Raw genomic sequence first — 72,089 nt, 5'->3', positions numbered from 1 at the left:
TTTATATCATGTGAAATGTTAAGGTTTACTTCTCTCTAGAAAGGAAACTGTAATTGCCAATGCATGACTTTGCAAAGCTTTCTTCAGCTTAGTTGTGAAATATAATACTGTATATATGAAAGTTCCAATCATGTTAATTATTTGTTAAACTTGCAGAAATATTTTGCATTAGCATAGAGAATACTTCTGAGTATTTCTACATTTTTTTAGAGCTGTATTGTTATGAAGTGGTTCTATTAACTAGCCACAACACCTGTAATAGAATAATTTAAAAATACTAGGGGGCTTTGTCCCTGTTCGCTTTGCTTGCCAACCCCCCGGTCTGCACTGCGTCCCTGCCACTTTGCCTCTCTGCCACTCGCGTATGTGGATTTCACTTTCACCAGACAACAAATCTTTTAATTCTTGCAGATAGGCCTCTTCATTGAGAAGAAACACTACTTTTCCCTGATGGCAACACGAATTAGACAATCTACAAGTCTCCGACTTAAAGTTTAATGCCAAACAATATCTACATACTTCTGTCATATCCATATATTCGATCTCTGTTTGCTGTTCCATTATTTCACCAAGTAATAATTTCTGTTTGTTAGCACCAATGCGATCTTTACTGTCAGTTTTTTGAGACTTTTGAATTTTAGTACTTTCATGATCTCTAACCTACTATGCATGTGTATCACGCCAGTGTTTTTGAACCTCTTTACAGTGTTCTACTTTGTCTTCTACGCTTGGAGCTGAGAGCACAGGAACTGTGTCTGACAATAGCATTCACAAGAATGAGAAGTGATTTGACTGTGGGTGTGGTTGTAAATGTTTGAGAGGAGGGTGGGACTTGTCAAAATCTCTTGGCAAAAAGTCTTGTCTCGTGGGACCTGAAATTATCACTCGCGAGAGTTGAAATTATCTCCGAGAATGTTTGTCCCAGGATTTCCTTTTATAATAGAGAGATTTGTTATCTGTTGTCCTACACATACCCTCAGTGCCTTTCCTCTGTATCCACATGTGTCTGAACGTCTCTTCACCAGTGCTTCCTCTTTCAAACGTGTTACTGTAAGGCCTGCTTGTCAGATTCTCTCATTGCTTTTCTCCAGCCCACTTTATATTTCCTCTCTTTCAAAATGACTCTGAGCGTGCATCCTATTTCTTTCTTCCTCCTTTACAGCATGTCTCACATCTGCACTTCCTTCTTCGCTTTTATCATCAAAGCAAAACTTGACTGACCATGCCAAAGTCAAACTGACAAATCAGTTTGCTTGGAGGGATTGGATATAAAAACACAGATGTTATTGTTTTATTTTATAGTGGAATTTTTACAAGGTTTGTTAGGTTTTATATGGATCTTTTGTACCCATATGGGTTTTCTTAAGCACAAGGAATCTGAATTTGACATTTGTTTTTGAATTCAGTAATTATTTAAATTATTGAAAATTATTTTCTGTTGTTATCAATGCCATTTTGTTTTCCCTTGAATGCACCCATTTTGTGAGTTCCGCCATTAGGATGCACCTCCCGATTGCCAGGTGCTTGATCTTTGAGTTCATGATTTTCATGCAACAGGTTAAGAGGTTACCTGTGACTTCCATTTGCTATTTAAGGTTTAAGGATAGAAATTACCTTTTGCTGGCAGCTCTCTGTTAAAAAAATTCCCCCAGTTACCAATCTTTGACTTTGAAATTTTTTGATTCAAATTTTGGGTATAACAATAGAATCTTTATCTTCCCATTCTTGGCTTTGTTTTGTTTTTCACCTTTCTAAATCACTTCACCTCTAGCAGAGAAAGGAATATTTCTCTTAATATCCTCATTGCAATCCACCAAGAGCTCCATAGGAACAAACCTTGAACTGAGAATTTAAATTTACTGTAAGGGTGGCACAGTGACACATGTAGTACTCTTACTTCCTCACTGTACTAAATTCCTAAATTGATTTCCAACTGGGGTCATCTTGTGGTATCTGCATGTTCTATGTTCATTGGAATTGTTACCTACAGTCCAGAAATTTGCTGTTGATTGACTGCAGTTTGGCCAATGTGAACATGGGCATGTATATGCCCCAACATTGACTGCCATTTGTGACTGCAGAGCTATACTGACTCCTTGCAACACTGACAACAGTAGTTTAAAAAATGAATGGATTAAGAATAAACAAAATTAGTCATTGACATTTTGTCACTTTTTGGCAAGATTACAAAATTTTGTTTCTTTGTTTAAAGTTTAGCATTTGCTTTTGTTAGCACTAGAGCACAAAACGTATACATAGTTCTACAATCAGACCAAGGTGCAATGTACAGGGGTTTCAGGTGGGAATATGATCCCACTAATTAACCATTTGGATCCACAAAAATTTCAAATTAAGAATAGGAAGAGTACTTTAAAATAAAAACTTTAAGAGCATATTACAGTATTATAAATCATTTGATGCCGATTATTGTCCATTAATGCATTACTGCATTATTCAGTACAAATTACAGAGTTTGTAAGAAAATATATCTAAATACAAATTCAGAAAAAAAGTTATTAAAGCATTTCCTTTTATTTTTAGCCAATTACACTTAGACATGGAATAAGATATGGAAGAAGATGATCTGCTGTGGCAACCCCTAACGGGAGCAGCTGAAAGAAGAAAAAGAAGACACTTAGACATGGAATGCTTCTACTTTCCGTCCTCTCAACTAACTAGAGCTGCAAAGATGGTCTGTGTTAGAAGGGTGCTGTAGCTAATTGTTTCACAGCACTCAATTACCTTAATCCACATGATAAACTGAGTATTGACATTTAGTTTAGCCTAACTTCACTCATAAATGAAGAAAGCAAAGTTCTTTTAGATCTCTGTGTTCAGCCAAAACTGGAGCAGTAGCAGGCCCCTGATTAATTTGAAGTATTTCATTTACTGAGTTAGACTGATGCCAAGATGAAAACTAGTACTCAGAAAAGCTAAATGTGCCTATTGGTTGATCAGGCAGCTGCATGTATGTATGCATGTATGACTGAAGCAGTATGACAGCAGTAAATTAGAAAGTCAAAGTAATCCCAAGGTGCTTTATAAATAGGTGCATCTTCAAGAGTCTCCTGAACATCTGCCAAATGGAATGAAGAATTGTGCGAAAACAGCATTCACGTTTACTGTGCCTGGCAAGAAAGATAAAAAGCAAGAAGCAGACTAGACCACAACAGGGACAGATGGCGGACCAGAGGTTATATGGATTTGGGATCAGAATGACTCTGGGATCTCTGATAAGGATAAGAGTTTTGAACTAGATTTTATGTGTAGTTAGAAGCGTTGGGAATCTTCATTCTGGACAAGCTGGGGAAGAGAAATGGAGGTTGCTGGGAGTCCTCGTAAAAGAGGTTGCATTTTGTTGAACTGAAGGAAAAAAGGGTATGGCCAATAGCTTGAGTACTAAAGTAAGGAATGGTCTAATCTGATGATTTAAAGCAAGAAGTGAAAATCTTGATCCATGAAGGAAATCTATTGAAAAAGTATTAATATAAAGTTATGTGAAAGAATATGTTTGGTATTTTGTAGTCAATTACTTTCTGATGATTTTGGTATATACATTTATTTGCCTTAGAGGCCTGTGCTCTTAAGCTTAGAGTTATCAATGAATTACAAGTAATAAAAACTCCCCAGTGGCTTACCATAACAATATATGGGGCAATTAAAAGAAGGACAAGCAAATGGTCAGTATAAAATATCACAATCTGAAATGTTAAGTTCATAAAAATGTTCATTAATCAATGATGAAATGCATATGGCATAGCCTAAAGTAGGAAATGACATGCAGATTTGGAGGATGGTGTCTCTGTCTTTGAGCAGAGTTGTGCCATCTGTTGATCTCAATAGGGTAAAGTTTTGTCTTGTTTAACTTCAATGGAATTTATTGTGTTGTAGAAGCTATGGATGTTGTTGGTGTCAGTGTATTGTTGTATTTCATTAGCCTTCTTAATCCATTGTCCCTTTTCCACTAAGTTCTTTGGATTTCTACTCTGAGGGAGAAGAGACATGCTTTGAGAGTTGCAAATAGTAGGTTGACAATGTATGCTGCCAGAGCTACATTTTTGAATGAAGTAGATTGTGGATCTCTGATGCATTTTGATTGGACCAATCTTGGTGTCATTTAAGAGAGTCCACTGCAGCCTGTTAGATGGTTGATCTCAGAGAATCCCTGGAGGAAATGACATCAGACTGGGAGGTTACTTCAGGAATGCTTGAGAGATTCATTGGGAGTTGTGTCCACAGTTGGCTGGTGGTGTGGGTGTGTGCAGTAGTGCCATGTTTATTCTTCTCTTTTTAGGTTTCCTTTGTCTGCATGGTTGAATCTCATGTGCAGCTTTGCGCTGATCATTCAGTGGTCAGTCCATCAGTCTGCATCATGCATAACTCTAGCCAAAACAATGTCCTTCTTTTCTTCCTGCCTCACAATGACATAATGAGGAAGGTGCCAGTGTTTTGAATAAGGATGCTGCCATAATGTCTAATGTTTACCTTTAAGTTGGAAGAAGGAGTTGAATCACACCCAAATGGCAAATGCTGTTGCTATTAAGATTTCAGGTTCTATGTTTGTCCAATATATCCAATATCTGTTTCCACTCTTGCATTGAGTTCTCCAAGAAGGAATAGCTTATCTGCTTGCAGTACTTTCACATTATGACATCGTAGATGGCAGAAAAAAAATCATCATTGGTCTGCTTGCTTGAATCTATAGTATGCACTGAAATGAGATGTATTTTTGTATTAAGTGTGCTGTGCCATGTCATCAACATTTTACTGATGTCAACTGGTGATTCAGGAATGCTTTTGAGAAGCTGAGTTTTAATGGTAAAGCCTACATCATATAAGTGATGGAACCCCTCAGGTAAACCTTTTCAAAAGAAGGTGTAGCCTTCCCCAACTTTGAATAGTGAATCATCAATATGGAAATATATTTTGCTCAAAGCTGTCAAAGCTATATTTGTGTAGTTCATGGGCTGTCAGGGTAGTTCTTCTGCAAGGGCAGTGTGAAGATGTTGTGTGTCAAGTATCGAGCATAATACTTCAAGGTGCTATCTGGAGGTTACTTTACTTAATTTATTCTTATATCGACATTAGTTTGGATGACTCATTGGTTATGACAAGCCCCCGAAGGGTAGGATGTAACAGGCTATGTTTCAAACATCTATTCTAGATTATTCACTTCACACATTGAGCAGAGCAGGGCTTTTTAGCCACTTGTAGATCTGCAGGAATACTGCTCCTGAATCTATGTCTCCCACACCTGGGACTTGGGTTGGATGCTTCCAGTCATCTTCTTGACCTATTTTCTCCTCCTTCCTCAGTCACTGTGGAGCATAACTAGGTAGGAGGTCAAGGGTCTGCACAAGGAGTAGATGTAAGAGAGAGAGAGAGGGTGTGCAGGCCTGGGTCTGACTACACTGACTATATCTTGAAAATTTTCAGTGGCAGACGATTGCCAGAGAACCTTTCTGTTGGTAGCTGTCTAATGTAGATCCTCACTCACAGATTTTTCCTTCAAGGTTGTCTCCAGTAGCCACAACACCAAAGATCTAGCCCACACAGCAGTGGGGCAGTAGATGGCAATTAATGGTAGGGATTACCATCCTACATCTTAGACCCACTACTGCTCAGACATCTTCTTCCATTTCAGCCTGGTGTCAGAAAACCTGTTATTGTTGATTATCACAAGGACGCATGATAGCAGTCTTGGTGAAGGAGAGGTCACATACTGATCATGGAAGACATACGTACTTTGCTTTCTAAACTCTGGGGTGGACAGTAGCAGGAGCTAAAAATGGGAGATTAAAGGCATCTCTGCATGCAGTAACACATTTAGAAGACTACACTAGACTTTTTGAGCTTCATGCTGTAGCCTCGCACTTCCACGCATAGATGTTTATATATAAGATGCTTCACTTTAATTGTGAAGAAACAACTTTGATTTGAAAAAACAAATTTATGCATTACAACACCAGGCAGGCAGTACAGCCTGTCAAAGCACATAATGCACATAAATTCATTAACAAAACGTTAACATAATACATATATAAAAAATAAGTATTAAACAACAGAATATTTAAAACAAACAATAGAACCAAACATATTACCAATAACAAAATATGCAAAGGTACACAATTATATTTAATAATGGTAGAAAATATTTTAGTATTAGCTGGTGCCAAGCCAAGAAATTATTGATCGGATGAAAGGCAAGAACAATCTCCAGACAGGGCACCTATCTATCACAAGGCAAAAACACATACTCACATATTCTTTAGGGCCACTTTGGGCCTTGGTACCCAACAGCCCCATTGTAAATTGCAAAAACAGTCAAGGTATCTTTAAAATGTATAAAAAAAATAGCTGTGTTAGCACGTACTGTAAAAAGCCCAGGGTCCTAGAAACTATTGAAATCGTCAGAAAAAAAATATAAATGCAGAGTCAGTGGTTTTGTTTTGCAGATGTGCTCGCCTCCCTTGTCTATCAGTTGCTAAGCAAGTTTCTCTCTCGTTTGTCTTTCCTCAGTGGTTTCACTTTGGCAACAGAGTTGCTTTCTTTCAGCTTCATGCTATAACCTCTTATGTCTTTCTTCTTCCAACTCATTACCTTGGGGCCACCTTGCCAGCTCTTTGAACTTCATGCTGTAGCCTCGCACTTCCACGCATAGATGTTTATATATAAGATGCTTCACTTTAATTGTGAAGAAACAACTTCGATTTGAAAAACCAAATTTATCAAAAAGCATGTAAGGCACATAAATATTAACACAATAATTTCATATTAACACAATCATTAATAAAACCAATTAATATTAAATGAACCAATTAATTAATAAATTAATAAAACCAATTAAAACTAACATACTCAATAGCAATATTTACAAAAATTAATTAAGAAACTGATAGATTACAGAAAAGAAAACTATACCATAACAGACGAGTTATAGCAAATGATGGGATATAATCCATCTGAATTTTTGAAGTTTTTTTCAGGACCTCAACCTTAGAAGTGATAAATCAGGGAAAGTCATTGGGGGAAATAGATGAAGGATTAGTAGCAGTGGGAAGGTTTAAAAGAGTCAATGAAGCAGACTGTTCCATTCTGAAAATGTGGATATAAGCGAAAGACCAAGTGGAGGTAGTAGCAATTTTCTGGTTGGATGGTGGGTGAAATGAGAGAGTAGAGATTAGCCAGAGTAAGGTGAGGTGCTAGCTGTCTGAGAGACAATAGAACATTGAGCTTCAAAAGAACAGGGAAAGAAGGAAGAAACAATTTTGCTTGCAGAATGTGAGAGTTAGAGTATAGTTTGGCCTAGAGCTAAAGTAGCTGGTATAACAATTTGCATTTGTGAATTGTGGTCATATTGAATCTGTTACGAATGTGTATCATGAGTGGGAAATTAGAGGTAGACTCTTTATCATATGTTAGATTATTCATTTTAAATGTCCTTTTCTAGTTCAGCTTTCAGAATTGCTAAAATGTTTTTGTACAACTTTACAAACATTTCTCAGATAATCAAATTTTTCGATTTAAAATCTGCAAAATTACACGAAGAGACCTTTCCAGGATTTAAAGGATTACATCATATACGTAAAATAAGTAAAATACAGGCTATGCCTTTACTAGACAGGAAGCTAGTTCATTATGTGGCACAAAAACAGACACACACTCACTCATACAGGGCTAATTTAAATTGGCCCAAAAAGAGATCTGCACAGCTGAGATGTGGGTGGAAAACTCCATTAAAATCCCATTCAGACAAGTGGAAAATTTTCAATCCACGGTCAGTATCTGCATCTAGATTTTAACTACTCCAGACACAAGAAGCCTGAGGATGCCCTTTTAAAAATATTTACATAAAGATCTTTTAATATTGACTTTAACCTTGATTCTAAATGAGCCAGTTTTCTTGAAGCATTTTAATAAAAATAAACAAAATCCACTTTAAATGAGTATTATTTTTTCAGCAATGAATTACTTTGCAGTATACTATACATGTGACAATAACATACTAGATAGATAGATAGATCCCAAGGGGAAATTCACAAACTCCAGCAGCAGCATACTGATAAAAGACAGTATTAAATTAAAGAGTGATAAAAATGCAGGTAAAACAAACAATTACTTTGTATAATGTTAACATTTATGTTTACTATGAATAATGCATAGCATATCATGAAAACTGATATGCAAAATTAAAGAACCCAAACATCATGAAAAAATATGCATTTATTACCAGTACAGCACAAATGAACTTTACACAAAACACAACAAAAATAAATAAATAAAGAAAGAAAGAAAGGAACTGGAAGTGTTTCACATTATAACAGTGGTCGTACATTAGGTTTGAGTTCTGGTATAGATGTGTAGAATATTATGGACTATGCTTTTCACTGGTATTCTGTACTAAATGAATAAACACGGAATGAAAGAATTAATAGTGTAAATTTAAAATTAAAACTCTAAATCTAGAATTGTAAGAAACTTTGGCAAACATTAATTTCCTTTCCTTATCAGATTATCTGTGACATCAGTGTGAGTGAAGCTGAACTATCACAATTTATAAAAGTATCATCTTCTGTGGGAAGAAAGGGGAAGCTTTAAGGTCTCAATTTAGAACACTACAAGATTTAACTGTATCAAAAATAACTACAAACAAAACAAAAATGTTCATTTTAAACTTTTCGTCAAGTAAAGGTGTGCCATTCAACTTTACCTACATCAGATCCACAATCATCAGACATGGAACTGGAATTTTCAGGAAATTTTCTAATGTCTTATAATGAGGAAAAACACTGATTTTAATTTTCATGAAGTGTGCAAAAGACTTACTTATACAGGCAAGGTTTGTTCAACAGGGACAAGCAACTTAATCAAAATAAAAAAAGAGTACTCTTCTTTGTTTAAGTAGACAAGAACTAAAACCACCTAAGCACTTTAATGTCACCAGACAACAATTTAAGGCAGCTTGTTTTAAACTGAATTGTGCTGCAAGCAGTATGTCAAAGTCTTTTCTTTTGAGATGGCTTATGGTTGTTATCTTTGCTAAATAATTAAATTTACCAGATATAGCAGCAAAGTGAATGAGAGGGTTTTACCCAGATAATTTAGACTATTCAAATTCCTGCATCAATACTGCACATTTTGGCCAATAACCTTTGATCTAGGTTATAGAGTATAACAGTATTAATGGGTCAACCAGCATGGCTATGAACATTACCTTATAATGATGTGTGTTTTAAAATAAAGTAACTTGCAGTGTGCTTTTCTGCTGATAAATTTGATTTATGTACTTTACTTGTGCAAAGTTGAGGTGAGGCAAAGCAAGCAGGTAGGTGAGTGTAGTGGTTAAGGTTTTGGACTTCAAACCCTAAGGCTATAGTTTCAAATCCTGCTACTGACACTGTATGCCCAAAAGCAAGTGTCTGTGCTCCAACTGGACAAACAAAAGAAATGCAACTAATTGTATCTCAAATGTTGTAAGTCTCCTTGGCTAAAGGTGTCAGCCAAATGAATGAAATGTAAGTAAGTGTGTTTTGTATAGATCGGAATATCCATGAAGAAACACAAGACTGAATGTGATCCTTAAAAGATCAAATGATTGGGAACTTAAGAACTAAGTAGTATATTTGGCAGTTGTCGTTTAAAAAATAAAAACCTATGTTAGATGAAAAGGAGAGTACCTGTTTAATTCAAATGTCAGAATAAGTTGGATCCTGAAACTGTGTATATTCCTTATTTGTTAACAAGGTTAATCTTTGTATTGGTATATATTATTCATAATACATCCACTCTAGGTCCATATAGATTAGATGAATTGAAACTGCTTTTAGTAGGCCAGGGATTATGTTTCCTTCTTGAAAAAGAATATTGTGTATGCTGGTATATATAATACCTGTGCTGTGGCCTACAGAGTCAAGGCAATTCTTTAATTGCTGGTGTCATCTGTTCCTCCTGTAAATATTCTGCCCACTGACATACACTGAGTATTAAAACTACTGAAAGTTACAAACATAGTTAGTCTGATACTTTATGGCTATACTCTGCTACATTTGAAAGCATTAATGCATACTGTAGGTTACAGTACCAATCTATGTGACTTTTATCACTAACCAGCAGTTATTTAATAATATTAACATACCACGTTTTACAAAAATTCACTGTGGAATTTCAGAGGCATAATAGGGAAGGTCTGGATGTATTTAATGTTGATACAGGACAAATCAAGGAAATATAAAAAAGGAAAAAAAAGAAATGGGCTGTCTTCTCTGAACTGTGAAGGGAAGTGAAAAGACAGCGACAGCACCCCCTCTTGCCCTGCATTAGAGCTGGCAAGGTGGTTCTCAGATGTGCATGCATGACAAGGATTATGACTAAATTTCCCTCTCTGATACCTGCTCTAGGGAGGCAATAAGTGCACTAAACCTGGTGACATAAGACTTAGGAAAATGTACAGTATCTGGATGAAGTTCTAAAACAGCTTATCTATTAACTAATCAGATGAGATTAATGGATTAAATGCTTTCCTCTTGCTTTCCAAATGTTTTATGTAGCATTACCCACTAGGGACATTAATTTACAGTTTGCCAAATAACTTTTTCTTTTAAAGAGAGACTGTTTAAACACTTTTCACACAAGCTTATATATAGATAAAATTTACTAACTGTAAAAAGAAACCCGCAGCTATAATTAATTGTGACTTTTTCCAAGAAAAATTAAAATTAATAAAGCTCAAGAGAGGGAAAATGTGTGGCAATAAAAACACACCAATCTCTGCATCCATACCACTAAAAATGTGTGCCTCGATATATAAAAACACTACTTATCTAAAGCATACATTCAGTTGATAATTAGAAATTGATATACATATCAGGCAACTAGAAAGTATGCAAAATTATTTTAAGTGATATAGCGGCAAAACAAGTAACATTACTGTCTTACAGTGCTTGAATCCACTGCATGCTGGGATATCTTCTGTATGGAGTATGCCTGCTGTCATCTTAAGTAGGTTACCTGCCACATTAAAACGACTAACATTTAGACTGGCTAATTGACTGACTTGAAATTGGTCTACTGTATTTCTGTATGTATATGACCAAAATGTGTTTTATTCAAATTAAATTTCTGTCTTGCGTTTGGAACCTGGCCTGTGTTATACTAAATGGATTAATGTTTCATGGTTTATAATAAAATAAGAAAAAAAATAAAGCCAGCTAAAGTATGCCAATAAATTTGACATTAGTATAAGCAGGTTGAGAAAGAGGATAGATGGTAAAGAAAAAGGGCTGATGAGAGATATCTGAATATTCCACATAAAATATTCATGGAAATATTCAATCTATCCATGTTGAATCCTTTTAATCAATTTTAGCATTTAGTCTAGGAAATATCCAGGCACCATTAGGCACAAGGCCACTCATTGTAGGACATTCTCACTCATATGGAGCCAATTTTGAGTCATCAGTTAAACTAAACTATGTGTCAAACACATACCCACACTGCACACATGCTCACGCACACACACTCTCTGGATTGATATGTACACTCCATACATGGTAAAATACAGTGGGTGCTCTCAAACTGTTTCCATAACTAAAATTACTTCCAGATAATCCAAAAATGAAATATTATTGGTTAAATAAGAAGGGATAAACACAAAGGTTAAACATAATACAACGCAAACAAACACAAATGGAAAAAACATCTGCTGCCTGTCTAGCGTTAACTAAACAAGTAAACCCTTTTCTGCCTGTTAGGCTGCTCACTTAGTCGACTCTATATGCATCAAGCACTCCTCCTGTCACCTCTTTCTTTTTGCCAGATCTTAACTTCTCCTTCTGCTGAGTACTTTCCCTGACTCATCTACCAATGCAAAGCTAAAAGAGGCCCCCAGGGGATGTGGGGTTGAATCTGCATTATACCCCACCTTGATTCCACATCTAGGGTAATCCCTTAAATAACTCTGGGGTCAGTATTACTCTCTGAAAGCCCTTGGATTTACCTCCTAGAACCTCCTTCACTAGCCACAGCTACTCGTTGAAAGGAGCAAACAACTGCTAGGATGTCTGCCCTCCCAGATGCACACCAACGATTCATGCATAATATACTGTTGAGGACTCCTACGCTACTAGCCTGTGGAGGTCTGGTGACATTAATTAAATTACTTGTCATGCCTGACTACTACTCTTTAATATCTGTTCCCCAATGTGACAGTTCCTGGTACACTTAGGTTGAATAAGAGAGTTTATTGTATCATTGTTGGATAATATTCATCAGTATTGCCAAAGCTTATTATTATTATGTGGGAAGGTTGAGATTTTAATACTTCTTCTGGGGATCACTTCTCCCCATAACACTGGGCACCTTACTTCATCAGATAGTGTCCAGGTTGGGATTTAAACTGGAACCTGAGCATGCCTGCAGACAAGGCTGTCATAAAGTACTGGTACTGGCTCTAGCTGGGGGCCCCAGGAGTGCAAGGGCCCACGATGTGTCTGATGCCTATAAATGTTTCTGTTTTGCTATCAGAACAGGGGACATAGCGTACTGTTTTATCCGGGGGGCTTATAATGCTGTCAAAACGTCTCTGGGAGTTGTGCTTTGTAGGCGTGTAGCACGGGAAAGCTTTCTATATCAGATAGCTTTTCTGCAGAACGTCTTGTAAATACTACTGGGGTTAAAAATCTCAGATTTATTCTCCGGACTGTCCTCAGGCAACGTTCAAGGCCGCTGGGAAGTAAAGCACTTCTCGTCAGCAAGGCAGGATCCTCACTTGGTCGGGGCGCCGTCTGATGGCTTGTGCACACGCAATCATAACGAACAAGTTGGATTTGGGAAGATAATCGGAGTTTCCGGAGAAATTGACACAAATATCCATAAGCTGTGAAAACTTAAAGTGGTTTTTGATTTTAGTGTTGTGATCACGGTGTGTCAATTTTGAACAAGCATTGCTCTACTGACTAAAAACTGCCAAGTTATACTGAAGGAAAAACAAAACGAAACACTCTAGCATCCTCGAAGCTGTCCTTCCGGCCACGCTGCCAGTATGAGCGCCCTTTATCAACATAGGTCATTAGGTCTAAAGTGTACTGTATTTCTCTACTTTAACATTAAGTTGTTGTTGTGTATGTGTGTGTTTTAAATCAGCAACTACTTCATGGTTTCTTCAGTCCCCACACTAATTGGCAGAGCCTCCCGGAGCCGCAGCCGCCCCCACTGCCTTTTCCTTCTTAGTTTTTGCACACGGCTTCAGACCGGGTGTGGCTCCAACTCTCACAAGTTGCTCCTTTCTCTCCCACTTCGTAGCTGGTAGCTTTCGAGAAGAGCTCAGGCTGCTCTTTTGACTGCCCTTTAAAAACTTCTACTTTGTAAGTATAAAGTTTTTGTTTATTTATTTTTAAAGTTGTACATACTCAAAAACCTTTTCTTTATTAACAGTTTAATGAGCCTCCACATTCCCTTTATTCTTCTTGTTTGTATTTCGTGATCAATGCTGCTCAAGTTCATGAGGAAATCATTACTCAACTGATTTGTCAGAGAGCAAGCAAAATCCTACGATGGTGACAAAAAAGTCATTACTCTCGTTGAAACTGATAAAAAGATAATTTCAGACGATGCTCCTTTTAATGTTACATTTTTTTCTTCTTTAGGTAAGGCTTTGTACGCAAGGAAATGGCAACTAAAGGAGCAGTAAGTTAATTTTTGTCACATGTAGCTACACAAGAAAGTAAAGCAATAAGGAAAGTGAGAGCTTTGTCCCCAAATATTTTCTAACTTTAGCCGACCTTTATTTTGCACAGCTGTACTATATCTGTTTCAAAATGTCATTGAATAGGACATGCAGTTTTAGAAAATAGAAAGATGGATGGTTTTCTATATTTTCTCTGACCCTTCCCTTTCTTTACGGACTGTAGTTGTAACTTTTGTTTCTCCAGTTTTCTGCCTTTTCTCATTCACTGTCTTCCAAGGTGTTATTTGCGTTTTTTTTAGCTGACAGCCTACTCAGTCTGCGTGACTACCAATTACACATCACTGTATGTCTGGCTAATTTCGGCATCCTCTAAACATGAGGACAGATTTTTAGAAAATGCTATGCTTTCTATTCTGTTTGTGTGATCTGTGCAACTCAGATATGTAAAATGCTTGAGCAGTCCTACAAAAATCTAACACTTAATAAACATTTGTTATCTTAAACATTTTCTCCAGTAAAGAGTATTATCATACTGCACCACCAGATGTTTAAGGAACACCCTTGCTTAAAAATGTAGTGGAAAGTTTTCTTGCAGTTACTCATAGTCATGTGAGAAAGGATTCATTTTTTCCAGATCCGTTTTTAGTCTTTGTTTTCTCTGTATTTACTGAATGAATAGCATGCATGTCCCTGCCCATCCTGGCTCCATGTCTGATTATAATAATGAGTTACACCCAACATCATGGATAACTAAACTAGTAATTTTAGGGATCAGTATTAAAGAATAATATGCTTACCATAAGGTACCATTAGATAATTGTCTAAGTTACAGTGAGGAAAAAGTAGGGCTAAAACACATATTCTATATGTAGTTTGTGTAATGTTTACAGTTTAGGTACATTTTACTAGCAAATGTAGGTGTTAGGTTAATAAATGACTGTATATGTGTTTGAACATTCAGGACTACTTTCTAGTTGCATAAATTGTGTTAACAATGTTAACTTGTTTTTTAGTTTATTGTCAGGTTGAATAACAAATCATCTATAAAAGTCTGTAGGAATAGGATGTACAAGTTTACGTTGTTCTGACCCTGGGATATAGCTGGATGGATAATGGATGGATGGATGTTTCTACAATTAACACACAACCCAACATTATATATAATGTATTTTTAGTATATCTGTTTTACAGAAACACTGATACTTAGAATTTTTCTTATGGGGAAATTGTATTGTGTTGTGAACCACTTGTGTTTTTTTTTCTTCTCCTCCACATCACATAAATTTCATACCCTAGGGAAAATGAAGGATCTTTTGCAGCTACATTGTTGTCCATTTCATACTTTGATATTTTATATAATATGTGGTAATGCTCATAAATGTTAGTCTTTCAGATTGTTGCTGATGATAGACAAAGGAGAATAATATTATGGAATATAGAAGTGTTGCTTTTTTATGCGATTGGCGCTGGAGTTCAGAGTTATTTTTAGAGCATTTTGAGATTCATTAATATCAAGTGCTTTGAGCATGATGTCATATAAATAAAATGTTTTATTATAATATATAATAGCATTTTATGTACATGCACAATGAATTGTATAATAGTTGCTTGTTAGGCAGGACATTTCAGATGAATATATGCACCTACAAACATTTTATAAATTAGACAAGTTTTATTGAGAAGGCATTAAAGATATGACTATAAAATGTCATGTTTAATGAAAGAGTAAATAACTGCATTTTAGCTGCTAAGCAGATGGACATTACTTCTTACACAAGCAGGGATTGTTTATCAGCTTGTGTTTACTTTGAGGTAACCAGGTGTTTGATGCTTAGAGAGTCTGATTCAGCTGTGGCCTGCAAGCTGCCAAGTTGGGGCATATAGGATGCTAGAGTGTTTACTTGTTACCATAGGGATCTGATTTAGAATGCTGTGGAGGATTCTTTTATCGGGATGAGAAAGAATAAGTATGGGTTTGTTATTAGCTGGTATTGGTAAGCACTGAACAAAGGTTGCTTTCACTCAATTAAGTGTGTAATATATTTTATGTAATTTTTAAAATTATATGTCTTTAATTTAAAAACAGTGATTATGTGTTACATCAATCCAAAAAGGTAAATTTGAAAGTTAACTAGCACAATGGTGAGACAGCTGTCACCTTTATAGTTTATTTTGTTCTTTGAAATAACTGTAACCTTGAGCCACAGGTAGGAGAATCATTATTTTTAATTAATTTATATTTCCACAGCAATTTTCAGTTTTTGAAGACTGAAACAATATTTCTCTTCAATAATGGACAAGATTGATGTCAAAGCAGCCATAGTAGTTACCCAGTAAATTTCAGTTTTTATTTACTCTGTATTTTAGGTTTAATCTATAACAGAGTAATAAACTAGTATAATTTTAGGACCAGGCTGAAATTGATTAAATATCAATTTAAAATAATCGTAACGCATATACATAGCATATAATTATGATCTAATTACAAGTATTTAAGTTTGCATTAGGATTATAGATAAATCCATAATCAATCAGTGATGTGTGAATTTGAATTATATAGCGGGTTGGATAATGGATGGATAAATAGTCTGGATTAATGTAAATTGCTCTAGTTTTGGGTGTTCATAAGAAATGTAATGATTTACTTTATAAGGTAGAAGAATAAATATACATGTGTCAAATATTTAAAATTTTTAAACAGTGTGCATCAGTTAAAAATTCCAAAATCTTTCTCTGTTTTTATAGAAATGTATCATTTTCATCCTTTAATACAGGAGTTCCCAAACTTTTTTTTGCCGCAGACCCCTTTACCAAAAACTTTTAAAACCATCGACCCCCTAGTCACATGCAACGGTTTTTCATGTCCACACTTGCTTTGATAAGTTTGTTAAGACAATGCACAGACATGTTTGTGCTACATATATTTTCATGCATTCTTACGTGTGACTCTTTTAATGACACATTTTACCTTTTCGTTCACAAGTTTGGTATGTAATGTGTTTTTATCAAAAAAGTGTTTTTTTTTTTTTTAAATTATTTTGCTTCATAATTAGGTACCTATTGGAATCATAGATATTTTGAAGTAACAAACAAATAGCAGTAGTAAGGGGGTGTATTTTTGCTGTCGTTGACAGCCAAATTTTTTTATTGAAACTATCGACCCCAGGGGGTCAATATCGACCACTTTGGGAAGCCTTGCTTTAATAGAGGTCCACTGAGGCTAGATCCCTAATAAAGGATCATTAATACAAGATATCATCATATTTGGAATCACTGATCTGGGTATAGTCTAAAACGATACCCCACATGCTTATTTTTTAAATCTGCCATTATTAACCTTCTGGAACTGGCTCTTAGTGGACTGGGACCAGTGGTAAAGAATCAAATATCAAAAATATTATCATATTTGTTATCAGCAACCTCAAAACTAAAATTAAGCACCACTCCAAATGCCTATTATCAATCCCTGTTTTTTTTTTAAGTAACCTCTGGGTTTGGTTGATATGGCATGCACATCTTCAAATCCTTCTAATCATTTTTGCTAAAGCACCTATTTAGTTTACTTTTTATCATAAGGGTACATAAAATATGGTCTTAAAAATGGCCTGAAAATGAAGATTTTTTTAGTGTCTAGAGGGACAAAAATAAGGGGGCATCCCAAAATCCTACCAGATATAGTACAAAAATAAGACGTGTTAAATCTGTCTGTTTTAAATTGTAGTAATGTGACTTTAATAAAAATTTCTGTATAAACATTTATACAAGTGGAGAAAGTGCTGTTGAAGTGCTCTTGCTGATGCCTATTTTAGACGTCCCTTTCAGCAGAGTCAAGTTAGACATTTTTGGTCTACTTCCCAAAAGTAAGAATGGTTATCGGTATATGCTCGTGTTGATTGATTGTGCAACAAGATATTCTAAGGTGGCTGTTTTGAAGAAGGTTAACACTAGAATCCCTGAAGCCTACGAAAAAGGTTGTAATGCATGGCCACCTTACTTGGTCAGCATGCCGATGTCAAAGAAATACAGGAACTTCTGCAGTCTACTTGTGACTTTAGGCTGTAGGAAGATAAGTAAATAAATATAAGTAAACAACATTCAATGTGGCTTTTATATAAGTGACATATAAATGTTTTTTCTATAAAGACCATCAAAAAACATAATCACAATTTGAACTTTGCACAATACCTTGGTGATCTCTGTAGGCCCTGCTGTATTATTGAAGGACGTGTGTGGCAGATTCACTGGTAGTGTGACACACAGGCTCTTGCTGCATCTTTCACCTTTATGCCTGGTGCAGCTGCATTGTTCTTATGTGTGACTGGATGTTTCTAGCGGGGAGGGCTTCTGTTATCTTTCTCCAATGTAGAAACTTCATCCTCATCTGAGTTCACTTCTTTTATACCATGTCTTTATTTGAAAACAACCAGTGTCAGATCGGGGGGGATCATGAACGTGACTGGGAGTATAAAATTGAATAATAAAAAAAAAATGCTAACCTTTACAAGTACCATACATTTACACCGGCTGTTAAAGACTCAAATCAAATGTATGTTTTTTATTCTATGATAGTAACAATAAGAGCAGTTCACTACTCAGTAAACGTTAAATGCAGGAAGGACCTGGAATCAAACCTGCAACCTCTTGATTATGAGGCAGCAGTTACTACCTTTGCACCAGCCATGGCAACATTGTCCCCTAACCCAATTTCTTTTTCTTTGGTTATATTCTTGAATAAAAGTGCACTTGTTTTGTTATACTTTAGCTTTTGTGAAAATGTTTATATGATATTTGGACTTCAGTCTCCACATATTTTACAGTTCATGTGAACATTTTGTCATTAATACCATAACATGAAAAAAGTTTCTGTTTTACTTATGTGTTCAACATTTCTTATCTCTTTTCTTATCATTCCTGTCATCCTACATTCAGATCATTGTAGACACGGAACACACATGAAATGCATTTGTTCCAAATAGTAATAAATTATTCACCCTATACAATTGCACACACCTCACACCCAGATAAACAAACTTGAGCTGGGAGAACTTTTTGTGCGACATAAACTGCGTAGGTGGGGGATGGGATAGCAGGTTGCTTGCAGCCAGTGCGGATTGACACATTTGCAAAACAAAGACACTGATGAGGAGGTGTGAGGGAATTTAAGATGGCCCGGCATTAACGACTTTTTTCATATGCAATACAATACAATTTATTTTTTGTGTAGCCCAAAATCACACAAGAAGTGCCGCAATGGGCTTTAACAGGCCCTGCCTCTTGACAGCCCACCAGCCTTAACTCTCTTAAGAAAAAAAGAAAAAACTCCCAAAAAAACCCTTGTAGGGAAAAAAAATGGAAGAAACCTTGGTAAAAGCAGTTCAAAAAGAGACCCCTTTCCAAGTAGGTTGGGCGTGCAGTGGGTATCAAAAAGAAGGGGGTCAGCACAATACAGTACAATACACAGAACAGAACAAATCCTCAATACAGTATAGAAAATAAAAATTTTAGAAGTCGGAGTAGAATTTAACAGTAGATTATATCACATAATATGATTTGGATTTGTTTAGAGTCCTGGAGACCTCATCCATCAAGCTGCCTCCTCCATTTGGCCATTCCACAGCTGAAATAGTGCTAATCAGATGAAAGGACCCCTCTTTCCCACGATTCCTGCGATCCTCCATCAGGGATGACTTTACCTTAGGCAGGCAAAACAACTTGGCTGGTGGGCCGTGGCACCAAGTGCCACATTTGAGTACCAAGAAGAGAAACAGAATAGGTGAAGGTTAGTATCAAATTATAACTATTCTGTTACTTATGTTGTAGTGCTAATGACTAACAACAGAGAGACAGTTTGTATAGTTAATCAGCAGCTCTAGTCAGGATATGCAAAACTGAAGTAGTGAGTCTTCAGCTGGGATTTAAAAGCTGAGACCAAAGGGGCACCTCTTATAGTAGCAGGCAGACCATTCCACAGTTTAGGGGTCCCGTAACTAAAAGCTCAACCTCCCACTGTTATTTTATTAATTCTTGGAATCCTAAGCAGACCGGCATCTTGAGATCTTAATGTACGCTCTGGTTTGTAAGTCATGATAAGTTAAGACAAGTAAGCCGGACCTTGGCCATTTAATGCTTTATATGTTAAAAGGAGGATTTTAAAATCTGCCCTAAACTTAACCGGGAGCCAATGTAAGGATTCAGGGATTCTAATGTTAATGTGCAGACTGTTGCTAATGCTCTGTCAGGAAGTGTTTACTTGTATTGGCATTCCACACAGAATTTAAACTGACCAGGCTATGCCCTTTATGTCTCGTGTCATGAAACAGCTGTGTGAGACAGCTGTCTCCTCACTTGTGCTAGAAGTCTGTTTACTCTTTTAATCTGAGAATGGAGCGAACACAGGATGACATCAGCATCATTACATGTGGGCTGAGCTTTTGTGTGTACTTAAGAGACAGCTTTTGTTTGTATAACTTTAAGACAACAGTAAAGCTGATTTTGCCAGAAACTTGGACTCACCTCCTTCATTCTTGTGCAAGTTTGTGACCCACACATCACAACATATACAGTATATGGAAATGATATAAGAATATAATTATTATTTAAATATGTTAAACTTTATTCATATTTTTCATTGACTGCATTATAAGCTCATTTTTAACTGAACATCAACAATCAGTTTTTTGTTTGAAAGGAATTAATGAGCACTAGCCGAAGCCTGCCGTAGCATATGGCGGTGTAAGAATAGGAACGGGAAAGTGTGAGAAAGAAATTCAGAAATCAAGAAGAAAGGAATACTTCTTGAAAGATGCAGTTGTGAATAGGTGTTTTGCTGGAGGCGATTTGTATCAAGAAATAACCCACTGATAGGAACAGGTATTTGCCGGATCCCGGAATAGAGATGACATTGTACAAAAACCCGTCGACAGAGAAGATACTGTACTCATTTTATAACAAAGGCTTAGGAAACAACCGTCGCAGTATAACAAAAATAGCAAGGTGTATGGGAGGCCACAAGCAGTGTGGGGAAGGGTTTGGAAGAGGACGAATAGGAATTGAGAAATGCCGTGTCGGCTGCGTGTGGGTGGGACCAGTTTTGAAGAGGAGCCACAGGCAGCGTAGGGAAGGTTTTGGAAGAGGACGAATAGGAATCGAGAAATGCCGTGTCGGCTGCGTGTGGGCGGACCGGATTTGAAGTGGAAGCAGGACGAACCAGAAGAGAAATATATATGAGATATTTGGAGTATGTTTTCATTATTATCTATAGTAGAGCGGTATTTAAATTTACATGGAAATGTAGCTAATTTAATGAGCGTCATTTTTTTGCTTGATATATTACCCCCTACTGTGCCACGTTAAAAAAGAATACTGTACTTTCTGTGGAAACTGTACAGTGGTTGCATTTTGCCATGAACACTAGAATTACCAGAGCCTACGAAAAAACTCGTAAATCCGTCCCACCTTAAATCGCTTCTTAAAATCGTTCACAGCTCTCCACCAGTGTCTTTTGTCATTTAAATGTGTTGATAAAAATTGGGCTGCAAAGCAGCTGGCTATTCCATCCCCCCACCGACTTAGAACGTGCACAAACTTCTCCCAGCTCATGCCTTGATTGATTTTCTGGGAGTGAAGTGGAGTTTTAGAGTGGAAATAATAGATTGTTGTTTGGAACACATGCATTTCATGTCTGTTCCATTTCTACAGTAATCTGTGTAAACACATTGTTAAAACAGAAACGTTTTTTATATTCTAGTAGTAGATGACAAAATGTAGGCATAAACTATATAATGTATGAAGCCTGAAGTCCAAATATCAAAAGAAATATTTTCACAGAAGGTACAAATCTAACACAACAATTGCGCTTTTATTCAAAAATATAACTGCAGAAACAAAAAGTCGCCTTAACATGCGACTTTGACAGTTGATTATTATGACTTCCTCTGTGGTGCAATCGACTCAGCTGCCGACTGGGAATCAAAAGGTCGCCATTTCGATTCTGCACCTCTCCCTTTTGAGAAGTAAACTGCTCTTAGTCTTACTATTTTAGAATAAAAACATACATTTGATTTCAGTCTGTAACAGCTAGTGTAATTTATGATACTTGTAAAGGTTAGCTTTGTTTTTTTGTTTTTTTTTAGTCAGTTTTATTTTCTCAGCCACATTCACGAGCCCAAATACACCCCACCCCCGCATCTGACACTGCTGTTTTCACATAGAAGCGCTGTAACAGAGGTAAACTCAGCTCCCTTCTACATTGGAGGAAGAATGCACATACCATTGTTTGCATACTAAAGTGTCAGCAAGCACTTTTTGTGGCATCACACACAGTTTTGAGCATGCCCTCTGCACACTACTTGTGACTTTAGGCTTTAGGAAGTAAGTAAATAAATAAAGGTAAATTACTTTTATTTTGTAATCTTTCTTCAGTTTAGTATTAGCACTACATACTCCAGGGAAGAGTAAGCAGATTAGAAAAATGGTATGTGAATGAAAAGTGTTTCTAACTGAACACATTTTCTTAGAACTCTGTACATCTTGATTGCAGCAGTTGAATATTCCAGTGCAGCATACAGAACTCAAGACAAGCAATTGCAAATTGTAAACAAGGGAAAATCTAGATGCACAGCATTTCTGGTCACAGAGTGGCTTTTTCAGGACTTGTATCCGTCAGACACAGCCCAGCACAGACTCTTATTATTTGTAAAATGCACAGGAGAGGGTAGATGACTAGTTGGCCAAGGTCCCCAAGCTCTGACTATGGTTGGATTTGTATTTGACTTTCTCTTTTATAATTTTACTCACCTTTGTTGTCAACTGGTCATAATTTGTCACTTAATTATTGGACAGATATTGTTGGTTTCCATTTATGCTAGTCAAGTTTCTATTTTGTTTACTTTGTGTATTAACAAATGTGTATTATTATATGAACTAATTCTGTATTAAATATAATGTGTACTTGCATTTTACCTGAGAACTTGTTCACAGCACTCCACACCTGCATTCTATGATGAGCGCTATAAAAAAATAAATTGTATGTTGTATAATAACCTGTAGTAAATGAAAATCTACATAATACAGACTTATTAAAGAGTTTCCAAGCAACTGAGGTACTTGTCCTTAATTCTTGATCTGTTTTAGGTACTGGAGAAAGGGACATGATAATTCTGAAAAATAAACAGTGTAGTGATTCTTAGTTACTGATACTATTACAGCTTGTAATACTTTATGTTCAGAAATGAATCATACCAGGAATTCTTCTGGCCGGTGATACACATTGAAATGAAGTCTATGTTAATTATGGGTGATTCAAATTTCCTGTGTTAAGTAAAAGTAGATAATTTATTCTATACCTATTAAACTATAAGTTAACCCTGAACTGGACTAATTAAAGTGTTAAAAGTACATATCGTGCTCTGTTTTTATTATAAGGAAACTTTTTACTGCTTACCTTACAGTCTGTGAAGCCCTTTGCTCAATTTGATGCCAAACAAGATGCAGAAGCCCTGTATGGTGCGATGAAAGGACTTGGTGAGTGCCTGAAGCTTAGTTTATTCCTGGGTGCAATACAGTAGTGAAGAAATAACCTTTTTAATAACTATAATCATAATTTTCATTTTTATCAGCTGAATGCTAATTTTGACTTTCAGTAAATCAATAATGAATAAAATGCCTTTAGCAGGTGATATTATTTAGTTTAGTTATTAAACTATTGGGTAGTTTGTGTATGAGTAAGTTATTAACCAACATGGTGCTGTTTGTAAACCAAGTGGTTTCAAATATTGTCACACTGCTTTAACTATAAATAAGTTAACAATACACTTATGTCAAATGCTTCACAATCAGTATAGGTATTTTAAAGTAAAACTTAAAAAAAAACTTAAAGTTAAACTAACTAAATACTTATAAATGCCAATAAGTTAACACAAAAGATAATTAAAGGCTCTTTTGATCTTATTGCTTCAGAAGCATACTGGCATTAGAATCATTGCACATGAAGGTGGTGAAATCTAGACCAATCTTGGAGCATGTTAAATCAACAGAATTTCCTCAGTTTAATCAGTGACTCCTAGATACTTAAATATGAAACATTGTTAACTCTATTACCAACATATCAATCATTTAAGAACTTACCCCAAACTAAATATAAACTATTATGCAACAAAACTAAGTATTTACAGTCTGATTTCAGACCGCTAAAATATTTGAAGCTCAAGTTCCACAAAGATGTGTGATGAATCGAGTAGTTTTTTTTCCTTATTTAGTGTAATAGTTTAACACATTTATACAGTCAAATATATTATATGATGTATAAAGTTAAACATGTGCTTGTACATCTTTGTTTTTGTCCAATATGGAAATCCTCACATTTAAACATATGTCTGGCAAATTTTATATTGTATCCCCATTTGTACAGGAGAAAAGTAAAAGGCTATATTTTGCTTTAAAAATTTTCTCCAGGATGAATTTTATTTAGTGATCTCACCTGTATTGCCGTTAGGATGCACCATTTGAACTCAGCACATGTATGCAAAGTTGGTTCCCACAATGTGTTTAGTCAGTAAAATTTTGTGTTTGTTTTTATTATTATTATTATTATCATTATTATTATTATTATTGTTTTGGGTCCATTTTTTACCTCCCAAAGACTTTAGTTTTCACAAATGCACTTTATTCCCTCCTGGGCAGCTTTTGGTGCCACAAATAGTAAACCTATAAAAAAAATTTAAAAAAGGAATAATGCACAATAGTAGATTGCATAATTGAATTTTAATATTTTAAATAATAAAGAAATCACCATTTTATCTTCTTGTGACCCATATGTCAGAATAATATTAGTAGTATTTGTTACTTCTCCCTTTTTATTGGCAGTTGTGCATTTGTATTTTTAACAAGGTTTTTAGTATGCTGAAAGAATGAGGGATCATAAGACCAGGTTGTGCTGTCCTGGATGGAAAGGATAAGCAGAAAAAAATGAATCTCAGTATAAATTTTATTATTATTATCGATTAAGAAAGCTAATAAGGTCTTAGGTTGTAAAGCCCTATGTGTGTTGTAAAAGTCAAGGAGGGTTATTTCTAGGGTACATAATGTACTCGTGAGACCTGATCTGAAGTACTGTGTGCGGTTTTTAATGTCCAAATTACAAAAAATACATGGTAGCACGGATCAGTCCACAGAAGACCTACTTGGCCAATTCTAACACTGCAAAGTGCTATGAGAAGCTATGAAAAACTGAAGGTGTCAAACATTTTCTATTTAATCAAATGTAGATTAAGAGGAGACATGACAGAAATATTTACAGGAATATTTATTGTAAAGGAAGTTAGTGTGGTGAATCCTGGTTATTACTTTAAAATAAGGCCTTTTGAGGGAAACTTAAGGGTGAATTTTGCAAGAAAGTTACCATGTACTGAAGTATGGTAAATAGTAGTTACTTTGGTCACCATTAAAACTAAACATGGTATTAGTATAGAGACATTAGCTGAATATTATAGACGGGCTTTGTTGGGCTGAATAGCCTGTTTTCGTCAAACTTGTTTTCATTTTGTAATGTAATTTATTTCTAACTTAAACTGAATGACCTGCTTTCTTTTTTATGTAATGATCAGTGATTAGTTTCAAACTGAACAACTAATAAAACAATTGTAAAGTCCAATAAAATATGCACCTGTTTACTGTAACTAACAAGTTTAATATTTTCGTAGGTCAACGATTAACAGTTGAATAAGATGTTGGTTTTAATTAAATTCTAGAAGATACAGTATGTGCCAAAATATTACTATTTGTGTTTATTTTAGGCATTAAAATTTCTTGTTTGTATAATCAGCAATTCGTGATAATAATTAAAGTTCTTGGACAGCAGGCTGTCTAGTTCATAATTATGACTGCATAATTTTTTGTGTTTGTACAGGTACTGATGAAGACGCTATACTACAGCTTCTGACAGCCAGGAGCAATACCCAGCGACAGCAGATTGCAGCAACCTATAAGAATTTATATGGAAAGGTATTAACTAGAGAGTTGCAGATTTGGGAAGGGAAATTTTATTGAATGATAATTTAAACTTTTCAATCTAAACTCTGTTTAAAAGTCCAGCCTAGTTAAATATTGCACCATTTACTTATTTTATTTTATTTTTTACATTTTTTTCTTTATTAAGCATTTGTTCATTAAAAGATGATTGAGATCATCCATTCATCCATTTTCTAACCCGCTGAATCTGAATACAGGGTCACGGGGGTCTGCTGGAGCCAATCCCAGCCAACACAGGGCACAAGGCAGGAACCAATCCTGGGCAGGGTGCCAACCCACCACAATGATTGAGATCATTGATGGAAAATTAAACCAGATGCAAATGTTTTTATTTTACTTCTTCATAATTAAAGTAGTTTATTATTAGTAATTTTATACTTTCTACAATGATATGAATGTTAGAAATATGTTGTTGCTTTTTTATGGCAGGGAAAATAATAGTTTTTGAAGTCTCTTACCCACAGATCCAATATTGAATAAGAGTTAACCTATAGCCCACATCTGTGGAATAAGGGGAGGGGAACAAAGAACCCAGAGACCAAACCATGTAGACACAGAGATAATTTGTGCACTCCACATAGAAAGCATGTGGTTTTGAAACTCAAGGGTACTGCCGATTATGAATTTACCTTTGTGAATTTAAATTCAACATTAAAATGTAATCATTCATTCATTCATTCAAGACTAAGTGTGCACCCATTCACATTCTTTCCATTCCTCATTTTGCAGGGTGGACAGGGGTTTCTGTCTTCTGTTTATTACTCTTGGCTTTTGTGTCTATGATTCTACATTTTTTCATGATTCTTTGGGTTTATTAACAACTTGCTCTTGCCTAGTTTTTCACTCTTTTTGTTGTCATCTATTTTTGCTTTACCTCTTTTTTTTTGTCCCCGTGTCCAAATGTTAGTTTCAGTCTTTGGAACCTTCCTTTGCTTGGGTTTTCCATCCACTGTTTCAGACAACTGTCTGTTGTTTGGAAATTCAATGCTGTTTTTAATGCCTTACTCAGGATGTATTAAAGCACTGTATCTCAAAATTTTTGATGTTATGACCCACTTTTTCCCCATGTTTCCCATATTGTCTATGCAATCATTGCAGTGGTTTGGGGGAGGTGTTCCTTTAATGATTCCAGCATGATCAAAAGAGTGGGGTCAGAATCGAGCACAGCCGCCTTTGCGGAAACCCACTCCAGACCCAAAGTGATCTACTTCACAGGCTTCTGCACAAAAAACAATAGACAATCGTGACCCACCAGCAGCGGCCCACAACCCAAAAGCTGGTTGTGATCCAGTCATTAAGAAATATTACAGTAAAGTACAGAAAATTACTTTGATTAATTAAAACTAAGCATCTTTAGCAGAAAATATTTTAAATTAGATGATGTGAAGCTGTGCAAACCATATTGACTTAAATATTGTATCTGGATTTCCTTATGCATATATAAATGATTACATTTTCAGATATATGCATTAAAGTCTTGTACAGAGAAAGAAATATTACACTGCATATCACTAGAAAGGGGAATAAGATTTTAAAAAGTTGGCAAGTCTTCACTGCGATTTATCCTTTAGTATTCAGAGGAGAGCAAAAGGGTAGAAAGTGTGGTTACACTTTGTCAAATACAGTACAGTAAGTGTGAAATGTAAACTGTTGGCGTGTTGATTTTTTATATTGTGTATATTAAGAAGCTTGTATATAAAATAAGGTCCATATGTGTGTTTAATTTACAATATGTGGATTTACTTTTCATATAGGATCTGGTTGATAATTTGAAGTCTGAACTGGGTGGAAAATTTGAAACTATAATTGTTGGCTTAATGACACCTCCAGTTCTCTATGATGTCAATGAACTTAGAGCTGCAATAAAGGTAACCTTCATGTTTTAATTTTTTCATTGTTGCACCAATTATCAATAAAACATTGTATATCTTGTGATGCAATAACATAATGTTATAAAGGATTTAGAAGACCCAACCTACTTTGCAAAAAATACAGGTTTTCATTAAAAACATAAACTGTTGTTAATTTAATACTATGTACTAACATAATTAAAAGCAAATAGCAGAAATTTTAATGAAATGTAAATCTTTAATAAGCAATCTCATTAAAATGAATGCATGTAAAATACCTGCATAAGAAAAAAAAAAAAAAAGAAGCAAATATTGTTAATGGCGTGCCTTAATAAAATAAGTATGTTAATTATTTAATTGTGGTGGTTTTGATTTGGTGTTTGCCCTTTCTGAAAATTAAGCCAAACACTAATTCATTACTGAAGGCAGTGTAATTTCTAGGTCTCTAATAGCAAGTGTGTTTTATATTTAGTGTCATTTTAAATAAGTTTAAGTGAAAACCATGGGAAAATATAAGCTGTACATATCATACTGTGCAGGAGAATAAAAGATTAAGTAATTAATTTTGTAGGTAGTCATATGTACTGTGTATACTATATCTGCATAGATTTATATCTGTATATACACATTCATCTCTTTTTATTTCTGAACAACTAAAAGCAATAACAAAACTTGAATCTAATCACAAAAGAGAAATCCTAGCAAGTACAATAACATGTTTAAAAGATAATCCATAAAACAAAAAACAGCACTCAACCCCAGCTAACTCAAACAAGTCTACAACAAGAGATCCATATCTAAAGAAGTTTGTCATGTACAGTTAAACAGCAAATAAATTTCAGCAGAGGCCTGGCATGATTACTTTATGGTAATGAGTTAATGCCATATTCTGAAAGCTACATTTTTCCTCTGAATTGTAAAAGGTGGATTCAGAATATTCCAGTTGAACAAAATATTAGTCTTTGTTCAAGTAGTGTGGTATAGGATGTTATAATGTTATCATATTTGTTATTTGCTCAAAATATTAGTAGTAATTTTAGCTCCAAGGCTACGTAAGAATATCCCCAAAACATGCAACCTAAAACCTGCTAATTGTGAGAAGATATATGTGAATTCACAGTTTTTACATGAATTATGGTTTATGGAATAGTAATTAGAATGTATTTTAAGAATGAATCCCATTCATTTTTTTAAATTTTAATTGTAAAATTCCTTCCCCATCATACCCTAAGATATCAAGGGCAAATTTATTAAAATTTGTTGATAAGCTCTGTAGGTCTTATCTAAACTGATTACCCAATTCCGGAACATTTTTCATTCCCGCATTCCCAGGAATGAAACTGCTGTAATTCCCGGGAAACCAGGAACGGCCAAGCTCACATATATAGTGTGTAAAAATCGATCAAGAAATAAAGTTATAGCTGAAAATAATTAAGTGACACTTTTTTTGGCTCACGGTGTAGTGTGTTGCAGATTGATTCAGTCAAGCCAGCAGCAGTTGTCAGTCTCCAGGCTCTGGACTGGGAAGAGTCTGCACTCCGCAGCTCATGAATGCCGGGACAGGGCAGACTTCATTGACGTCTGTCAGACAACAGCTTTGAACAGCAACTTGAAATTGCAATGCAAGTCAGTCTGTTGCATCCACATTATCTGTGCCAAGAAACTTGCCATCACAGAATAATGACAAGAAACTGGAGGCATCAGTAAAAGCTGAAATGGCAGTGTTTCAGAGCAATGGCAAGCACGGGCGTTGTTTAGAACAAGTGTATCGGTATCTGATCAGGAAGATTGTGTTGCATTCAAAAAAAATTTTTTTAAACGTTAGTCTATCATATTTCCTCCCTATGGCATTTGCCACTTGATTGACATACAGGGCGGCCAGTCTGAGATCTCTTTTTTTCTAACACAAGGGTCATCCCACATGCACCCATACAATCAGATTGTGATTCAGACTACAAATGCCATGAATGTAATTACACTGATCTAAATGCTGTCAAATAAACGAACCACACGCCGTGGCTTCGCCTCTGATGCTGACTTACGAGGTTCAATTCCTGAGAGGGGATGCAGGGAGTGTGTACGCCTGATGAGCCCAGAATTAGGGCGAAACACGTACCGCGTACTCTTTGCCTTATTTGACAGTAAAACTTTGCAACATTCTATGATCTGCTTCTCGCAACTGAAGAGGGCACCATGGCGGATGTTTGCTGACACAAGCGTTACCTGGTAGGTAACCACCCATACACTCAGATTGTGATTTAGGCTATGAATGCCATGAGTGTAATTACCCCGATCTACAGTACATGCTGTCAAATAAATGAACCACATGCCGTGGCGCAATGTAAAGGGTAACACACGTGTCACATACTCTTTGCATTATTTGACAGTAAAACTATATATATAACCATCCATCCATTTTCTAACCCGCTGAATCCGAACACAGGGTCACGGGGGTCTGCTGGAGCCAATCCCAGCCAACACAGGGCACAAGGCAGGAACCAATCCTGAGTAGGGTGCCAACCCACCGCAGGGCACACACAAACACACTCACACACTAGGGACAATTTAGAATTGCCAATCCACCTAACCTGCATGTCTTTGGATTGTGGGAGGAAACTGAAGCGCCAGGAGGAAACCCATGCAGACACGGGGAGAACATGCAAACTCCACGCAGGGAAGACCCGGGAAGAGAGCCCGGGTCTCCTAAATGTGAGGCAGCAGTGCTACATATATATAAAATTTTTAATGTAGGTAGATCATTTTGACGTGGTCATTTTAAAAGTAGTTTGCAAGCCAAAAAAGTGTGGGCACCCCTGAACTAGATACATGTACTTATATGACAGCATGAACTGCTTGTAGATAAGGTTAGTCTTTTATTGGTGTCAACATATTGCAGTAGTTTTATTAAAAATAAGTGTTGGTCGTTCTAAAACTATTCACAAGTGAGATGCACTGTGTCATCCCCGGGAGCCCGGGATTCCTGGGAATGACATGCGGGATTCCCGAATTCCTGGGAATGGATAAAACCGTCTGGGAATGGATTCCCTACTCATGACCATAGGTGAGGGTAGGAACATAGATCGACCGTTAAATTGAGAGCTTTGCCTTTCGGCTCGGCTCCCGCTGCATTCTTCCCTCACTCATGAACAAGACCCTGAGATACTTGATCTCCTCCACTTGGGGCAGGATCTCACTCCCAACCCTGAGAGGGCAATCCACCCTTTTCCGGCTGAAGACCATGGTCTCAGATTTGCAGCCGCTTCACACTCGGCTGTGAACCAATCCAGTGAGAGCTGAAGATCACAGCCTGATGAAGCAAACAGGACAACATCATCTGCAAAAAGCAGTGACCCAATCCTGAGCCCAGCAAACTGGACCCCCTCAATGCCCTGGCTGCACATAGAAATTCTGTCCATAAAAGTTTGGAACAGAATTGGAGACAAAGGGCAACCCTGGTGGAGTGCAACTCGCACTGGAAATGGGTTTGACTTACTGAAGGCAATGCGGTCCAAGTTCTGACACTGGTTGTTCAGGGACCGAACAGCCCTTATCAGGAGGTCTGGTACCCTATACTCCCAGAGCACCCCCCACAGGATTCCTCGAGGAACATGGTCGAACAGATGGATGCATTTTTGAGAAATGTGTTGCCAAAAACAGTATATGCAGTACAGTGTTGCCAAACCCTGAAAAAACACTCTCTTTCACTGTAACTCCCCCAAAAAAAATGAAACTGACAAGCCTAAATACCTGTTCTTAGTAGGTTTTGCTACTGCAAACTCGCACATGAAATGTAGTGTATTTAAATGGAACGTAATTGTCTTGCTTATCAGTACCTATTGTGATGCTGTCCTTGCCATAATGTACAGAGCGAGATTTGGGCGGCATGATGCACTTGGTCATACATGTACTTGATTTTATTGTGTACATCATATGTGACAGTAAACCTGAGACAGACTGAATACATTACACATTTTATCAGTGCATTGCCCTGCGCTTATGAAAAAGTCCGCCTACATAGTGAACTAATAGTAGCGCTTGGTAAAATATATATGTAAAACTGTGTAAAAAACTGGAGTTAAATAGTGCCATGTCATCTTCAACTTCAGATCTCTGTACTTTCACCTGCAGTTGTATTTTGGATTTTAGATGAGATTACAACCGAGTATGATATTTTTTTTTGTAAAGAAGACTTTGTTAATATATGTATGAGATTTTAAGTACCTTAAGTTCAGAACAAAGATGTTTTGTTTTAGGTTCTAATGTAAACTAATCAGAATTTATATTATTTATATGAACTGGGCCTCCTGGACTAGCATAAAGCAATTTTATCTATGCAAATGTGTTTAGGCCAAAACAAAATGTATGCAAAACAGTAAGCATACAGCCTCATTCCACTCAGTTAATATTTTTCCTAAATTAGTTTACATTTTGGGTCTAAGCGACCCAAAGTCAGAACCAGCAGCATCCACATACAAGATAGGAACCAAACATGGATGGGGTACAAGTCAATTGGAGGGCACATACATATCCTAGAAAAATGTGCTTAGTGTGAGCTTTTATGTTAACAGCAGATGCAAAGAATCATGTCTGTTAATACAATTCAACCTAATAATGCTGCAGCTGTAAAACTTTTGCCATACCATTTGTTTCTGGTTAGAATCCCCCATCAAAACTTCAGAATATTCTCAAAAGTGCTTATTTCTATTCAGGATATCAAGGAGACCAATCCTTTCCTAGAAATGTTGATTAGCAAGCAGGAAAAAGCCCTATATATGGTCCCAGTTTATTACAAGGTCCAATTATGCACATACAGGGCCAATTTAGACTCCTGACCTCCTGCAGGTTTTTGGGAATGTAGGAGGAATGTCCATGCAGACATGGGGATAATGTACTAACTTCACAAGGATGTTGACTTTGTGAGTACAACTCTGTGTGATTTGAACCCAGGATGCTGAATCTATAGGCGTTTTCCTACTGATGAGTTAAATTTTGATGTAAGCCCTGGGCCACTTATGGTCCCTGGCCAATCTTGTGTATTATACTCCCACCACACAACAGGATCAGTAACCTTTATGCAAAATATGCAATGTGGTGCCAAGTGAGACGCAATTGGGAGTTCATGTGGGGACTTCCTAATTATTGCTGTGATGAGGTGTATGGTGCTGTGCACCAGGGAGGCGGCTATGAAGAGTGATGCTGTGCAAAGTGCACCACTCCATCGTCACCAGTAACTCTCCAAACTCTTAACAGATTTGTAAGATGGTGCTAGTGCTTGTGGTCAACCAATCAACACAATTCATCACCTGAGAGCCCAAATATGTTTGTCATGCAGGTGTAAAGAATGTCTGAATATTTCTTAGTACAACTTACCATGCAAAGTACTTAATTGCTTTTTGTTAAAAAAATGTAAAGACATGGCTGTGTGACGATGTGGGTTCGACTCCATGCTCCCATTGTTGTTCAGAAGCCCTTGAACCCTACACCATCGATAATGTCACCGAGATGAGCTAGACAGTGGAGGCAACAACTGAGCAAGGGGATGGTTCAAATGTGCAAAGTGCTTTTATTAAAATAGTTAAACAAAAACAGTGTTCAATAAAGCAATGCAGTGATTCAAAGTCTTTCTAAAATAAGAGTCATTAAATAAATAATCCCATAAAAGAAAACGTGGAGGTAAAAACAATAGAAAAAACAATCCTTTAAAACGAGGTTAAAACGCTTTATGTGGAAGCAGTCTTTAAAACCAACAACAAACCCGGTGCCTTGTTTTAACTGGTGACTAACCTGCTTCTCCCTGTCCAGGCTTCGCAACAGGGGAGCCACTCTACCTGCAGCTGACCTTCTTTCCACAACTGATCTGGAGTCGTCCCGATCCCTGGCTTCGGTTCCGCTCCCTCCAGACCGCGACTTGGGAATTCCTCTCACGGCCAAGGCTCTCACGTGGAGGACACCACATCCAAAATCCTGACTCCATCCGCGGCCCCATGCGGAGTCACCCGTCTCCTTCTTTGGTCACTCCCACTACATGCTTGCTCAGCGGGAGCGACAACAGCTACTACGCCCTGGGTGTCGGCCTAACACCTAGACTGTCAGCTCAGCTGCCTACAAGCGCTCCCTCGCCCGCTTCCTGCTGGAACGACCTGCTTGCTTCCTGCTACAACCTCCGGCCGTCCTTTCTTTTTCTGTTTTGATCTGTCTTTTACCTACCCGACTCGCGATTCTTTTATAAAATGAGGGGCCATAGCAGCTGCAGCTAATTAGCCACGGGAACAATCACGGATGTGGGTAGTCCCTCACCTGTGCACTAGGTGAGAAACACCCACACCGCAGATCGCCCTGCGGCTTGCTACGACTACTACGCCCCCTCACGAAGTCGTGAACGCGGTGATTATTTAAAAACTGGCCCTTGCTGAGAGCGCTGTGGACCCGCTATACCACAGGCTGACATATAAATTATCAGATTGTGGTGAATTATAGGATGTAAATAGAATTTGCATTATAGAGCCAATTGAATTTATAGGCTCTTTTTAGTCTTATAGTTGCTTGGTAAATTTCCAGCTTTTTCCAGATGCCCTTATTTGAATGAAATATCTGACTTGTATTAATCTTCATATCCTAAATAAATGGGTATTATAATGTTCTGGCTCATTCCCATGCTTGCATCTCATGAGCTTTATAATGGGAATTTGAGATTTAAGGTTTTATTTCTTAACAAAGACAATTTTTTCATTACTTGACCTCTTCTCTAGCATAGCCTAAATGGAATGGCAGGGCAGGTCAATTTAGTGGCAAATTGACAGGATAGCGTAGCAGCTGCAACAATGACAGAGGCAGAAATTGCAGCAGTGCCGAGGCATGATTAAAGCAGGAGATGACAGAGATCAAGGTATTATAAAATTCTTCTCAGTTGCACCTAAAAGCAGAGTTTAGGTTAAAGGAGGCTCAAAACAAAATATTTTCCTGTCTGCGTAGCTTTAAGCAGCTTGCAACTAAAAGGGCTACAAAAAGTATGAAAAATGTGCTATATATATTTTCACCATAAATTCTGTGGTATATGCATAAAGTAATCTGATTATTCAATAGGTTTATTTTGCCTCATCTGTAATTTCCCTTTAGATAGATTGAACATAAATGCCTTACTTTAACCTGAAATTGTGGTAAGGGAATTTCAATAAAAGGCTATAGGAAACTGTTTCAACCCTTTTTTTGTTGACTTACTTGAATATGATTTCCTTTTAGGGTAACTAATTATTTTTTAAAACTGTTATCACAGTCTTTTGCAAAAAAATAAAAATCATATTTTAGACAGAATAGTCCATTCTGGGGCTATACAATAATCATTAATATTTAATTTGTATTAATGTTAACTACTTTTCTCTTCAAATGTTACATTTTGTTATATATAGTATTCTCACAATGATTACAGACTGGTTAAAAAAAATTTTTGGAAAACCTGAAAAATGATAGAGCACCGAGTATAGAAAGTTCATCAGGGAGAAGAGTCTCCATCCTTTCAGGCAAAGGGATTTTTGGCATTTGAGACAGAACTTTCCATAGGAGAAAACACAGCAGATACTATGTGGGCTAAGTCTTAACTAAGAAGAACGAATGAGACGAGATTTCCAACTAAACTGGTTAATTGTAACGTAGGTATTGTTAAAACTTACAAATAAAGAGGCAAAATTTGAAACGGTTGAATGTTAGCCAGGATTTCATAATCCCAGAGAAAGCCTCAAGAATAAACTGAGTTAAAGACTTCCAAAAAGTAGAAGTTAGAAAGTAAGTTGTATGCTAAAATTATAATTTTTGTATTAGAACAGTACGTATAGTGGCAGATCGTACGCCTTAACAACCCTGGAGAAATGTGGGAAAGCTAAACAGGTATTCTGGAGAATGTTAGAAGCAACTACTTTAAACGACAGAACACATTTACATGCCTATATCTGACTGAAAGCTATTATGATGGTGCCAAAATACAGTGTGATCAGAGTGTTTGATTTGGATTACACTCTGATCCAGTTGAATGTGTTGATACTCTTGGAATGAAGAAAATTACAAGGAGAATTACTTTACTACAATTATGAAGTGCGTTTCATCATTTAATCTAGAGAGATTGGGAAGACTATTTTAACATTTTTTAGTTAAGTTATTTTGTAATTAAGTTATTAATTACTGCAGATTTGCAATTGAAAGCACAGACCAGCAGCAAGTATGCATTGAGGGGTGATCACTGAGGACACTGGTAGAATTATATAAGAATCAGTGTGTTTGCAAGCATCCAGATACAGAGGTCATTGATAGAAAGATACATATACATGTTTAATCAGGGATTGTATTTGCCATTTCTGAAATGGGGTTGCTTGCATTATTCACTGGTTTAAGTTATTTTAACATATTATAAAATGTTTACGAAAATATTAAAATGTTAAAAATTCTATTAAAACTCTAAAAGTTAGACCTAATATTTTACAAAGACATGTCATATCTGTACCACTGAGCAATGTGTCTGCATTGTGCTAAGTAGAGACATTGATATATTGAATAGTAATGACCAGAATGTCAGGAAAAATGACAGCAATTACAGGGAGAATAAAAATAGACTGAGAAAGAAAATAGTGTGCGAACTTTGGTGAAAACTTCAGAGAGGGAACAATATAGAATATAAATTTTATATTAGCGATTTTAGACACTAATAAATGTACCTATTGAAAAATATACATTTTGCTTTGACTTTGATTTCAAAGAATTCTAAAAGGAAATAACATTCATTTATAGTAGAAGTAAACTGAAGTTTTACAATGAAAGCAGACAGAATGGACAAGACCTTGCTTAATTGCAGTCAGACCATTTTGTGTTTCTGAAATAAAGTACAATTAGCATGGTTCTTAACATGACATATTACTGAGTCTCAGCTTGAATATTTTAGCTTTTCTATAACTGACTGTGTCTGGTTAATCAAGAGAGGTTTCAAAATATCTGTGTTGTGTTTCTGTCCTTTCAAAGTGCCTAGGTTTACTCTGCCTATTCTATATCGAGATTCATAACAGATGGACAGAAAAATAATATGCTTTACTTAATAAACACTTTTTTTAGCTTCTCTGATCATAGCTACTTTGAAGATTAGAAACTAAGCATTGTCTTTTTAGTCCTAGAGTGTAAGCATTTTTTAATAAGTCTTTTGCATGTTGTTTTAAATTTGTCATCATTTTATTTGTTTTACCATCTTTTAAGTTAGATTGTTTTTTGAGGTTTTTAACTTTTCAAGTTTTAATGTGTTTATGAAGATTTTATGCAGTATGAGTCAAAATGTTAATTTTACCTAGAAATACAGTAAGGGCTCTCTTGATTAGTGATGTTTCACAGTACCATTCAAGACATGTACTGTTTTGTCCATAGGGGGCAGGAACTGATGAACATGTTTTGATAGAAATACTTGCTTCAAGAACTGCAAAACAAATCAAAGAGATTGCTGCAACCTACAAAAAAGGTGAGAAGCACTTAAATACTTTGACAATATAGATAATTCAGTATATTACTGCATAATATCATTGAGCTGGTAAATGTTCCTCATCTTGGCTATGGAGGTTGAATAACATAAGTCATCACGTTTATATGTTTAAACTGCAATTTATTAATGGGTTGTTTGATAGTTTGATGAAATACAAGTTAACATGTTATGATTTTCAAGGAACATATTAGAAATGGATGAAATATTATAAATAAGATGTCCATGGTCTTTTTTTCTAGACCTAAGGAGATTCAAAAAGTATAACTATTGTAAAGTTACAGTGAACATATTGTAATTAGATTTGTTTACAGGTGCACCCTAGTTCTAGAACTAACTGGCATGAGCAATGAACAAATTAGAACCTTAATGTTGGCCTTAAGTAGCACCTAAAATGGTGTTGTGAAAAAGACAAATATATCACTAAACTAGCCAACTCGTGGTGTAGCATACGCCGCATAATTATTTATTGATGTGTGAACACCTCCTGAAAGACACAGTTGTCCAAACGGGGAGGGTTTGAGGATACAACTGTCAGTGAATGAAAACAGGTTTTGGCAGGTACAGGCATATCTTTTTGAAAGTCTGGCGCAGTGCCTTATTAATTGTCATTGCAAACGCCAATCTAACAGGAAATTGTTTGCGTGTAAAAGTAAAAAGTAAATTTGAATCTGATGGGGTCAGTAAAATCCGGGGAATAAGGAGTTTGTGAGGTAGCAGATGTGATAGTCTTACACTCCAGTACATTGCGGTGAATGCTGGTAACAGAAAGTCTAGTGCCATTACAGAGACGGATCTCCTCAACCATGTGCAAATCCATTCAACACAAACATTTGTCTGCAGCCATGCTGACGTCACCTTCCCACTATCCTCTTACTGAAAAACATTTACAAACGCATTTCACACCAGAAGTTCAATGCAACATTTGCTCAAAAACCTTCACGCTCCAGAAATATCTCAAAGCACATTTAAACAAACACTCCACACTCCGAATTATCATGTCCTAGCAAAGCATTATGGAAAGGGTTAGGAGTAAAAATAAAGAGTCAAGAGAGATGAATTACCTTAGCGATGTTTTCGTGGAGGACCCGGGCGCCGAATCTATTTGGATGCAGATGAAGAGGTCCCAGTTGTCTACAAACCTGATGTTTTGACTCTCGCAGAAGTCTTTCTGCCAGATGTTTAACGGCAACAGACAACTGTAATACTTGTTCGGTCTTCTAACAAGAGGTAGGGGACCCGAGATGAAGATTCTTGCATTTGGGGTCCTCTCCTTCGTGGCTTTAATTAGTGCTGAGAAGTCCGCCTTGAGAATCTCCGACTGTCAGTATCTTAACTCGTTTACCCCTGTGTGTATCACAATGGATCACACTGCCCTGTTCTTGTCTCTCGAAGACTGTTGGCGCTCGTCTCATAACATCTCGGACACGAGCACCGGGAAAACAAGAGATAAAAGATTTCTGATTAAGGCAAAAGATGTTTAGGTTTTGTACAATTGAATCTCCAATCACAAATACATCACCCAGGGTTGAAGGCAAACTGGGGGTGCAGAGATAGTTGAACCGGTTCTGGGTGGAGATGCTTTCCTGTGCCGATGGAGGTATTCTAGCCTTAAACCCCTGCCTGCATAGCTGAAACAGGCCACGTTCTTCATCATTGATGTTGTCACTCCGACAACGATGTGCGAGGGTAAAGCTCACTTGGCCTTGAAAGTGAGCGGCACAGTATGGAGTCGGTGTTACTAAACCGTAATTTGTTGTGACAATTTCAGATGTCTTTATCAGAAAACAGCAGTGTCAGATCGGGGGGAGTGTCAACGTTACTGAGAGAATAAAACTGAATAAAAAAAAAAAGCTAACCTTTACTAGTACCATAAATTTACAGAGTGTTACAGATTCAAATAAATCAAATGTCTGTTTTTATTCTATAATAGTAACAATTAGAGCAGCTCACTACTCGAAACAGTAAATCTAGGTAGTGCCCAGAATCGGACCCACAACCTCTTGATTTTGAGTCCGCAGTTCTTACCTCTGCATCACCCCAGCGGTCATATTAGCATTGTACCCTAACCCAATTTCTGTGTCTGCAGTTATATCCTTGAATAAAAGCGCACTTCTTTTGTTATACTTGTACCTTTTGTGAAAGTATTTATTTGATATTTGGACTTAATGTCTACATTTTGTCAATTATTACTAAAACAAGAAAAATCTGTTCAACAATTCCTGACTCTCATTTCCTGTCATCCTACATTTACATAGATTGTCGTAGACATGGAACACGCATGAAATGTATGTATTCCAAATGACGATATATTCTTTACCCTCTACAATTCCAGGCACCTCAGACTCATATAAACAGACTTGAGCTTCTTCTGTGCGACACTCAGTCTTTCATGTGCAGTGAAGTAAATAACATCCATCTCATTTTTCCATTATCAAGTTGAGACCCCAGAGAATCGAGGTGTTCCAAAATATAAAAAGCAAATAACTGCATTAAAACTAAACAGATACTTTATTTATTGGTTTCTGTCACTGGATTGCATTCAGCACACTATTTTATGATTGCCTATGCAAATATTGTCTTGAGTCAGGAGTCCCAAAAGCACAGAAGATCCAAAAATACTTTTAAATATTGCTGGAAGCTGGAGGGTTAGAAGAAACTTTATAAAATAAAATATTTATTTTAACAAAGGCTGTGTAATACAAGGACCTCCAAATATATAGGTGGAAGGAAGTTCCTGGCGGTGATTGGCAGGTGGCCCAGTCTCTTGGGGGATCACCCACAAAACACATGGGACATAACTAAGGCATTATTCAATTATAAATAACACAAATAATAATGAGCATAGTGAAAGAAACATTAATACAAATAAATGACACAAAATTAAATAAAACAAACAAACACCATTTTGAACTCAGCCAGGGGAAAATGCTGGCTAAAACATGAAAAATATGACCTATAAAGGACAGACGAACTGTTCACGACATTTGCTTCTTACCTTACACATGGTGCTGTTTGTACTATCACTGGCTCCCTGTGTCCCTAAACTAGGTGGAATTAAAATTTATCCTTCAGTAAATACAGGATTAAATGATTAATATATGCCTTTAACATCTGTTCAATTCTTGCCACTTGAATACACATTTAATGTGTGTTTAACCTCTCCCTCAATAGCTGTTACTGGATGATAAGAGCACAGGCATGTACCATGAGTCCATCCAAACAGGCACTATATTTGCATATTGGTGGGAGATAAAGAATACAATAATGCAGACATATAGCATACATAAGATATATAGAGCAGAGACAGAGAGAGTCATAATATAAAATATTTCAGCACCTCTTTGACATGTAATAACACAATGTGCTGTGCAAGAGAAAGAAGACACTTGGCTTTCACATCAATGCGAGCGAAATAGGTTTTGCAACTTGATTCCCAGTCATGAATGCATTTATTCCATTTTATGCTCAAACATTCCAGCTTGCTGTAAATGACAGGGTAATAATTGACTGCCTGAGCCATGATGTAGTAGATTGGCAGCACAATTTCACCATAGTGCAAAACTGTCACATTGTCACTCAATCTATTATATGATGGAACAACTGCATGAGCCAAGGTGGGCAAACAAGTTTGACGCAATCAGACTGAGCAGCCACAAAACTCAGTGATGTCAGAATCTTACAACTCAAAGATTACTAACGTTATTGCCAGGAACTCCTTAAAAATGTAATATTAGTTCCTAAATTCTTAAATACACAACAACGATTCTGTGTATTAATGAACATGTTAGTATCTCATTGGTCCAGCCAATTATGCACAGTCCACTTACAAAACATAGAACACTTATAAAGAACCTATCAGCTGACAGTAAAGTGTCAGCTGATAGATCGATAGATACTTTATGAGTAAAGAGTTAAAGAAAATGCAACAATTACTTCAGAGGGGTATAGCCATTTACATTAGCAGTGGCCAGATCAGCACAGTTGAATATAACAGCCTAAATCACACATGCATTTGATTTTTGTAATCCTTCAAAAGTCAACTAATTTTGTAAACCATGCAAAATTAAATACATAGTCTCTCCATTTGCAGTCTTTGTAACTTGCCGCTTGGTGGTATCCCTCAGTTGTCTTTGTCTTGCAGTTTTACTCACTTTTTGTGGACAGCCTGCTCAGGCTGGATTTACAGTGGTGCCATACTCTTTCCATTTCTTAATGATTAATTCAATGGGACTTGTTTCAATCCACTGACTTCTGCTTTTCAGTTACTTTTTCATGGAGTTGATTAGAGTGTTCTTTGTCCTTTATTATGTAGGTTAGGCCACAATAATGACTCACCACTAGTTGGACCTTCCAGATACAATCAATTGCAATCTTTTGACAGACATGTAGTCTCCATTTCACTAATTATTTGACTTCTGAAACCAGTTGGCTACACAGATGATGATTTACATGTGTCATATTAAAGGAGGTGAATACTTATGAATACTATTTTGCATTTTATATCTGTAATTAATTTAAACCACTTTGTAGAGATGTGTTTTACTTTGACATTAAAGAGTCTTTTTCTGTTGATTAGTGTAATATAGCCAAATTAAATCCACTGTTACTTAATGTTATAAAAAAATATTAAAACTTTCAAGGTGTGAATACTTTTTATAGTCGCTTTATTACTGTAAATGTAGTGTATTGATTTTTAATCACAAATTCGTGTCCAACAAAAGCACATTGTTTTTCTTTTAATTTTAATTATATACTAAAAATTACCTACATTTTAGAAAGCATCCATAAGCAACATTGCTTGCAGATATTAGCTCAGACCTTTAGTTTTGCCAAGAGCTGATGAGTCAATTTTGCTGACATTTAGCTGACATTCAGAAAGAGTATGGGCAGATTTATAACAGTGGACTTACTTGAGCTTCAGATGGAGCTGGTAGTCATCTTTGATGGCAGTTAAATCATCTGTACAGGTTTATTCTTTGAATTTTTTTTCTAGGTTATCTTCCTTATAGTTAAATATGTAATTAAATTGTATGAGCACTTTCAGCCATATGACTCTCCACAGAATTATTCCATAGTTTAAAAAGTCAGATGTATGCTACCTAAGACTGCTTTTGAAGCCTTTCAGTATCAGCATCTTTTTCAGAAACATGCTAATGATCTCCCACACATCAAAAAACTTTCCTGGAACATTTCCTTATTGTGTACAAATTTCTAAGATTCTCTAAATAATGACATACAGGTTTTTCCAAACTTCAGAGTCCCCTATGATCGCTAAGTTATATTTGTATTCACCATTCACTGAATTTCCCTTCCTGTTATGGCACAATTTATGATTCTCCTTATGCCTCAAAGTATAATTTTAGTTACGAAATTTCTTCATCTGTCTTAGGTTATCTGAACTTGGGTGCCAAATGCATTATTTTTTTATTTACTGTACTGCCAAAGCTTTACTCTTTTCTTGGATTCTTATTCTGTTTTAATTTTGATTCTATAATTTAAACTGTGAATGGGTTAACAATATTTATTATGAAATATATTGTACAAAATATGTGTGATATATTCCTCCAAAGTCACACTGTGGTACAGTGGTTTGAATCGATGACTCAGATTACTCAAACTTAATTTGAAAGCTGGCCTGGTAACTGTCTAATTGTATATGGAGTTTGCACCTTTCCTCTAATCTGGGTGAGCATTTTGTTGGATCCTCCAATTTTCCTTGTACATATGTTTATGTTGGATCAGTTGGTCACCTTAAATAGGCCCAGTGTGAGTGAACATGACTTGGAATAGTCTGACACTCTAGAGTTTGTTGCTTTCTTGCACCTAATGCTGCAATAAGTGTCTTAAGTCACTAAAATAATAGACGGGTTCAGGAAAAGATTGTATTCTTGTGTTTATACAATTAAAAATTCTGTGCAGTAAATTTTAAACATAAATATTCCCTCCTTGGTTTCAGATATATGCAGTAAATGCTGATTTTTATTTAAGTGTGAAGCACTTGTTGGCTTTGTTTAGTCTGTACAGTTTCATATAGCCATGTTTCTGAGATTGGCGGTGTAAGTATACAGTATTTTATAAATTTCTATACTATAGATTTCTGAACCTGGATATATTACAAACTCACTATTACTTGTTAAAAATTTTAGGGATGCACTAATATAGAAATGCTGACAATGATAATGTTTATGTACTTATCTCCCAATGCCAAAATACAAATTTATAAAAAACAGAAAATAATGGGACCACATCTCTTGATAAGGGTTTTAGAGATATTAACATTTATTTGTATATGTTTTCATTTTTGCAGACCATATGTAATCATTAAAACAAATAGTATCTGCTAATGACACATTTTGCTAAATACCTTTTCCTTATGAAGTTGCTTTGTATGCTTTAGCTTCAAAATCTGCAGAACACATTTTCTAATATTTTTTGTTGGAAAACCACAAGAAACTTTTAAAAGTTAAAACTGAAAAAGGTACAACATTACAGTGATAAATAAATAAAAACACTACCTAAGAATGTAAAAAAAAAAAACTTCAGGCCATTTGCAGTCATTAAAATGAATGGTCTATTGCTAAGCCATATTTGTCTAGCTTTTTTAATTCTTTGTTTTGCAGACAGTAGTTTTAAATTATACATAGCACTTGTCTCTTTCTTTTTGATGGAAAAGTTGTCTAGCCAAAATAGAGAAAATCCAATATTAAATAAATAATGAAAACAATTGTAACTTTTTTTGGAGGTGTATCATTCCATTTTTTTGGACAAGGGGAAGATTTTTCTTAACAAAGATAAGCATTTCCTTTCATTTTTGATTCTGTTTTTCTTCATTGACCACATTAGAAACTGTGCTGCACATTCACTCACTGTACACAGTAGTGCATAGGGCTGACAGAAACGTGTGTGCCACTCTGGCAATGGCAAGGCCCAGTATTACAGCGGAATTTCATTCTTTGGGATTGGCACTTTGGATGGAAATCTCTGCCTCTTCCAAATAATTAAACTTGCATACATATGCAGCATTATATTCAATTTCGTCTTATATATCTTTCATATCTGAAAGATAGTCCTGCTAGTTTGCTTATTACTAGGGCTGTCATTTTAACCAAAAACATTTATTAGAATCTTCAAATAAAAAATAAGTTACTGTGTATTTTCAAAAGCAGGTTTTAAAAATTCTGGGATCTACTTGTATACCTGTACGGTATGCACTGTTTTTATATATTTTTATTTTTATTATTGTGAGTCTTTAAAGCATGAAGTGCTTATAGGCCACACATTCTTGAATGACTCAGTAGAGCACCACTATTTTAACAAATGCAACACTGGAAAACATAGAATTCTTCCATCGCATACAAAGTACATCTGGTAGCATCGTCAAATGTAAGCAATTAGTCTGATGCGGTTTAAATTATTTTGGGCAATTATCTGGTAATACAGATGTTATTCTGCCATCATTGTGCATCCCTAGATAGTTTTAGCATTTACCTAAATTGTGTATATTTACAAAACGAATAGCAACAAGCTCACCAAGATTCCCAGCAAGAGAAGTAGCTAAAAATATTTAGTCAACAAGCAAAGTCGGAATTTACTCAGTGACAATGAAAAAAGGAGAAGCGCTATTAAGAGTAAAATTTGTCCTCATTTAATATATACAATTCATTTTTGAAATTTGCAACGCTGACAGTCATAAAAAGTAAGGAAACCCACTGTGAGAAGCATTGTTGATAGTTTTTAATGATTTTAATAAACAGTAGTTCATCTAGGGTGTCCAGATCATGTACCATGGTGTCGTGCTGTGCCTCTATTCATGTCCCCTCTCTTATCTTGTCTAAGGTTCTATTTATCTATTGCCCTGGTCGTCATCGTCTGCCTTATGCAACCTTCCTGGGAATATAAAATATAAAGGGGATAATCCAGAGATTTGTGGAGTGTAGCGATTTTAGAAACCATGAACATTACTTCAGAAACAGAGCCGTTTCTCATTACCATAAGAGCGGGAAGGTGACTCATCTGAAAGTACGGCAGTGGATCATTCATCCATTTTCTAAACTCCCTTCATCTTGAACAGGTTTGAATACAAGTTGGAGCCAATCCCAGCAAACATAGTGTGCAAGGCAAAAACGGGATTATTCATTGCTAAGTAAACATTCCTGATTTCGTGCTTTTCTTTCACTCAGTATTTGTGTGTGGGACTGTCGTATGCATACAAATTGTGCCTTTACTAAAATGTCAGAAACGGATAAATAACCTGTATAGTAGAAATCTTGCATTGATGAAGATAACACATTATATCTTGTTTATCTAGTTAGTGGACTGTAGGAAATAAGAAAATGTGAAACATATATTGTATGGAGAAGTTTTGAACCATTTAAAATTCACAAATGTGTAATCCATCTATATTCGGAAAAAATATTAAAATAGACCAAATAACAACACTTTATATGCTGGAACATTATACATTTTGTCAATAAACAAATATTAAATGAATATGCTTTTCTCTATGGAAAATCAAATGCTACCCTTTATGTATTTCATAAAGCTTGCATTTTTTCCAATAATATGTCCAGTGGCAGTCTTTAATGGTAAATGACAGACTTATACTTTTTAAAATCTTGCAATTTTTCCTAGAATATGGTTGTGTTCTTGAAGATGACATTGAGGGAGACACATCTGGTCACTTCAAGAGACTCTTAGTTATTCTGATGCAGGTAATAATTTTCTTGTGTAAAATATATGTGCATAAAATACATTGATGAAGTATAGCTTTGGTTACAATGCACTTTGTTGCTTTCAGGCAAGCAGAGAGGAAGGAATTAATGCTGGATGTATTGATGAAGATGCTCAGGTAAATTCTGAATAAATAGCATACCAAAAATAGTAAATGAGAATAAATCATTACGCACTTACATGACAAATATGCAAGTACTCGAGAAAAAACTAAATTTGCAGGGTTTCAGAAAATACTGTTCATGAAAAATGACGTACTGTTGATAAATGAACCAATCATTCCATATTTGGCTGCATGTATTATGAAGGGTTCCGTGGCTGGCATTAGTGTTTTAGGGACAGGGAATTGAATTTCACAAAGAGAGACAAATAAAACTCCTGTGTGCATCCAGGTGTGTCTGTGTGTCTTATGGTGAAGTCTGCACGCGCTGGGCCACTTGGCACGTGTTCAGTCTCTTCCTGTGCATTCCCTGTGTGTGCAGAAAGAGAGAGACACACACAGGTGCGTGCGCGCAGAGACAGACAGACAGACAGACACGCAGACCCGCCCGAGAGACAGACACGCACGCAATAATTATGTATATATAATAATATATGTATGAAATCTACTGGTATACAGTGATAAATGTGTTTGGCTCATCAACACCAAAGAATTAGTGATGTAGTTATATATGCTAGTGTATGAAGAATGGTTTATATCAAAGAAAACAAAGCAATTATGTTTATAAATATGCATCAAGAAATGGGCTTCTGTTGATAGAGTTCTAATATGTTGAGAATACTGGTAAATTATTTATTTCAAGCTTAAGGTTAAAAACTTCGAGCAACATCATATTGAAATACAGTGTATCGTTATGCCTTTGTGAAGTTATGTGAGATGTGAAAAATTAGATGCATTAGTGTTGATATCAGTGTTAAACTGTAAATGCATTTTATTGCAGGTTCTGTTTGAAGCTGGAGAAAAAAAATATGGGACAGATGAAGATAAATTCATTACTATTCTTGGCAACCGAAGTGCAGAACATCTAAGAAAAGGTGTGTTCAGATAGTTAACGTAGTTACTAAAATTTTAGGTAAGTAATTTAATGTTAACACCTCCTCAATAATTTAACAACCTCCTTCATGAAATGTTCCATTTTCTTTACTTCTCCATACTTTTCATTCATTTATTTTCATTTTTTGCAGTGTTTACAGTGTCTGAATGATTATGCTATGTACATGTGTATCTACTGTATATGCATCTTTATTTAAATATATCTGTGTATATAATATATATTTATATAAATTCATGTAATTTTAGCATTTTTCAGTGGTACTTTCAATTCTTGTATTTGATAAGTTCATTATGCATATTGCATAATGAATTTGAACCAGCCTATTTTGAGAATTGTATATAGAAACGAGTCAGTGTTTGGAGTTTTTTCTAATTTATTTGTTTAACTTATATAAACTCCTATGAAGAAGTAAAATATGGCAATGTATTGGTTTTACACAGCATTGCACTGTAAGTATATATTATGTTCACTTATAAATTGAAAAACTGTGAACATCATGTGTTTTGTTCATTAAGGATCCATTTTGTTAATAATGTGTTCTTAATTTGAAAATTAGTAACAGCCACTGTAAAATGCATGAAATAATGCAGAATATTAAAGAGATTATTTTTCCTAATACTGTTATGTTCTGCATTTCATTCACTTACATTTTACCAATTTTGTATTTGTGTGCAGTTTTTGATCAATACATGAAGATTTCAGGGTATGAAATTGAAGAAAGCATTACTAGGGAAACTTCAGGAAGTTTAAAGAATCTACTTTTGGCTGTTGGTAAGCTAATAAGTTAAAACTTAATTTGTGTTTGATTTAGTTTTTTGCTCACACTTGTGTCTCAGTAAACATAGTTTGCAAACACAGTTATAAAAGAAAGCACCATGATCTAGTAAAAAATAGTATATCCTGTGTTCTGATTTAAATGTTGTTTGAGTTTCTTTCCTCCTGAATCTGCTGTTTCACATGTTAATTCTTAATTGTTTTGTTCTGTCCTTTTTGCTAGTCAGACTTCTTACCAGCTAACTGATGACTCAGTGAGTTCCTACAATATCATGAAACCATATTACATTGCCACATGATGGTAGTTTCAGTCAGAGCTGTAGTCTTTCCTGAGCATCTGAGGAAATCCTCTTCTCAGTCCAATGCAAATAAACACTAGTACCACAGGGCATGAAGTGTGGAAATCCCTTTTTACTGACTTCTCAGTAACTGCACAGTTAAAGTAACAGGGCCCCTAAACATATTCCTTTAATTATAATTTTTTTTTTTCCCCCAGTTCTCTTAAACTTACAATGCTCTAGATTTTCATTACCTCCTTGGCTGGCTAAATTCTCACTATATATATATATTTATATATATATATATATATATATATATATAATATATATAAATTATATATATAGTAAGTATGAATAAAAATTAGGCAGCATTGAGTCATTTAGAAGAAATACTGTACATGTTGAACATTTTATGAAATCGCAGTTGCTTAAAATATTACCGGTTTGTCAACATGGAAATAAACAATGTTTCCAGCAATTTATGCTGATATTAATGAAAAACGAGCATGGTTTTGATAATTATTTTTTATGCATTGTAAATTAATGTTAGTTAGTTATTGTCCTACCAGTCAGTCTTTTTCCTGAACAGGGTTGCAGGGGTCTTCTTGAGCCTATCCCACTTAACATAGGGCACAAGACAGGATGCTAGTCCATCACAGGGTGATGACCATCACAGGGTGATGACACACACTCTCCAACCACACACTGGGGCCAATTCAGGATCACAAATTCATCTGACCTGCATTACTTTAGACTGTGGGAGGAAACCTGTGCAACCAGAGGAAATCCACACAGACATGGGCAGTCCGGGAACATGCAAACTCTTGTAAATTAATGTGATTAAGATAAACGATTTAGTTTATAATTTTCATAATATTTGAAAAGGATTGAAGCATTATGTTAACTTACTGATTATTTTGTTTTAGTCAAGTGTGCCCGAAGTGTACCTGCATATTTTGCCGAAAGTCTATATTATTCCATGAAGGTATGTAGCTGCTAACTTTCCATCTTTAATTATATCTCACATATTATAAGGAAAGTCAGTATTATTTGATTTGGTACTACTGTGTATGAAGTAATTATTTATTAACATATATATGTGTGTGTGTATATAAACTGCTCAAAAAATTAAAGGAACACTTTGAAAACACATCATATTTCAATGGGAAAAAGAAATCCTCCTGGATATCTATACTGATATAGACTGGGTAATGTGTTAGGAACGAAAGGATGCCACATCGCTTGATGGAAATGAAAATGATCAACCTACAGAGCCCTGAATTCAAAGACGCCCAAAAATCAGAGTGAAAAATTATGTAGCAGGCTAGTCCATTTTGCCAAAATTTAATTGCAGCAACTCAAAATTGTACGCAGCACTTTGTATGGCCCCTGTGTTCTTGTATACATGCCTGACAACATCGGTGCATGCTTCTAATGAGATGACAGATGGTGTTGTGGGGGATCTCCTCCCAGATCTGGACCAGGGCATCACTGAGTTCCTGGACAGTCTTAGGTGCAACCTGGTGGCATTGGATGGACCAAAACATAATGTCCCAGAGGTGTTCTATTGGATTTAGGTCAGGAAAGTGTGGTGGCCAGTCAATGGTATCAATTCCTTCATCCTCCAGGAACTGCCTGCATACTCTCACCACATGAGGCCAGGATTTGTCGTGCACCAGGAGCCACTATACCAGCATAGGGTCTGACAATGGGTCCAAGGATTTCATCCTGATACCTAATGGCAGCCAAGGTGCCTTTGTCAAGCCTGTAGCGGTCTGTGTGACCCTCCATGGATATGCCTCCCCAGACAATCATTAACCCACCACCAAACTGCTCATGCTGAATGATGTTATAGGCAGCATAATGTTCTCCATGGCTTCTCCAGACCCTTTCACTTCTGTCACATGCTCAGGGTGAACCTGCTCTCATCTGTAAAAGCACAGGGCACCAGTGGTGCATCTGCCAATTCTGGTATTCTATGGCGAATGCCAATCGAGCTGCATGCTGCTGGGCAGTGAGCTCAGGGCCCATTAGAGGACATGGGGCCCTTGGGTCACCCTCATGAAGTCTTTCTGGTTGTTTGGTCAGAGACATTCACACCAGTGGCCTGCTGGAGGTCATTTTGTAGGGCTCTGGCAGTGCTCATCCTGTTCCTCCTGCCCAAAGGAGCAGATACTGGTCCTGCTGATGGGTTATGGACCTTCTATGGCCCTCTCCAGCTCTCCTAGAGTAACTGCTTGTCTCCTAGAATCTCCTCCATGCCCTTGAGACTGTGTAGGAGACACAGCAAACCTTCTGGCAATGACACGTATTGATGTGCCATCCTGGAGAAGTTGGACTACCTGTGCAACCTCTGTAGGGTCCAGGTATCACCTCATGCTACCAGTAGTGACACTGACTGTAGCCAAATGCAAAACTAGTGAAGAAACAGTCAGAAAAGATGAGGAGGGAAAATGTCAGTGGCCTCCACCTGTTAAACCATTCCTGTTTTGGGGTCATCTCATTGTTGCCCTCTAGTGCATCTGTTGTTAATTTCATTAACACCACAGCAGCTGAAACTGATTAACAACCCCCTCTGCTACTTAACTGACCAGATTAATATCCCATAAGTTTCATTGACTTTATGCTATACTCTGATTAAAAAGTGTTTCTTTAATTCTTTTGAGCAGTGTGTGTGTGTGTGTATATATATATATATATCTATATCTATATCTCCTCTTTGCAGAGAGAGAGAGACACACACACATACACAGCGCGCGTGCATTATTGCAATGTTACTTTTCTTAGTTGTTAATTAATTACAGATTTTTCAAATGTTCATTTTTTCCCTGTGCTTAAAACTCATTAAAGTGTTTTTAGCGAGGGTTCAGAGTGCTTTAGCGCAAACTCTTGCAGTGTTACTTTTCTGTGTTGTTCAAGGTTTTTCAGTGTTATTCAATGTTTTTACATTTAGTTTACTATTACACTGTGTATTCTATGGTATGATTAACTATATTTGCGCTTAAAAACTTAAAAAAAAAATATATTTACATACAGTTCGACGGTCTGAATGGATTAATTGTATTTACATACAATCCTATGAGGGAAATTGCTTCGGTTCACGACCAAATCGGGTTTTGACCAGGGTTTTGCAACGAATTATGGTCGTGAACCGAGGTTCCACTGTATTACTGTCACAGAAAATTACAGTGGCATTTTACGGAAATACAAACCAGTATTACTGTGAGAGAAAATTAAAAGCACACAATACAGGGACGCATATTACAGCCACATACAAGGTCCCTTGCCATTTAATATAGACTGTTCCTGCTAATGTTTCTGCACTACTGTTCTACCGCCCGCTACTGTAACGGGCTTAATGTCTAGTATATAAATATAATGTGACTATGTATGTACAGTGCATCTGGAAAGTATTTACAGCGCATCACTTTTCCACATTTTCTTATGTTACAGCCTTATTCCAAAATGGATTAAATTAATTTTTTCCTCAGAATTCTACACACAACACCCCATAATGACAACGTGGAAAAAGTTTACTTGAGGTTTTTGCAAATGTATTAATAAATAAACTGAGAAATCACACGTACATAAGTATTCACAGCCTTTGCCATGAAGCTCAAAATTGAGCTCAGGTGCATCCTGTTTCCCCTGATCATCCTTGAGATGTTTCTGCAGCTTAATTGATAGATAGATAGATAGATAGAGTCCACCTGTGGTAAATTCAGTTGATTGGTCATGATTTGAAAAGGCACACGCCTGTCTATATAAGGTCCCACAGTTGACAGTTCATGTCAGAGCACAAACCAAGCACGAAGTCAAAGGAATTGTCTCGAGGCACAAATCTGGGGAAGGTTACAGAAACATTTCTGCTGCTTTGAAGGTCCCAATGAGCACAGTGGCTTCCATCATCCGTAAGTGGAAGAAGTTTGAAACCACCAGGACTCTTTCTAGAGCTGGCCGGCCATTTAAATTGAGTGATCGGGGAGAAGGGCCTTAGTCAGGAGATGACTAAGAACCCGATGGTCACTCTGTCAGAGCTCCAGAGGTCCTCTCTGGAGAGAGGAGAACCTTCCAGAATGACAACCATCTCTGCAGAAATCCACCAATCAGGCCTGTATGGTAGAGTGGCCAGACGGAAGCCACTCCTTAGTAAAAGGCACATGGCAGTCCGCCTGGATTTTGCCAAAAGGCACCTGAAGGATTCTCAGACCATGAGAAACAAAATTCTCTGGTCGGATGAGACAAAGATTGAACTCTTTGGTGTAAATGCCAGGCATCACGCTTGGAGGAAACCAGGCACCGCTCATCACCAGGCTAATACCATCCCTACAGTGAAGCATGGTGGTGGCTGCAACATGCTGTGGGGATGATTTCCAGCGGCAAGAACTGAGAGTCTACTCAGGATAAAGGGAAAGATGACTGCAGCAATGTACAGAGACATCCTGGATGACAACCTGGTCCAGATCGCTCTTGACCTCAGACTGGGGCGACGGTTCATCTTTCAGCAGAACAACGACCCTAAGCACACAGCCACGATATCAAAGGAGTGGCTTCAGGACAACTCTGTGAATGTCCTTGAGTGGCCCAGCCAGAGCCCAGACTTGAATCCGATTAAACATCTCTGAGAGATCTTAAAATGGCTGTGCACCGACGCTTCCCATCCAACCTGATGGAGCCTGAGAGGTGCTGCAAAGAGGAATGGGCTAAACTGGCCAAAGATAGGTGTGCCAAGCTTGTGGCATCATATTCACAAAGACTTAAGGCTGTAATTTCTGCCAGGTGCAAGGTGCATCAACAAAGTATTGAGCAAAGGCTGTGAATACTTATGTACGTGTGATTTCTCAGTTTTTTATTTTAAGAATTTTGCAAAAATCTCAAGTAAACTTTTTCCACGTTGTCATTATGGGGTGTTGTGTGTAGAATTCTGAGGAAAAAATTAATTTAATCCATTTTGGAATAAGGCTGTAACATAACAAAATGTGGAAAAAGTGATGCGCTGTGAATACTTTCCGGATGCTGTGTGTGTGTGTGGATATATATATAGAGAGATAGAGATCTAGATACAGACAAATGTCTGATTATAATACAAAAAAGTAAAGTTGCACCACCTCTTGTATTTTCTTGTTTTGTCTTTCCCGAAATTGAACAAAGTAATAGTCTTTATATTTGATAACTAATAAGTAATTTTGCATGTGCCTTAGTCTTCAAAATCATTTTTATTTTCAATGGCAGAGTTTAAGGAACAAGCATTCCAAGTATTATTGTACAAAGAATAATATTGATGTGTGTGTGTGTGTGTATGTATAATTTTCATACAGTGCCTCTAAAATTATTTAGGACGAAGACACATTTTTCCTTGATTTACCCCTCATCTTCACAGTGTAAAATTACCAATCAAACAATTCAGATATGATTAAAGTGCATATTGCAAACTTTAAGAGTATTTGTATATACTTAGGTATGTATGCAATTTTGTCTCATAGCATTTTCTTTATAAAATTGCTGACTTTTGATAAAGTGCAATAAAGGAATGTTAAACATCTATGTTTTTGTTTGTATATCCTTTTTTTGTGTGTGAAATGTTATGTACTCTGGCAGACCTCATACTGTTGGTATTCCGTTTTTGTTTTCAGGGTGCTGGCACAGATGATAAGACTTTGATTAGGATCATGGTATCTAGAAGTGAAGTTGATATGCTGGACATTCGAGCACAGTTCAGAAGAATGTTTGCAACCTCTCTGCATTCTATGATTAATGTAAAGTATTGAAACTATAATCTTTTAAGAAGGGGGGCAAAAAATTATACATGTAATGGTGAAGAAAACAGTAGAGCATGGAATTGTTCATATGGATCATGTGGTATAGCGAGCCTGGGGCTCAGAATATAGTGGCAGATTTTGAATTAATAAATAATAGAAGCACTCACACTGGGGAGTGAAACAGGTTCAAGCGATCTGCAGAGAAGACAGCTCATCTTCAGGTTCATGCAAGGCAGTCGGCTGATTATGCGTTGCCTTACTGGCTGGGACGTGCAGTTAGTCTGTCTCATTATCAACCCGGGGCAGCAATCAAGCAATCGCACTTACAACCACTCCCCAGCATATAAAAGGGGAGCGCAAGGGATAGGAAGGAAAAAGAGATGAGAACAGAGCAGATAAGGCAATAAGAGCAATAAGGCGAGAGAGAGAGAGAGAGAGAGAGCCTGTGCAGGTGTGAGAGAGAGTGAACTAGGAGGCAGGCAGCTGTGAGGAGCACCCCTTCATGAAGCGGGTGGATCCTTGCAGCTGAGCAACTTAGGGTGCTGGAGTATCCAGGTGGTGCTGGGGGCTAGCGGCAGAAGTCTGGGAAGGCAGCGGTGTCGCCAAAGCGGATGCAAGGTCCGGTCAGGACATGCTGAGAAGAAGGCAGTTTTCAAGGTGTGCACTCAGGCTTACATTTTTAAGGAGTGTTTCCTGCCATGTTTCAGTCTCATTTTAAGTGGTTACTGATGGGATTATTTTTAACCTCCACAACATTTTTTTTTATGGATTATTTATTTACTGAATATTTTATACTGCACTTTGGACACCCTCTGGATTTGTTTGGTTTTTAATAAAAGCACTGAGCAATGTTTCACCTTACCCTTGCTTTATGTGGTTGGTGTCCTCATTTGCCGAGCTCACCTCTCAGAAACCTTATTGGGGGTGGCAGGTTCAAGAGGCTTCTGGTGGAACCTGGTACCATGGGGCCGACCCACACCATCACAGATCAGTCTTGCTTCTAATTAATTAATCATTTAACTGCCCATTTTAGTTTTATTTTGTGTTCAGAAAAATTTACTAGTATGATTTTTATGTATAAAAGAAATTCAGAAATACAGTATTTAGTATTAATTGGCTGACTACTTTATCCATGGCAACTTGCAACACTGAGAGAAACAATTGTTCATATCTTTATATATAATACGCTACCGTGTCTGTCTGTCTGTCAAGGATTTTAAATCACATGTACCTCGCAAACCGTTTGAACTACAGTATTGACCTGAAATTTGGTACACATATACTAAGTGATGTCTGCTATCCGCTTTCAGGGTGATGATTGACCTCCAAGGTTATTCCTCTTTTTACTTTTATTTTATTTTATTGTAGAATCAACTCTCGGCACCGGCCAGCAGGGCTGCCGTGAGGCACCGTTCTCATCCCTACCACCTTCTCCGTCACTTCCCCTACCTCTTCATATCTTAAATCATTCTTGAGGCAGATTGAAGACTTATGCAGAAGTAATTGCAACACAATCACTGACTTAATCAGTTTTAACGCAAAAAGATGCCGACGAAAGAAGAGAAGAAGTGGGCCGCTAGGGTGAAGAAAAGAAGAGCTGCTCAGGAAGCAGCAACCTCTGAGCAAACGAATACTAAACATACAGAGAAAGAATATGAAAACTATGAACGCTCAAGTCAAGTGTATTCCATGCAGTGCGCTGTTACTGGTACAGTCATATGAAAATGTTTGGGGAACCCCTCTTAATTCTTTTGATTTTTGTTTATCATTGGCTGAGCTTTGAAAGTAGCAATTTCTTTTTTATATATGTCATGCCTTATGGAAACAGTAGTATTTCAGCAGTGACATTAAGTTTATTGGATTAACAGAAAATATGCAATATGAATCGTAACAAAATTAGACAGGTGCATAAATGTGGGCACCCCCAACAGAGATATTACATCAATACTTAGTTGAGCCTCCTTTTGCAAATATAACAGCCCCATGATGCCTCCTATAGCCTTTGATGAGTGTGGATTCTGGAAGGAGGTATTTTTGACCATTCTTCCATACAAAATCTCTCCAGTTAAATTTGATGGCTGCTGAGCATGGACAGCCTTCTTCAAATCATCCCATAGATTTTCGATGATATTCAAGTCAAGTGGACTGTGACGGCCATTCCAGAACATTGTACTTTTTCCCTCAGCATGAATGCCTTTGTAGATTTCTAACTGTGTTTTGGGTCATAGTCTTGTTGGAATATCCAACCCCTGTGTAACTTCAACTTTGTGATTGATGCTTAAACATTATCCTGAAGAATTTGTTGATATTGGGTTGAATTCATCCAACTCTCGACTTTAACAAGGGCCCCAGTCCCTGAACTAGCCACACAGCCCCACAGTATGATGGAACCTCCACCAAATTTGACAGTAGGTAGCTGGTGTTTTTCTTGGAATGCGGTGTTCTTCTTCCGCTATGCAAAGCTCTTTTTCTTATGACCAGATAACTCAATTTTTGTCTCATCAGTCCAAAGCACTTTGTTCCAGAATGAATCTGGCTTGTCTAAATGAGCATTTGCATACAACAAGCGACTTTTTTTCTGGTGTGAGTGCAGAAAGGGCTTCTTGCTCATCACCCTGCCATACATATATTCTTTGTGCAAATTGCGCTGCATTTTAGAACGATGTACAGATACACCATCTACAGCAGGAATATAATAAATGAAAATTAAGCATTTAAAGGTTTGAAATAAAATACACATTTCAGAATTTCTTTTAAATATAAATATTATACAAGGGCACTTTTCTTAATGCAAAAATTAGATGAAGAAAGGCCAGTTAATCAAACACCAAGACCAATTAGTCAAAAGATTGATTCATTGATATGTGCAACTGTTTGAAATAAAAACTCACTTCCAGAACTGAACTTATGAATCACTGCAGTGGAGTAGTTTAAGTATTGCGTTGGCAGTATCATTATTGTTTCACCAAACTCTATATATACTGAAGTCATTATGTCTTTGTTGTGTTTGTATGTTTTTCAGATTATGATTTTTACTCTGTTAATTTGAGTTGTGTTCCTTCCATTAATATATTTTTCCTCTCATACAGAATGATACTTCTGGAGACTACCGCAAGACTCTTCTTCTACTTTGTGGAGGTGATGACCATTAATGTTAACTTGAATTTAAGTCAATGAACCAAAGCTTCCTATGATATGTTGTATTCTAAACTGTTTATCAATAAGGACCAAACTTTGAACAGAAACAGTGCTTTGTCTTGGTTTCAAATCATGTATGATACATAAAATTAATGAAGTAAAGATAATTTTAGTTTCAGGTGTATCAACTGAAACATTTTATCATTGTTACAACTTGAAAAATCTTAATGACACATGTGAAGTACTTTATTGTTGAGTTTATAGTACCTACATATTCATTTAATTTCACAGTAGTTACATTTTCTTCAAGTTTTGAATGTTTCAAAAGCCAGTTTTCTCAAATAAGAAGAGGTTTTAGTTACTTTTTAAAAATAAAAATCTCTGCTTAAGAAAATAAAAATAAAATGCAAATCAAATAAATGTGTGTAATTCTTTTACTTGTAAACATATTGTGGTCAGCTCTCTTCATTTGTTTAGATTCTGTATTAGAGACAAACATGATCATGACCCACTCTTAATGATTTTTCATGATTTCCTTATGATCTTGTAAACAGGTTTGGTGCAATTCTAGCTGAATGGTTTTGCCCAGTACATACTAACCACATGTTTACCAAAATATTTACCGTATGAGATAGAAGCTTTTGGTTTTCAGTTATCTACAGATAGCAGGTTAATGACTTAAGAGCTCATTTTTGCCTAACAGCTATTGTTACCACCAAGAAAATGGACCATACTGTTGTTTATATGTGCATTTCTGTAGTCAGTATATACCTAAATCTGATTCCAGTTTAATACAGTAGGCCTGCAATTATAGTATAGAGATTTGTAGGCAGCTTAAGGCAAAGGGTAGTTATTAGTACAGTAGTGCCATCAGTTTAACACAAAGCACAATATAAAAAATAAAATTTGTATTCCCAGCTTGTCACAAGAACCTCACATTTTTACTTTTTCCCCAAGAATAATTCATCATAAAATGTCCCTTGCAATACTTTTATGAAGGTATTCATTAAGTGTTTGCATAATTATAGAAGATTGATGTTCAAGTACCTCAATAGTGTTTATTTTTTCATAATTTTGATTTACATAATATTTAGGAATGACATTAAGAATAAAGTGCTACAACATGTTTTAGTGAATGCTAACTTAAGTTGTGAAACTATCACTTGAAAGAGCAGGGTATGATGCTAGTTTTATCTGTTTATATTCAATACAGTAACTTGATAGAAATAAAATTGTAAAAAGTCGCTTGAATATTACTGAATTTTAAAGCACTTCTATGAAAAGCATTAACTAAGTAGAAGGAAAGTTGCATTTACGTTTACTCACTTAACTGACACTTTTATCCAAAGCAATTTACAAGAGAGGTCAACATAACTGAGCATGCGCCCGAGGATTATTTTGAAAATAAGTGCTAAAGCACAAATTTACAGAATTGGCCAGTACTATTGAACAGCTCTAAACCAACCAGAACAACGTAAGACTACTTAGCTGCTAACATCAAAACCATTGTCGAATAGAACGATATTCATACAACAAGATAGTTTTCAAATCCTTGTTAAACACAGTAAGGGAGTCAACAGTTTGGATAAAGGTGGGCTGCTCATTCCACAAGCTAAGAGCTACACATGGAGGGGATCAGGACTGAGGATTGATGCCACATAGAGGAGGTATCTCAGATACTGTTTGTTAACAGACCTGAGTGTGAAAGAAGGAACCAAGGGCTTCATGCATGCCTCCATTATCATAGGTATTGATCTGTACCAATATAGACTAGCATCAATGATTTGAACTTCATCTATGCTGCTACCAGGAGTCAGTGGATTAACCTAAAAAAAGAGGAGTGAGAAGCACCCATCTTAGCTGGTTCAAGACAAGGTGGGCTGCTGTCTTTGGAATTACATGCAGTGGCTTGACAGTACATACAGGCATCCCTGCCTGTAAAGAGAAACAAGTGACAAGACTAATACCTAAACCAGAAGGTATGCAGCATGCTCCTTCAGATATGGTCTAGTCTTGTGGATGGTAAACAGAGTGAAAATGTATGAGTTGGATTTTCCAGTGTGGCCAGTGAAGATGGTCATCGATCATCTTCTTAGCTTTACATATTGACTTGGTAGGTGTTACTGATCCAAGTTTTACAGTGATGGAGTGCTTAATAGAGTGAGAGATTGAGCTGGAGATGATATTCCTTTATTCAAGTTTAGATATTTGTACATAGTGAACGACTATAGTATGTTGTGAAATCTGTGGCACATGTATGGAGCCCAGCACTTCAGCTCCATTATTTCAGGTCATGTCCACAAAATCCAAATAGGAACAAACAGTATTCCTGGAGACCAGGAGCACGAATATTGCTTTTGGCTATTTGAGCTTACAAAAGATTGCTTGCGATTTCTGATGCATTTCAGTAAATCTATATGATCCAAAAGTATATATTATACAGGATTATGACTGCTGATCACTTGTGCAGAGTTTATAGCCAATGCACTCTATTCTTTTCTAAATTTATAATTTGGGAGTGGATTTACTTAAAGAAAAAAATATTTTCTTACTAAATGTTTCCATACAAATAGTTATTATTTAATAGAAGTTTATCATTTTTTGCAGCTAAAAAGGTTATATGATTGCTTGTATTGAGGCATTATTTTTTTCCTGGTAGAGATGCGTGCAGAAGCCGGCACATGACCCGAAAGCAAGTATGCTTTTATAATAGAGTATGAGCCTTCAGCACTTCACCTGTTAAAGAAAAGTAATGAATGAAAAAGAGCAGACAAACTAAAAGTAAATCTCTCTGGTACAGTAATACTGGAGTCTCATAGCAGGCTTGAGAACAAGTGTCATTGTTTCACTGTACTGCATTACTGACAGTTTACCCCAACTGTTTACATAAAGTGCAATAACAGTGTTAACATTTCATGAGCTGATAGCCAGGCCACTATATCATATCTATCTACTTCTTAACAACTTAATGGATTTAGATCAGGTTTTTTCTATAATCTGCTTGAACATTCCAGTTGGTTTTGTGACTTCTCTAATTGCACCAAGTATCATATTTTGCTTGCAGTACTGATTTAATAGCATGAATTAAAGACAGAGGCTGTGGGGCAGGGCCCACCACACTCAGGTGCCAGCCTCCATTTCTAATCTCTCTACTTGTGTTGGAGAGTACCTTGCCTCCACTTACCTGGCGATACCCGTTTGTTCAACAGATATCATCATGTACAGATTAAGACTTTTTTGAGATAGAGATCAAAGCTATGTTTGTCTTAGAGGGTAGCTACTTATGGCCACAGATATCACAGCCACATGCTTTTCTCTCTACGCGGGGGATGCTCTCCCATTACAACTGAACACAATCAGATACAGTGCCAATGTTTGACGTTGGCGTGTGTATACTTTCCACTTGGCCAGAATTACATTTTTTTTTTATTGATTTTTAAAGTTTGTCCTGTTTCACTACTATGTGCGTGGAGACGCGTGGCACAGCTAGTCATGGCAAGTCAAGTGAAGTTAGGGAACATGCATTGATTGGTACAGTGCATTGCCACACCCACCACACGATGAAACAATTCGGTATCCAGGTTGGCAATACCCCAGGCAGACACACGGTCCAGTTCCACCTTCCAGAAAGACCCTCTATCTGCCGCAGCCAGGTGTTACGTGGGCAACCCCTTGGCCTGGTCCAGCCACTCGGGTCCCCAACAATGAGGATCTTATGAGCCAGATCACCCTCAGGAAAACGTGCCACATGGCCATAGTGCTGTAACTGATGCTCCCTCACAATGCAGGTAATGTGCCTCATTCGGGACTCCATGATCAACCACTCATTCAACACAAAGTCAAACCAACGGTACCCAAGGATTTTCCGGAGAGACACAGTACCAAAGGAGCCCAGTCTTCATCTCAGGTCACTGGATAGTACCCATGTCTTGTAAACATATAGCAAGACAGGAAGCACCAGGGGCCTCATGTATAACGCCGTGCGTAGAACTCGCACTACAACATGGCGTAAGCACAAAAGCCGAAATGTGCTTACGCACAGAAATATCCAGATGCAGGAATCTGTGCGTACTCCAACTTCCACGTTCTTCCGCTACATAAACCCCGATCAGCGCGAAAAGTAATGCTCATGCACGCACTTTATGTAACACCCCAACTCCTCCCAGAAATACGCCTCTTTGAATATGCAAATGAATATAAATCGCTCTTAAGCTCAGCCTTTCTTCAAATTAACCGTGGCATAATCAACAAAAGGAAGTTGATTGAGTGACATAGCGTGTTGGAGAAACTTGAAAGCTCACGTTCACAAAATTACACAGTGCCGGAATTAAAAAAGAAGTCACATATCAAAGTCGCCGCGAAAAGGCGAGTTGTAGCCCACTGTCTGAAAGCTTATTAGGGTACAGAGTAGTGATGGGAAGTTCGGATCATTTTACCGACTCGGACCTTTGAGTCTCGTTCAGCAAAATGAACAAATCATTTTTCGAGTCATTTCGTTCAATTCTGTTTCCGGCTCAGACTGCATACTAGGTTAAGTTTATGGGGCTGTCACGTGATGAACGAACGACTCGAAAACCCAAGACTCGAAACAAGTGAATCAATTCCAATACAGAAAATATAGGAAGTTGCGCAAATGCGCATGCGCGACTGAACAAATCATTCCCACGAAACGACTCATTCATCCTGAGTCACATTAAATATTCGTTCAAAATGAACGAATCATTCAAGAACGATCCATCATTAGTACAGAGAAAAAAACAGGCACACCAAGGGGTGGAGCACGAAATGTAAACTTTAATCTCGACATTTCCACTGTAATCACATAGTTTATTTTGTCATTAAAGTAGAACATCATAAACTTCATCTTAAAATTGTTTAATTAACCAGCTTTTCAAATCACATCGTAATTAAAGTAGCACGTTAAATGCTTTGTTTTGTATTTGATCTTCTATGTGCACTGTGTGTGTGAATTACTACTTGCTTCTTAAACCGGCTCTCTTCCTCCCAACTGGACATAGAATCCATTACATTCGTGATATTACAGTTCTCTGAATAACTAAAATACTGAGATGTATACGTGATATAATTTTCATGATGATAGGAGTTAAAGCACGTTATTAAACATGAGTTTCACGGCGCATTGATTGTGTGCAACCTTCGATGAAATAATTTATTGCAGCAGTACTCGGGCAGCTGTAGGCTTGTGGTGGCACTGGGCAGAGGAAGAGTCGGTGGTTCCTTCACCTGCCAATGTCAGTAAGGTAGTTTATGCACTGTGGATGGCCACGTCTGTTGCAGACACTGCATAGCCGCCTCATGCTCATGACACAAACATTTAACTTTTGCCGAAATTTGTTGCTGCGTTTTTAGCTGTGTTGTTATTTTCTCTGTGTTGTTATTTTCTCTTTCTGTTTTATATTCAATATATATTGGCATAGCCGCCACTGCAGTCCTTGCTTTTCTTTCCCCAAATACCCAATCAGAATTCGGGAGCGCCGATTCTTCAAAACGTTAAAGGAACATTGAAATATCTTCGTAGTACATGTATAATTATTCTATCCTTCACGACACTCCCAGTGAAGAATGTAGATTATTTAAATGAAGTTAAAGTTTTATCTGTATAATATAATAAACATTTTGCTGCATTTCATCTTAAAAATGATATCGTCATATGTAAATACGCTTTATAAAGTGGCTCAGGTTGTGCAATATTATAACTGTAGTGCAAGTTTACAGTGGGGTGATTGTACTTATAAGTACAAACAATTCTACAAGGAGCAATTGATTGAGTGCGTTTATAGTTCTTGGGATGAAACTGTTTCTGACCGCGAGGTCCGTACAAGGCTTTGAAACGTTTTGTCGTGGCTGAGACAGCGTGTACTTGAAGCTGTATACCGATAATTCTCTTTCCGATCAGCTGCTGCTGTGATTCACACTCAGATACAGTGATATAAATACTCCGAGTGGTGCAGTGAGAGTAATATGGAAAAAGATGATCCGCTGTGGCAACTCCTAACGGGAGCAGTTGAAAGAAGGTGCAGTGAGAGTAACAACGCTAAAGCAGTTATGGTATTTGGAATACTATGACTATTCCCTGGACCATTATATTGTTACAAGTTAATTACAATCAGATGCGTTACACTAATAAACAATATGCGGTTAGTTTCAGTGTACTTATAAAGCCGCGTCAGGAAAATAAGGTGTAACCACACAGGAACAGTAGCACTGCTTTGATGCTGGGTGCCGCCAGTCTGCAAAATCGAGCGGAGAACTTGCGTACGACAAGGTATGAGGTACCGTGGAAAAGTGCGTGGCTTTACGCCAAGTGTAGGTTTTATACATCGCGATTTGAACGTGGAAAAGTTCTTACGCAACATTTCTGTGCGTACGCATCGTTTATACATGAGGCCCCAGGACTCTAAAGACTTGGACCTTCGTCCTTTTGCATAGATATGTGGAGCACCACACACCCCTTTCCAGCGTCCTCATAACCCCCCCCATGCTCTCCCAATCCGTCTACTGACTTCACAGGAAGAGTCACCAGAGACATGAATGTCACTGCCAAGGTAAGTAAACCTCTCAACAAGGTTAACACTCTCTCTGCAAACAGACACACTGCTGATGGCTGTGCCCACAAGGTCATTAAAGGCCTGGATCTTGGTTTTCATCCAGGACACTCACAAGCCCAGACACTCGACTCCTCGCTCAGTCTCTCGAGCGCTCCAATCAGAGCCTCCATTGACTACTAGAAGATCACAGCATCGTCATCAAAGTCAAGATCCATGAATCTTTCTTCACCAACAGATGCCCCACAGCCGCTGGAGCACAGCTAGTATCTCACAAATATGTTGTATTAGAATCTGCCTTCCCATGTTAATTAATATTTGAAGTAATTTATAAGATGCAAAAATAATAAAACTTCAGTCTGTGGTCAAGAAATCGGAACCTTTATCTTGAATATCAAGGCAGTTTACAGTATGACTAAACAAGTTTGACAGCATAGCAAACATTTTTTTTTTCAGCCAGACTTTAAGCTAAATGTTCACCTGATTTGACAAGCCTAGTATTTTAATAATGGTAGAAAATCTTTTGCTGGAAAAAAGGCACCACAGAAGTAAAAGGTCTATATGAATGACCTAGATTAAACTAAAACCATGACCAGTGGTTTTTTTTTTCCCATTTGATGTATCCCACCTTCTCTAAATAATACTAACCATGTCAAAGTTTATTAAGGCCATTACAAAGTTGCATGGACCCCCCATAGAATGTCTGGTTTATTTCTTTACACCCTCATCAGACCCTCTCTTTTTTAAGGTTATCTCACCCAACCGAGATACCAGCATTTGATAGGTAGGCTAAGTGAGATCCCCCACTTTTTGAGATGAAGCGATTAGTAAAACAGATTCCTAGCAGATGCAATTAAATAAAAATACAATAATTGATTACATTTTGAATATCAAAGGTAAACTTTGCTGACAATAAATGATGCACTAAAAAGAAAAATGTTTCTTTAGGATTGTTTGCAGTTCTTGTCACTTTTGGACCATCAAATGCCAAGCAGCTAAATTGTATGAATTATTAGGCTAGTGAAAACATGCTGGATGGAGGGCAATGCCAGAATATTTTATTTTATGATGTTATATACAGTGCCTTCAGAAAGTATTCAGACCCTTTCACTGCTTGCACATTTTGTTACGTTGCAGCCTTAGGTAAAAATTGTTAAAATTAAATTGTTCACTCATCAAAGAACACTCAGTACTCAAGAATGACAAAATGGAAATAGGTCTTAAGGAATTTTTGCAAATTTATTAAATAAAAAATAAAAACTGAAATACTACATTGACTCAAGTATTCAGACCATTTTTTATTATGTATTGTATAGTTACTTGCTACATTTGGGGAAAAAAATCTCTTTCTTCTCACTAGATGGTGCTGCTACGTTGCTGTGATTACTATGAAAGCTTAAAATGAAAGAAGCAAAAAAAAAAAAAAATGAATAAAATAAAGATGTGTAAGAGAAGGTGGTGGCAGCAGCCGGACTTGCACCTGGGCTGCTGAGCTGCCTTTTCTGACACTGTACTAAAGGAAATGTCCAGCAGGTCAATGGCTGATTGGGCTGCTAACTATGGAAAGGGACACTTGCTCAATGGCAGGCTCTTTCTGTGCCTTGTGATGCTTATCCAAACTGGACAAGGCTGCAGTGCCTGTGATCCTTTATGAGACAAAATGTGTTCAGAAAGTGAAATAATGAATGTATCCTCTATTCCATAAGGGATTTCAACAGCATTCAAAGATGCAGACCTCTGGTGGAAAACCCCATCCAGCTTTAGGTAAGTACAAGCAGTTACTATGCATTGATAAAAGTCACCAAGAACATTGTAGGGCCTTTCAAAGTTTAGCTTGAGGCCACCTGAATGTTATACTAAATTAAGTTTTCCTTTTTTATGCTATTTCTTTCCTAAGAAGAGTGTATTAGGTATATAAGGACATTTAAGGGTATTTATAATTGCCTTGAGATGTAGGATGTGTCACCAGAGGCTTGCAGATTTCAGGATAACAGTCTCTGATGTGTCCCCTGTCCAGCTGAGAAATTGACATGGTGGGTGAGGCGGTCACAGAGGATCTGGTTTGCCACGATCATTTTGGAACTACTGCATGTTGTTTGGAGACCTATGCTTTAGAAAGGGCTACCAATGATCAAGTGGTCTAAGGGGGATGGGGCCATACAAACAGAAATAAATTGTCTAGCAAGGAGCAAAATGATGTGTGCCAAATTGCTTCTCCAACGAAACTTGATGATTTGCTTTGAAAAGAAATTTGTAAAAAAAATAGCATTTTGCTTCCATTAAAACTATTTCCACTGACACAAGAAAAAAAGAGTTTAGTCCTGCCTGGAAGTGTTTAATGCATTCATTCCACATGTGTCTGCCTTTGATTCAGCATGTAGACATTTTGCTTACCTGCCAGACACTCACTGGCAGTGCTATCTCTACTTTTCCAATTATGATGAAAATTGTGTTGATTGCAGTCCTAAAGATGCATCAGAGAAAGAAAATAAACTTGAAGCTCTTTGGGGCTTGGAGAGTACATATCCTCAACCTTTTCTGCAGGAATCAAGTAGCAAGAAAGGGCAGTTGCTAGGTAATCTGAAGGCACAGCAATGTGCACAAGGTGCATTTTGGTATGACTTCATGTGGAAAATGTAGAGCATGTTATTCTTTGAAAAAACAGCACCACATAGTTAAACATGGAAGTGTGAACATGGCTTCAGAGAACAATATTTCTTGTTTTCAACAATTACTTTTTAGTGAGTTTCACATTTCACAATTGAAAAATCACCTGTAAAACACGTTTAGGTCCGTTTCATAAAACTCTATGCAAATCCAAACGTTCCTGTTTTGCGTTATCACTAGTGGTCCTCATGATAGTCTTGATTAAATTTTAGAGAATCTCCTCCAAAACAGGGATGATGTAACCTACTCTTGAGCTGGACGGGAGAGTGGTGTTTGTTGAACCAGTACCTGGTGGCCAGGAGACCCACTCCAAAAAACCCTCATGTATTTGTCTTTTAAGCTCACCATCCACAAAGTGAGGGCTGAGATTAGGTGCAGTGCCACATGCAAGGATGACACTCATGGGAATCTTCTGTGGTGGGGAAGGAGTTTATTCAATATAGTGGGCTCACCTCTACATGCAGTATAGGCTCTGCAACCAGACTTCCCAATCAAGGGTCTCTTCCTGCCCAAAAGGAGAGGACTTGGGAGGGCATGGAGTTTGTTCTAGTAAATAAGGGAGTTGCCTTAATGCCACTTTGAGTCACAAAGAGAAACAATTAAAGGAATATTTCACTTTTTAAACACCTCAGAAGTAGTTCTTGAAAGGGTACCTTCTACTAACTCTGTAGTCCTACCAGGAGATGCCTGGAAGGGCAAGATGGGGTGAAAGAGCTTACCTAATCTGAACTGAAGCAATGAGCTATTACTGGATTTGTGTGCTAGGCATGGACCTAAACATGGATTTGCCACTCAGGCCAAAAAAAAGCTTGTCAATCCTAATCACCATTTTTTTCAAATGTAAAATTTTGGTTCCCGAGGTACAGCTACCTACTAAACAACTTGGTAACTTGTTCCAAGTGTCTGTGGTTCTCTGTAGTAACATAAAGCTTTTCATCATTTTTGTGAAATCCACTCTTAAAACGTTCCATTGGTGTCGCAGTGATAGACTCATTTAAAAATAACAGCCTGGATCTACTCTACTAATTAATTTCATAATTTTAAACATTTGAGCCATGTCACCTCCTGATGTCCATTTGCTTATTCTGAAAAGGTTCAGCTCCTTCAGTCTCTCCTCATAGCTCACGCCTCTGCATCCTGCAATCTGTCTAGTAACTGTCTTCTGGACTTCCATCAATGCAGTTACATCTTTTTTGGAAAATGGAGACCAAAACTTTACACACGATACTAGGTGAAGTGTTATTAGTATGTTATATGTTGTGGACTATTGGGACATCGAACACTCCAAAAACTCTAGAAATAACTGCACACGATACAGGTCCAAGCCTCAAAAAGATCTTTTATAGAGTACAGTATTACCTTTTAAAGACAGGTGATGGCGCTGAATACTATCCAACCCCAGCCCAGATGACACAATTATAAGGTTGATCATTAAACTTTGGCCCAATGTACATTGGTACCAGGCTGTTTAAAAGAGTGCCTATTTTCAAAAATGGTGTTTTTTTAAGGAGAATTCATAAACTTATGAGAAGTTTGCAGCAAACACAAAACAAAGGAATTTTCCCAGAATTAGGAGATGTTAAAATTGGTCTCTCACAGATATCAGTGCTGGGGCCGCATTTTCCTTTTTTCTAAATATAAACTACCTGGATAAGAATATAAGGCGGTGCAGTGGCTCAGTGGGTAGCACTGCTGCCTCACAGTTAGGGGACTTGGGTTTGCTTCCCAGGTACTCCCTGCGTGGAGTTTGCATGTTCTCCCCGTCTCTGCGAGAGTTTCCTCCGGGTAATCCGGTTTCATCCATCAATCAAAAGACATGCATGGTTAGGTGCATTGGTGATTCTAAATTGTCTCCAGTGTGTGCTTGGGGTGTGTTTGTGTATGTGTGTGTGTGTGTACACCCTCCAGTGCGCTGACACCCTGCCTGGGGTTTGTTTCCTGCCTTCCAGACCCCCGTGACCCTGTAGTTAGGATATAGCGGGTTGGATGATGGATGGATGGATAAGAATATAAAAGCCAAGATAGTTAAGATACCAAACTAGGTGGAATGGCAGATAATCTATAATCAGCTGAAATGTTACAGAGGGACTTGGAGAGCATACAGACTTTGACAGACTTGCAGCATATTGAATTTAATGTAGGTATCATATGAAGGAAGAAAAAAAATGTTAAATCTGAATACACTGATGGTATGAAACTTGAAAGAACACCTTATGAGGTTGACCTAGAGGTTGAATTCTAAAGAACTCATCACTAACTAAAATAAGGCAATCTGTATAACCGTTGAAGAAGATGTTAGGTTATATAGCCTGATGTGTAGAGCACAAAGGAAGTTATTAGAACATTAGAACAATCCAGTCATACCAGCAAAGCTCACCAGTCCTAATGCATAAACCATGCTTATGCTTAAGCTATTGTGATTTCTCAAGTTTGTGGATGGCTCATCCTGAAAGGGATATTCCCTTTCCCAGTCGGGAAGTCTGTGGAAGGCTGTCCTGTCAAGTGTTTTCTCAGTATATAGACCCCATTTGGACACCCACAGGGCTGCTTGTGAATTGTATATCCGAAAGGGAGACCTTGGGATCTGCTGGAGGGACAGTAAAGTTAAGGGGCTGATGTCTTCTGATGCTCCACTTGGTCATTATTGTTAAATCCTTCCACACAATGCACACACATTCACATGAAAGACCAGGCCTGCATTATTTTTGGCCTCAGCCAAAGCAGCCTGCACCCAAACTCAACCAAAATGTGTTTAAGGTTCAAAAATAACACAAGTCTGAAAATGTTCAAACAAATAAAGAAAAATAAATTGTGAAACTTCTAATCTAACACAAAAAAAGATCCTTATACTATAAGGATTTATTCAAAAAAGAATTAAAAAATATAAACAGGGAGTTTAATTTTTTTTAGGTGCATTAAAGGTAAAACCTAAAAGCAAACAAATACAATAAGCACCAACCAGAAACAGTACTTTATAGCAATCATAAAATGATAGAAATACAAGGACATAAAGTGAGAACCACCATTAATAGCATAATATTCACAATTATTTATCAACAAAAACAGGAAGAATGCATAAACAAAAAATATGCAAGGATTAAAAGCAAGGATAGGAAAAAATTGACCTCAACTGGAAATATCGTTGACAGATGAAGAAGCATTTTGAGGAGCTCTTTAGCCTGGCAAACAGTCTCCACAGAAGAGGCAGTGCCAGAATTATTTGCTAGGTTTGGGTTCACTTCTGTGGCTGACGTCCATCCCACATTCTACAGTGATTAAAAAGGCTGCTGGAAAAGAGTAGCATGTTGTCTTCAGACCAGGAGTAGCTGGCACACGTGCAGGAGGTTCAGGTACCTTGAGATCTTACTGATGGATGAGGGAGGAAGTGATCTTGAGAGTGACAAACACATATTTGAGCAAGCTGCATTTCTGCAATGTTGGTGGCAAAGTGACATGTCTACAATATGGGAGGAACTTGATCTTAAGCAATGGCACTTTTTACTTTTTCTTTCTATTCTATTTCATTATGTCCTGAGTAAAAAGGAAGTTCAAATACATGAAACAAATTAGATTCCAAAATCTCAGCATATACATTTTTTATGTTGGATATTCTCAGCTCAATTGAGATTAGAACTGGGGCTTAGTACAGACCAGTCAATAGGGGTAGTCTTGTTTTCATGATATACTTTTGTCATACCATTTTTTCCTACAGTAACCTCCTTCAAATTAGAGTACCGAACCATTTTCTGGTGACTTCACAAAACATTTCATGAGATAATATGTAAAATAAAGTTTGAACTAGTAATACTTGCACTTCATATAAAAACAGAGCCGTGGCTCTGTGGCTAATGATATGCCTTGTGGTATCTGGATGGCTACTTGTTTCAAATCTTGTTACTGCCAAAAGAGATCCTACTCCATTGGGATCTTCAGGGAGTACCCTTAAACTGAAAATTGCTCCAGAGGTGCCAAACAATGGCTGACCCTGTGCTCTGACCCTCAAAGGTCATGTGAAAAGACAATTTCCCTTGGGGATTAATAAAGTATATCAAAAATATATAAACCTTATTGCCTATGATATTGTCTCTGTGCAAAGCTATGTAATGTAATGATTCTTGATTTATTTGTTCCCTTAAGTTATGTTTTTCAGCAATTAACATTATGTTTTTCTAAAATTAAGGTTATAAAAAGACTTTTTCTAATCCGAAAGATTACTGATTAAACAAATGAAAAAAGTACTGTTTGCTATGGCACGGTGTGTCAAAATGGGTAGTCAGCAATTCATTGCAGTGTCCCAGCTCTCTGTTGTTCACCTTATACACATGAGACCTTAAATACAGTTCTGAGACATGCCAACAGAAGAAGTTTGTAGATGACCATGCAAACACAAAGGTATATATGTGGTGGATAATAGAAGCCTTTGTGGATGATTTAATTGAGAGGAGCACGTTAAAAACTTTTAGCAGCTTAAAATTACCAGAACTAAAAAGAGATTGATGAACTTCAGCGAATGCAAGATCTCATCCAAAAACACAAACCAAAGTCATGGTGAGTGAAACAGGTGAAAGATCTAGAATAGTTTCCATCTATGGGGAGACTTAGAGACAACTGCCCACCCAGTCTTAAACTCCTATTTTCCCTTTGACCCAACATCAATCTTGTTACAAGTTTCCTGTCTGGTGAAGGCATGCCAAAGGGTAGAGCAGACAAAAAATGGGAATTCATAAAGATATAATCATAATTCTCTGATTCTCAGAATATCTTTGATAGGGTTTTGTAACCAAGGAAAGATCAATTAGTTTTGAGTTATTCATTTTGGTTTAAAGCTCTTCACTTGTAATGATCCATTTTGTAACCTTATCCTGTAGCATTTGTTTCAAAACAATCCCCAGCCCGATGTTTACTTGATTATGTTGACCTCTTTTGTAAGGCATTCTGGATAAAATGTAAATTTAATTAACTTTTTAAAAGAAATGCACAGGGGCATAGTACTAGTTTATTCCCTGCCATAGCAAACTCTTGGCACCAGAAGCTGTCAGTGGTGACATACTGAAACTCTCCACTTGAATATGAAACTAGAAAATATTCTGTTTGATTTGCTACTTAAATGCAGGAAAGATCTCAATAAGGCTGCAGAAACCAGAGCCAACTAAAATACAGTGGTGTGAAAAACTATTTGCCCCCTTCCTGATTTCTTATTCTTTTGCATGTTTGTCACACAAAATGTTTCTGATCATCAAATACATTTAGCCATTAGTCAAATATAACACAAGTAAACACAAAATGCAGTTTTTAAATGATGATTTTTATTATTTAGGAAGAAAAAAAATCCAAACCTACATGGCCCTGTGTGAAAAAGTAATTGCCCCTTGTTAAAAAATAACCTAACTGTGATGTATCACACCGGAGTTCAATTTCCGTAGCCACCCCCAGGCGTGATTACTGCCACACCTGTTTCAATCAAGAAATCACTTAAATAGGAGCTGCCTGACAGAGAAGTAGACCAAAAGCACCTCAAAAGCTAGACATCATGCCAAGATCCAAAGAAATTCAGGAACAAATGGGAACAGAAGTAATTGAGATCTATCAGTCTGGTAAAGGTTATAAAGCCATTTCTAAAGCTTTGGGACTCCAGCGAACCACAGTGAGAGCCATTAACCACAAATGGCAAAAACATGGAACAGTGGTGAACCTTCCTAGGAGTGGCCGGCCGACCAAAATTGCCCCAAGAGCACAGAGACGACTCATCCGAGAGGTCACAAAAGACCCCAGGACAACGTCTAAAGAACTGCAGGCCTCACTTGCCTCAATTAAGGTGCTGCAAAAGGACAATGACTCAAAACACACCAGCAAATCCACCTCTGAATGGCTGAAGAAAAACAAAATGAAGACTTTGGAGTGGCCTAGTCAAAGTCCTGACCTGAATCCAATTGAGATGCTATGGCATGACCTTAAAAAGGCGGTTCATGCTAGAAAACCCTCAAATAAAGCTGAATTACAACAAATCTGCAAAGATGAGTGGGCCAAAATTCCTCCAGAGCGCTGTAAAAGAC

The 72,089-nt window shown here is 37.0% G+C and overlaps 1 protein-coding gene across 3 annotated transcripts; it reads left to right on the top strand.

The window, feature by feature from the left end:
* The first annotated feature begins 13,237 nt into the window (after positions 1–13,237).
* On the top strand, positions 13,238–57,219 carry anxa5b (annexin A5b). Of its 3 annotated transcripts, none has more exons than XM_039751142.1 (13): positions 13,238–13,361; positions 13,644–13,683; positions 23,134–23,206; positions 25,590–25,684; positions 27,466–27,579; positions 36,958–37,048; positions 45,701–45,780; positions 45,867–45,917; positions 46,741–46,834; positions 47,530–47,625; positions 48,833–48,891; positions 53,540–53,662; positions 56,755–57,219. In XM_039751142.1, exons 2-13 carry the CDS (start codon positions 13,666–13,668, stop codon positions 56,815–56,817), a joined length of 957 nt encoding a protein of 318 aa, XP_039607076.1. In that variant the 5' UTR covers positions 13,238–13,361; positions 13,644–13,665; the 3' UTR covers positions 56,818–57,219. The 3 variants fall into 3 exon arrangements, with proteins under 3 accessions (XP_039607076.1, XP_039607078.1, XP_039607077.1); XM_039751143.1 differs by having other exon boundaries at positions 13,346–13,365; positions 13,648–13,683; XM_039751144.1 differs by lacking the exon at positions 13,644–13,683.
* The last annotated feature ends 14,870 nt before the right edge of the window (positions 57,220–72,089 follow it).

The sequence above is a fragment of the Polypterus senegalus genome, chromosome 4, assembly GCF_016835505.1.
Source record: "Polypterus senegalus isolate Bchr_013 chromosome 4, ASM1683550v1, whole genome shotgun sequence".
In the NCBI taxonomy this organism is placed as follows: domain Eukaryota; kingdom Metazoa; phylum Chordata; class Cladistia; order Polypteriformes; family Polypteridae; genus Polypterus; species Polypterus senegalus.
The sequence above is the reverse complement of the archived record's forward strand: the minus strand, read 5'-3'. Positions and strand labels throughout refer to the sequence as shown.

Excerpts from the sequence above, each read along its gene's own strand:
- anxa5b (XM_039751142.1), top strand. Across the intron at positions 23,207-25,589 it reads TGGTGCGATGAAAGGACTTG|GTACTGATGAAGACGCTATA; the intron begins GTGAGTGCCTGA and ends GTGTTTGTACAG. Across the intron at positions 45,781-45,866 it reads TCTTAGTTATTCTGATGCAG|GCAAGCAGAGAGGAAGGAAT; the intron begins GTAATAATTTTC and ends TGTTGCTTTCAG.